Below are 66,041 nucleotides of genomic sequence, written 5' to 3'. Positions count from 1 at the left end.
GTGTGCTCTATGTGTGTGTTCTCCGTGTGTGTGCGTGTGTTCTCTCTCACTCTACGTGTTCTCTCTTTCTCTGTGTGATCTCTCTCTCTGTTCTCTCTCTCTCTCTGTGTTCTCTGTGTGTTTGTGTTCTGTGTGTGTGTTCTCTGTGTGTGTTCCCTCTGTGTGTGTGTGTTCTCTGTGTATGTTTGCTGTGTGTATGCGTGTGTTCTCTCTCCCTCTATGTGTTCTCTCTTTCTCTGTGTGATCACGCTCTGTTTTTTTTCTCTGTGTTCTCTATGTGTTTGTGTTCTGTGTGTGTGTGTGTTCTGTGTGCGTGTTTCTGTGTGTGTGTGTGCTCTGTGTGTGTGTTCTCTAATTATATGCGTGTGTTCTCTCTCCCTCTCTATGTGTTCTCTCTTTCTCTGTGTGATCTCTCTCTGTGTGTTGTCTGTGTGTTTGTATTCTGTGTGTGTGTTCTCTCTGTGTATTCTGTGTGTGTGTTCTCTCTCTCTCTGCGTTCTCTCTCTGTGTATTCTCTCTCTCTCTCTGTGTTCTCTGTGTGTTTGTGTTCTGTGTGTGTGTTCTCTGTCTGTGTTTTTGTTGTCTGTGTGTTTGTGTGCGTTCTGTGGATGTGTGTCCTCTGTGTGTGTGTATGTTCTCTCTCTGTGTGAGTGATCTCTCTCTGTTCTCTCTCTCTCTCTCTGTTCTCTCTCTCTGTGTGTTCTCTCTCTGTGATTGTCTGTTCGCTCTCACTCTATGTTCTATCTCTATCTCTGTATTCTGTGTGTGTGTGTGTGTTCTCTGTGTGTGTTCTCTGTGTGTGTTTGGGTTATCTGTGTGTGTGTGCGTTCTGTGTATGTGTGTTCTCTGTGTGTGTGTGTGTGTATATGTTCTCTCTTTCTGTGCGTGATCTCTCTCTCTGTTCTCTCTCTCTCTGTGTTCTCTCTCTCTCTGTGTTCTCACTATGTGTGTCTGTTCTCTCTCACTCTGTGTTCTCTCTCTATCTCTGTATTCTGTGTGTGTGTTCTCTGTGTGTGTTCTCTTTTGTGTGTGTTGTGTGTGTTCTCTGTTGGTGTGTTCTGTGTGTGAGTGTTTTCTGTGTGTGTGCTCTATGTGTGTGTTCTCCGTGTGTGTGCGTGTGTTCTCTCTCACTCTACGTGTTCTCTCTTTCTCTGTGTGATCTCTCTCTCTGTTCTCTCTCTCTCTGTGTTCTCTGTGTGTTTGTGTTCTGTGTGTGTGTTCTCTGTGTGTGTTCCCTCTGTGTGTGTGTGTTCTCTCTTTCTGTGTGTGATCTCTCTCTCTGTGTTCTCTCTCTCTCTGTGTTCTCTCTCCCTCTCTGTGTCTGTTTTCTCTCACTCTGTGTTCTCCCTCTATATCTGCATTCTGTGTTTTTGTGTTTTTTTCTGTGTGTTCTCTTGTGTGTGTGTTCTGTGCGTGTTCTCTGTTTGTGTATATGTTCTCTCTTTCTGTGTTTGATCTCTTTCTCTGTGTGATCTCTCTCTGTGTTCTCTCTCTCTCTGTGTTCTCTGTGTGTTTGTGTTCTGTGTGTGTGTTCTCTGTCTGTGTTTTTGTTGTCTGTGTGTTTGTGTGCGTTCTGTGGATGTGTGTCCTCTGTGTGTGTGTATGTTCTCTCTCTCTGTGAGTGATCTCTCTCTGTTCTCTCTCTCTCTCTCTGTTCTCTCTCTCTGTGTGTTCTCTCTCTGTGATTGTCTGTTCTCTCTCACTCTATGTTCTATCTCTATCTCTGTATTCTGTGTGTGTGTGTGTGTTCTCTGTGTGTGTTCTCTGTGTGTGTTTGGGTTATCTGTGTGTGTGTGCGTTCTGTGTATGTGTGTTCTCTGTGTGTGTGTGTGTATGTTCTCTCTTTCTGTGCGTGATCTCTCTCTCTGTTCTCTCTCTCTCTGTGTTCTCTCTCTCTCTGTGTTCTCACTATGTGTGTCTGTTCTCTCTCACTGTGTTCTCTCTCTATCTCTGTATTCTGTGTGTGTGTTCTCTGTGTGTGTTCTCTTTTGTGTGTGTTGTGTGTGTTCTCTGTTTGTGTGTTCTGTGTGTGAGTGTTTTCTGTGTGTGTGCTCTATGTGTGTGTTCTCCGTGTGTGTGCGTGTGTTCTCTCTCACTCTACGTGTTCTCTCTTTCTCTGTGTGATCTCTCTCTCTGTTCTCTCTCTCTCTCTGTGTTCTCTGTGTGTTTGTGTTCTGTGTGTGTGTTCTCTGTGTGTGTTCCCTCTGTGTGTGTGTGTTCTCTGTGTATGTTTGCTGTGTGTATGCGTGTGTTCTCTCTCCCTCTATGTGTTCTCTCTTTCTCTGTGTGATCACGCTCTGTTTTTTTTCTCTGTGTTCTCTATGTGTTTGTGTTCTGTGTGTGTGTGTGTGTTCTGTGTGCGTGTTTCTGTGTGTGTGTGTGCTCTGTGTGTGTGTTCTCTAATTATATGCGTGTGTTCTCTCTCCCTCTCTATGTGTTCTCTCTTTCTCTGTGTGATCTCTCTCTGTGTGTTGTCTGTGTGTTTGTATTCTGTGTGTGTGTTCTCTCTGTGTATTCTGTGTGTGTGTTCTCTCTCTCTCTGCGTTCTCTCTCTGTGTATTCTCTCTCCCTCTATGTGTTCTCTCTTTCTCTGTGTGATCTCTCTCTGTGTTCTCTCTCTCTCTGTGTTCTCTGTGTGTTTGTGTTCTGTGTGTGTGTTCTCTGTCTGTGTTTTTGTTGTCTGTGTGTTTGTGTGCGTTCTGTGGATGTGTGTCCTCTGTGTGTGTGTATGTTCTCTCTCTCTGTGAGTGATCTCTCTCTGTTCTCTCTCTCTCTCTCTGTTCTCTCTCTCTGTGTGTTCTCTCTCTGTGATTGTCTGTTCGCTCTCACTCTATGTTCTATCTCTATCTCTGTATTCTGTGTGTGTGTGTGTGTGTTCTCTGTGTGTGTTCTCTGTGTGTGTTTGGGTTATCTGTGTGTGTGTGCGTTCTGTGTATGTGTGTTCTCTCTGTGTGTGTGTGTGTGTGTATGTTCTCTCTTTCTGTGCGTGATCTCTCTCTCTGTTCTCTCTCTCTCTGTGTTCTCTCTCTCTCTGTGTTCTCACTATGTGTGTCTGTTCTCTCTCACTCTGTGTTCTCTCTCTATCTCTGTATTCTGTGTGTGTGTTCTCTGTGTGTGTTCTCTTTTGTGTGTGTTGTGTGTGTTCTCTGTTTGTGTGTTCTGTGTGTGAGTGTTTTCTGTGTGTGTGCTCTATGTGTGTGTTCTCCGTGTGTGTGCGTGTGTTCTCTCTCACTCTACGTGTTCTCTCTTTCTCTGTGTGATCTCTCTCTCTGTTCTCTCTCTCTCTCTGTGTTCTCTGTGTGTTTGTGTTCTGTGTGTGTGTTCTCTGTGTGTGTTCCCTCTGTGTGTGTGTGTTCTCTCTTTCTGTGTGTGATCTCTCTCTCTGTGTTCTCTCTCTCTCTGTGTTCTCTCTCCCTCTCTGTGTCTGTTCTCTCTCACTCTGTGTTCTCCCTCTATATCTGCATTCTGTGTTTTTGTGTTTTTTTCTGTGTGTTCTCTTGTGTGTGTGTTCTGTGCGTGTTCTCTGTTTGTGTATATGTTCTCTCTTTCTGTGTTTGATCTCTCTCTCTGTGTGATCTCTCTCTATGTTTTCTTCTCACTCTGTGTGTTCTCTGTGTGTGCGCGCGTGTGTTTTCGCTCTCTCTCTGTGTTCTGTGTTTGTGTGTGTGTACTCTCTCTCTGTTCTCTCTCTCTGTGTTCTCTCTCTCTCTGTGTTCTGTCTCTCTATGTTCTCTGTCTGTGTTCTCTGTATGTGTTCTCTCTATCTGTGTGTTCTCTCTCTGTGTTCTCTCTCTCTGTTTGTTCTCACTCTCTCGGTGTGTTCTCGCTCTCTCTGCGATCTCTCGCTCTCTGTGTTCTCTGTCTCTCTGTATTCTCTCTCTGTGTTCTCTCTCTGTTAGTGTTCTCTCTGTGTTGTCTCTCCCTCTCTCTGCGTTCCCTGTGTGTGTGTTCTGTGTGTGTGTGTTCTCTGTTTGTGTGTTCTGTGTGTGCGTGTTCTCTGTGTCTGTTCGCTGTGTGTGTGCGTGTGTTCTCTCTCACTCTGTGTGATATCTCTCTGTGTTCTCTCTCTCTCTGTGTTCTCTCTATGTGTGTCTGTTCTCTCTCTCTGTGTGTTCTCTCTGTGTGTGTTCTCTCTCTGTGTTCTCTCTCTCACTCTGTGTTCTCTCTCTATCTCTGTATTCTTTGTGTTCCCTGTGCTTGTGTTCTCTTGTGTGTGTGTTCTGTGTGTGTGTGTTTTCTGATTGTGTGTTCTGTGTGTGCGTGTTCTCTGTGTTTGTTCTCTGTGTGTGTTCTCTCTGTGTGTGCTCTGTGTGTTTGTTGTCTCTCTCTGTGTGTTCTCTCTCTGTGTGTTCTCTCTCCCTCTCTGTTCTCTCTCTGTGTGTGTCTGTTCTCTCTCACTCTGTGTTCTCTCTCTATCTCTGTATTCTGTGTGTGTTCCCTGTGTATGTGTTCTCTTGTGTGTGTGTTCTGTGTGTGCGTGTTTTCTGTGTGTGTGTTATGTGTGTCTGTGTTCTGTGTGTGTGTTTCTCTGTGTGTGTGCTCTGTGTGTGTGTTCTCTGTGTTTGTGCATGTGTTCACTCTCCCTCTATGTGTTCTCTCTTTCTCTTGTGATCTCTCTCTGTGTGTTCTCTGTGTGTTTGTGTTCTGTGTGTGTGTTCTCTGTGTGTGTTCTCTGTGTGTGTGACCCCTGTGTGTGTGTGGGTGTGTGTTCTCTATTATTGTGTGCTCTGTCTCTCTCTGTGTTCTCGCTCTCTGTGTTCTCTGTCTGTGTTCTCTCTGTGTGTTCTCTCTCTCTGTGTTCCCTCTGTCTCTGTGTTCTCATTGTGTTTGTCTTCTGTGTGTGTGTTCTTTCTGTGTGTGCGTTCTCTGTGTGTGTGTGCATGTGTTCACTCTCCCTCTATGTGTTCTCTCTTTCTCTGTGTGATCTCTCTCTGTGTGTTCTCTGTGTGTTTGTGTTCTGTGTGTGTGTTCTCTGTGTGTGTTCTCTGTGTGTGTGACCCCTGTGTGTGTGTGTGTGTGTGTTCTCTATTATTGTGTGCTCTGTCTCTCTCTGTGTTCTCGCTCTCTGTGTTCTCTGTCTGTGTTCTCTCTGTGTGTTCTCTCTCTCTGTGTTCCCTCTGTCTCTGTGTTCTCATTGTGTTTGTGTTCTGTGTGTGTGTTCTTTCTGTGTGTGCGTTCTCTCTGTGTGTGTGTGTTCTGTGTATGTGTGTGTTCTCTCTCTGTGTGTCCTCTGTGTGTGTGTTCTCCCTCTGTGTTCTCTCTCTCACTCTGTGTTCTCTCTCTCACTCTGTGTTCTCTCTCTATCTCTGTATTCTGTGTGTGTTCCCTGTGTGTGTGTTCTCTTGTGTGTGTGTTCTGTATGTGTGTGTTCTCTGTTTGTGTGTTCTGTGTGTGTGTGTTCTCTGTGTATGTTCGCTGTGTGTATGCTTGTGTTCTCTCTCCCTCTATGTGTTCTCTCTTTCTCTGTGTGATCTCTCTCTGTGTGTTTGTGTTCTGTGTGTGTGTTCTCTCTGTGTGTTCTTGCGTGTCTGTTCTCTCCCTCTCTCTGCGTTCCCTGTGTGTGTGTTCTGTGTGTGTGTGTTCTCTGTTTGTGTGTTCTGTGTGTGCGTGTTCTCTGTGTCTGTTCGCTGTGTGTGTGCGTGTGTTCTCTCTCACTCTGTGTGATATCTCTCTGTGTTCTCTCTCTCTCTGTGTTCTCTCTATGTGTGTCTGTTCTCTCTCTCTGTGTGTTCTCTCTGTGTGTGTTCTCTCTCTGTGTTCTCTCTCTCACTCTGTGTTCTCTCTCTATCTCTGTATTCTTTGTGTTCCCTGTGCTTGTGTTCTCTTGTGTGTGTGTTCTGTGTGTGTGTGTTTTCTGATTGTGTGTTCTGTGTGTGCGTGTTCTCTGTGTTTGTTCTCTGTGTGTGTTCTCTCTGTGTGTGCTCTGTGTGTTTGTTGTCTCTCTCTGTGTGTTCTCTCTCTGTGTGTTCTCTCTCCCTCTCTGTTCTCTCTCTGTGTGTGTCTGTTCTCTCTCACTCTGTGTTCTCTCTCTATCTCTGTATTCTGTGTGTGTTCCCTGTGTATGTGTTCTCTTGTGTGTGTGTTCTGTGTGTGCGTGTTTTCTGTGTGTGTGTTATGTGTGTCTGTGTTCTGTGTGTGTGTTTCTCTGTGTGTGTGCTCTGTGTGTGTGTTCTCTGTGTTTGTGCATGTGTTCACTCTCCCTCTATGTGTTCTCTCTTTCTCTTGTGATCTCTCTCTGTGTGTTCTCTGTGTGTTTGTGTTCTGTGTGTGTGTTCTCTGTGTGTGTTCTCTGTGTGTGTGACCCCTGTGTGTGTGTGGGTGTGTGTTCTCTATTATTGTGTGCTCTGTCTCTCTCTGTGTTCTCGCTCTCTGTGTTCTCTGTCTGTGTTCTCTCTGTGTGTTCTCTCTCTCTGTGTTCCCTCTGTCTCTGTGTTCTCATTGTGTTTGTCTTCTGTGTGTGTGTTCTTTCTGTGTGTGCGTTCTCTGTGTGTGTGTGCATGTGTTCACTCTCCCTCTATGTGTTCTCTCTTTCTCTGTGTGATCTCTCTCTGTGTGTTCTCTGTGTGTTTGTGTTCTGTGTGTGTGTTCTCTGTGTGTGTTCTCTGTGTGTGTGACCCCTGTGTGTGTGTGTGTGTGTGTTCTCTATTATTGTGTGCTCTGTCTCTCTCTGTGTTCTCGCTCTCTGTGTTCTCTGTCTGTGTTCTCTCTGTGTGTTCTCTCTCTCTGTGTTCCCTCTGTCTCTGTGTTCTCATTGTGTTTGTGTTCTGTGTGTGTGTTCTTTCTGTGTGTGCGTTCTCTCTGTGTGTGTGTGTTCTGTGTATGTGTGTGTTCTCTCTCTGTGTGTCCTCTGTGTGTGTGTTCTCCCTCTGTGTTCTCTCTCTCACTCTGTGTTCTCTCTCTCACTCTGTGTTCTCTCTCTATCTCTGTATTCTGTGTGTGTTCCCTGTGTGTGTGTTCTCTTGTGTGTGTGTTCTGTATGTGTGTGTTCTCTGTTTGTGTGTTCTGTGTGTGTGTGTTCTCTGTGTATGTTCGCTGTGTGTATGCTTGTGTTCTCTCTCCCTCTATGTGTTCTCTCTTTCTCTGTGTGATCTCTCTCTGTGTGTTTGTGTTCTGTGTGTGTGTTCTCTCTGTGTGTTCTTGCGTGTCTGTTCTCTCTCTCTCTCTGTGTTCTCTCTCTGTGTGTTCTCTCTCCCTCTATGTGTTCTCTCTTTCTCTGTGTTCTCTGTGTGTTTGTGTTCTGTGTGTGTTCTGTGTGTTTGTGATCTGTGTGTGTTTCTCTCTGTGTGTGTGCTCTGTGTGTGTGTTCTCTTTGTGTGTGCGTGTGTTCTCTCACCCTCTATGTGTTCTCTCTTTCTCTGTGTGATCTCTCTCTGTGTGTTCTCTGTGTGTTTGTATTCTGTGTGTGTATTTTCTCTGTGTATTCTGTGTGTGTGTTCTCTCTCTCTCTGTGTTCTCTCTCTGTATGGTCTCTCTCCCTCTGTGTTCTCTCTCTGTGTGTGTCTGTTCTCTCTCACTCTATGTTCTCTCTCTATCTCTGTATTCTCTGTGTGTTCTCTGTGTGTGTATCCTCTTGTGTGTGTGTCCTGTGTGTGTGTTGTCTGTTTGTGTGTTCTGTGTGTGCGTGTTCTGTGTGTGTGTTTCTCTGTGTGAGTGCTCTGTGTGTGCGTGTTCTGTGTTTGTGTTTCTCTGTGTGTGTGCTCTGTATGTGTTCTCTGTGTGTGTGCGTGTGTTCTCTCACCCTCTATGTGTTCTCTCTTTGTCTGTGTGATCTCTCTCTGTGGGTGTTCTCTTGTGTGTGTGTTCTGTGTCTGTGTTCTCTGTTTGTGTGTTCTGTGTGTGCGTGTTCTGTGCGTGTGTTTCTCTGTGTATGCGCTCTGTGTGTGTTCTCTGTGTGTGTGCGTGTGTTCTCTCTCCCTCTATGTGTTCTCTCTTTCCCTGTGTGATCACGCTCTGTGTTCTCTCTCTCTCTGTGTTCTCTGTGTGTTTGTGTTCTGTGTGTGTGTTCTCTCTGTGTATTCTGTGTGTGTGTTCTCTCTCTCTCTGCGTTCTCTCTCTGTGTATTCTCTCTCCCTCTATGTGTTCTCTCTTTCTCTGTGTGATCTCTCTCTGTGTTCTCTCTCTCTCTGTGTTCTCTGTGTGTTTGTGTTCTGTGTGTGTGTTCTCTGTCTGTGTTTTTGTTGTCTGTGTGTTTGTGTGCGTTCTGTGGATGTGTGTCCTCTGTGTGTGTGTATGTTCTCTCTCTCTGTGAGTGATCTCTCTCTGTTCTCTCTCTCTCTCTCTGTTCTCTCTCTCTCTGTGTTCTCTCTCTGTGATTGTCTGTTCTCTCTCACTCTATGTTCTATCTCTATCTCTGTATTCTGTGTGTGTGTGTGTGTTCTCTGTGTGTGTTCTCTGTGTGTGTTTGGGTTATCTGTGTGTGTGTGCGTTCTGTGTATGTGTGTTCTCTGTGTGTGTGTGTGTATGTTCTCTCTTTCTGTGCGTGATCTCTCTCTCTGTTCTCTCTCTCTCTGTGTTCTCTCTCTCTCTGTGTTCTCACTATGTGTGTCTGTTCTCTCTCACTGTGTTCTCTCTCTATCTCTGTATTCTGTGTGTGTGTTCTCTGTGTGTGTTCTCTTTTGTGTGTGTTGTGTGTGTTCTCTGTTTGTGTGTTCTGTGTGTGAGTGTTTTCTGTGTGTGTGCTCTATGTGTGTGTTCTCCGTGTGTGTGCGTGTGTTCTCTCTCACTCTACGTGTTCTCTCTTTCTCTGTGTGATCTCTCTCTCTGTTCTCTCTCTCTCTCTGTGTTCTCTGTGTGTTTGTGTTCTGTGTGTGTGTTCTCTGTGTGTGTTCCCTCTGTGTGTGTGTGTTCTCTGTGTATGTTTGCTGTGTGTATGCGTGTGTTCTCTCTCCCTCTATGTGTTCTCTCTTTCTCTGTGTGATCACGCTCTGTTTTTTTTCTCTGTGTTCTCTATGTGTTTGTGTTCTGTGTGTGTGTGTGTGTTCTGTGTGCGTGTTTCTGTGTGTGTGTGTGCTCTGTGTGTGTGTTCTCTAATTATATGCGTGTGTTCTCTCTCCCTCTCTATGTGTTCTCTCTTTCTCTGTGTGATCTCTCTCTGTGTGTTGTCTGTGTGTTTGTATTCTGTGTGTGTGTTCTCTCTGTGTATTCTGTGTGTGTGTTCTCTCTCTCTCTGCGTTCTCTCTCTGTGTATTCTCTCTCCCTCTATGTGTTCTCTCTTTCTCTGTGTGATCTCTCTCTGTGTTCTCTCTCTCTCTGTGTTCTCTGTGTGTTTGTGTTCTGTGTGTGTGTTCTCTGTCTGTGTTTTTGTTGTCTGTGTGTTTGTGTGCGTTCTGTGGATGTGTGTCCTCTGTGTGTGTGTATGTTCTCTCTCTCTGTGAGTGATCTCTCTCTGTTCTCTCTCTCTCTCTCTGTTCTCTCTCTCTGTGTGTTCTCTCTCTGTGATTGTCTGTTCGCTCTCACTCTATGTTCTATCTCTATCTCTGTATTCTGTGTGTGTGTGTGTGTTCTCTGTGTGTGTTCTCTGTGTGTGTTTGGGTTATCTGTGTGTGTGTGCGTTCTGTGTATGTGTGTTCTCTCTGTGTGTGTGTGTGTGTGTATGTTCTCTCTTTCTGTGCGTGATCTCTCTCTCTGTTCTCTCTCTCTCTGTGTTCTCTCTCTCTCTGTGTTCTCACTATGTGTGTCTGTTCTCTCTCACTCTGTGTTCTCTCTCTATCTCTGTATTCTGTGTGTGTGTTCTCTGTGTGTGTTCTCTTTTGTGTGTGTTGTGTGTGTTCTCTGTTTGTGTGTTCTGTGTGTGAGTGTTTTCTGTGTGTGTGCTCTATGTGTGTGTTCTCCGTGTGTGTGCGTGTGTTCTCTCTCACTCTACGTGTTCTCTCTTTCTCTGTGTGATCTCTCTCTCTGTTCTCTCTCTCTCTCTGTGTTCTCTGTGTGTTTGTGTTCTGTGTGTGTGTTCTCTGTGTGTGTTCCCTCTGTGTGTGTGTGTTCTCTCTTTCTGTGTGTGATCTCTCTCTCTGTGTTCTCTCTCTCTCTGTGTTCTCTCTCCCTCTCTGTGTCTGTTCTCTCTCACTCTGTGTTCTCCCTCTATATCTGCATTCTGTGTTTTTGTGTTTTTTTCTGTGTGTTCTCTTGTGTGTGTGTTCTGTGCGTGTTCTCTGTTTGTGTATATGTTCTCTCTTTCTGTGTTTGATCTCTCTCTCTGTGTGATCTCTCTCTATGTTTTCTTCTCACTCTGTGTGTTCTCTGTGTGTGCGCGCGTGTTTTTTCGCTCTCTCTCTGTGTTCTGTGTTTGTGTGTGTGTACTCTCTCTCTGTTCTCTCTCTCTGTGTTCTCTCTCTCTCTGTGTTCTTCTCTCTATGTTCTCTGTCTGTGTTCTCTGTATGTGTTCTCTCTATCTGTGTGTTCTCTCTCTGTGTTCTCTCTCTCTGTTTGTTCTCACTCTCTCGGTGTGTTCTCGCTCTCTCTGCGATCTCTCGCTCTCTGTGTTCTCTGTCTCTCTGTATTCTCTCTCTGTGTTCTCTCTCTGTTAGTGTTCTCTCTGTGTTGTCTCTCCCTCTCTCTGCGTTCCCTGTGTGTGTGTTCTGTGTGTGTGTGTTCTCTGTTTGTGTGTTCTGTGTGTGCGTGTTCTCTGTGTCTGTTCGCTGTGTGTGTGCGTGTGTTCTCTCTCACTCTGTGTGATATCTCTCTGTGTTCTCTCTCTCTCTGTGTTCTCTCTATGTGTGTCTGTTCTCTCTCTCTGTGTGTTCTCTCTGTGTGTGTTCTCTCTCTGTGTTCTCTCTCTCACTCTGTGTTCTCTCTCTATCTCTGTATTCTTTGTGTTCCCTGTGCTTGTGTTCTCTTGTGTGTGTGTTCTGTGTGTGTGTGTTTTCTGATTGTGTGTTCTGTGTGTGCGTGTTCTCTGTGTTTGTTCTCTGTGTGTGTTCTCTCTGTGTGTGCTCTGTGTGTTTGTTGTCTCTCTCTGTGTGTTCTCTCTCTGTGTGTTCTCTCTCCCTCTCTGTTCTCTCTCTGTGTGTGTCTGTTCTCTCTCACTCTGTGTTCTCTCTCTATCTCTGTATTCTGTGTGTGTTCCCTGTGTATGTGTTCTCTTGTGTGTGTGTTCTGTGTGTGCGTGTTTTCTGTGTGTGTGTTATGTGTGTCTGTGTTCTGTGTGTGTGTTTCTCTGTGTGTGTGCTCTGTGTGTGTGTTCTCTGTGTTTGTGCATGTGTTCACTCTCCCTCTATGTGTTCTCTCTTTCTCTGTGTGATCTCTCTCTGTGTGTTCTCTGTGTGTTTGTGTTCTGTGTGTGTATTTTTTGTGTGTGTTCTCTGTGTGTGTGACCCCTGTGTGTGTGTGGGTGTGTGTTCTCTATTATTGTGTGCTCTGTCTCTCTCTGTGTTCTCGCTCTCTGTGTTCTCTGTCTGTGTTCTCTCTGTGTGTTCTCTCTCTCTGTGTTCCCTCTGTCTCTGTGTTCTCATTGTGTTTGTCTTCTGTGTGTGTGTTCTTTCTGTGTGTGCGTTCTCTGTGTGTGTGTGCATGTGTTCACTCTCCCTCTATGTGTTCTCTCTTTCTCTGTGTGATCTCTCTCTGTGTGTTCTCTGTGTGTTTGTGTTCTGTGTGTGTGTTCTCTGTGTGTGTTCTCTGTGTGTGTGACCCCTGTGTGTGTGTGTGTGTGTGTTCTCTATTATTGTGTGCTCTGTCTCTCTCTGTGTTCTCGCTCTCTGTGTTCTCTGTCTGTGTTCTCTCTGTGTGTTCTCTCTCTCTGTGTTCCCTCTGTCTCTGTGTTCTCATTGTGTTTGTGTTCTGTGTGTGTGTTCTTTCTGTGTGTGCGTTCTCTCTGTGTGTGTGTGTTCTGTGTATGTGTGTGTTCTCTCTCTGTGTGTTCTCTGTGTGTGTGTTCTCCCTCTGTGTTCTCTCTCTCACTCTGTGTTCTCTCTCTCACTCTGTGTTCTCTCTCTATCTCTGTATTCTGTGTGTGTTCCCTGTGTGTGTGTTCTCTTGTGTGTGTGTTCTGTATGTGTGTGTTCTCTGTTTGTGTGTTCTGTGTGTGTGTGTTCTCTGTGTATGTTCGCTGTGTGTATGCTTGTGTTCTCTCTCCCTCTATGTGTTCTCTCTTTCTCTGTGTGATCTCTCTCTGTGTGTTTGTGTTCTGTGTGTGTGTTCTCTCTGTGTGTTCTTGCGTGTCTGTTCTCTCTCTCTCTCTGTGTTCTCTCTCTGTGTGTTCTCTCTCCCTCTATGTGTTCTCTCTTTCTCTGTGTTCTCTGTGTGTTTGTGTTCTGTGTGTGTTCTGTGTGTTTGTGATCTGTGTGTGTTTCTCTCTGTGTGTGTGCTCTGTGTGTGTGTTCTCTTTGTGTGTGCGTGTGTTCTCTCACCCTCTATGTGTTCTCTCTTTCTCTGTGTGATCTCTCTCTGTGTGTTCTCTGTGTGTTTGTATTCTGTGTGTGTATTCTCTCTGTGTATTCTGTGTGTGTGTTCTCTCTCTCTCTGTGTTCTCTCTCTGTATGGTCTCTCTCCCTCTGTGTTCTCTCTCTGTGTGTGTCTGTTCTCTCTCACTCTATGTTCTCTCTCTATCTCTGTATTCTCTGTGTGTTCTCTGTGTGTGTATCCTCTTGTGTGTGTGTCCTGTGTGTGTGTTGTCTGTTTGTGTGTTCTGTGTGTGCGTGTTCTGTGTGTGTTTTTCTCTGTGTGAGTGCTCTGTGTGTGCGTGTTCTGTGTTTGTGTTTCTCTGTGTGTGTGCTCTGTATGTGTTCTCTGTGTGTGTGCGTGTGTTCTCTCACCCTCTATGTGTTCTCTCTTTGTCTGTGTGATCTCTCTCTGTGGGTGTTCTCTTGTGTGTGTGTTCTGTGTCTGTGTTCTCTGTTTGTGTGTTCTGTGTGTGCGTGTTCTGTGCGTGTGTTTCTCTGTGTATGCGCTCTGTGTGTGTTCTCTGTGTGTGTGCGTGTGTTCTCTCTCCCTCTATGTGTTCTCTCTTTCCCTGTGTGATCACGCTCTGTGTTCTCTCTCTCTCTGTGTTCTCTGTGTGTTTGTGTTCTGTGTGTGTGTTCTCTCTGTGTATTCTGTGTGTGTGTTCTCTCTCTCTCTGCGTTCTCTCTCTGTGTATTCTCTCTCCCTCTATGTGTTCTCTCTTTCTCTGTGTGATCTCTCTCTGTGTTCTCTCTCTCTCTGTGTTCTCTGTGTGTTTGTGTTCTGTGTGTGTGTTCTCTGTCTGTGTTTTTGTTGTCTGTGTGTTTGTGTGCGTTCTGTGGATGTGTGTCCTCTGTGTGTGTGTATGTTCTCTCTCTCTGTGAGTGATCTCTCTCTGTTCTCTCTCTCTCTCTCTGTTCTCTCTCTCTCTGTGTTCTCTCTCTGTGATTGTCTGTTCTCTCTCACTCTATGTTCTATCTCTATCTCTGTATTCTGTGTGTGTGTGTGTGTTCTCTGTGTGTGTTCTCTGTGTGTGTTTGGGTTATCTGTGTGTGTGTGCGTTCTGTGTATGTGTGTTCTCTGTGTGTGTGTGTGTATGTTCTCTCTTTCTGTGCGTGATCTCTCTCTCTGTTCTCTCTCTCTCTGTGTTCTCTCTCTCTCTGTGTTCTCACTATGTGTGTCTGTTCTCTCTCACTGTGTTCTCTCTCTATCTCTGTATTCTGTGTGTGTGTTCTCTGTGTGTGTTCTCTTTTGTGTGTGTTGTGTGTGTTGTCTGTTTGTGTGTTCTGTGTGTGAGTGTTTTCTGTGTGTGTGCTCTATGTGTGTGTTCTCCGTGTGTGTGCGTGTGTTCTCTCTCACTCTACGTGTTCTCTCTTTCTCTGTGTGATCTCTCTCTCTGTTCTCTCTCTCTCTCTGTGTTCTCTGTGTGTTTGTGTTCTGTGTGTGTGTTCTCTGTGTGTGTTCCCTCTGTGTGTGTGTGTTCTCTGTGTATGTTTGCTGTGTGTATGCGTGTGTTCTCTCTCCCTCTATGTGTTCTCTCTTTCTCTGTGTGATCACGCTCTGTTTTTTTTCTCTGTGTTCTCTATGTGTTTGTGTTCTGTGTGTGTGTGTGTGTTCTGTGTGCGTGTTTCTGTGTGTGTGTGTGCTCTGTGTGTGTGTTCTCTAATTATATGCGTGTGTTCTCTCTCCCTCTCTATGTGTTCTCTCTTTCTCTGTGTGATCTCTCTCTGTGTGTTGTCTGTGTGTTTGTATTCTGTGTGTGTGTTCTCTCTGTGTATTCTGTGTGTGTGTTCTCTCTCTCTCTGCGTTCTCTCTCTGTGTATTCTCTCTCCCTCTATGTGTTCTCTCTTTCTCTGTGTGATCTCTCTCTGTGTTCTCTCTCTCTCTGTGTTCTCTGTGTGTTTGTGTTCTGTGTGTGTGTTCTCTGTCTGTGTTTTTGTTGTCTGTGTGTTTGTGTGCGTTCTGTGGATGTGTGTCCTCTGTGTGTGTGTATGTTCTCTCTCTCTGTGAGTGATCTCTCTCTGTTCTCTCTCTCTCTCTCTGTTCTCTCTCTCTGTGTGTTCTCTCTCTGTGATTGTCTGTTCGCTCTCACTCTATGTTCTATCTCTATCTCTGTATTCTGTGTGTGTGTGTGTGTGTTCTCTGGGTGTGTTCTCTGTGTGTGTTTGGGTTATCTGTGTGTGTGTGCGTTCTGTGTATGTGTGTTCTCTCTGTGTGTGTGTGTGTGTGTATGTTCTCTCTTTCTGTGCGTGATCTCTCTCTCTGTTCTCTCTCTCTCTGTGTTCTCTCTCTCTCTGTGTTCTCACTATGTGTGTCTGTTCTCTCTCACTCTGTGTTCTCTCTCTATCTCTGTATTCTGTGTGTGTGTTCTCTGTGTGTGTTCTCTTTTGTGTGTGTTGTGTGTGTTCTCTGTTTGTGTGTTCTGTGTGTGAGTGTTTTCTGTGTGTGTGCTCTATGTGTGTGTTCTCCGTGTGTGTGCGTGTGTTCTCTCTCACTCTACGTGTTCTCTCTTTCTCTGTGTGATCTCTCTCTCTGTTCTCTCTCTCTCTCTGTGTTCTCTGTGTGTTTGTGTTCTGTGTGTGTGTTCTCTGTGTGTGTTCCCTCTGTGTGTGTGTGTTCTCTCTTTCTGTGTGTGATCTCTCTCTCTGTGTTCTCTCTCTCTCTGTGTTCTCTCTCCCTCTCTGTGTCTGTTCTCTCTCACTCTGTGTTCTCCCTCTATATCTGCATTCTGTGTTTTTGTGTTTTTTTCTGTGTGTTCTCTTGTGTGTGTGTTCTGTGCGTGTTCTCTGTTTGTGTATATGTTCTCTCTTTCTGTGTTTGATCTCTCTCTCTGTGTGATCTCTCTCTATGTTTTCTTCTCACTCTGTGTGTTCTCTGTGTGTGCGCGCGTGTGTTTTCGCTCTCTCTCTGTGTTCTGTGTTTGTGTGTGTGTACTCTCTCTCTGTTCTCTCTCTCTGTGTTCTCTCTCTCTCTGTGTTCTGTCTCTCTATGTTCTCTGTCTGTGTTCTCTGTATGTGTTCTCTCTATCTGTGTGTTCTCTCTCTGTGTTCTCTCTCTCTGTTTGTTCTCACTCTCTCGGTGTGTTCTCGCTCTCTCTGCGATCTCTCGCTCTCTGTGTTCTCTGTCTCTCTGTATTCTCTCTCTGTGTTCTCTCTCTGTTAGTGTTCTCTCTGTGTTGTCTCTCCCTCTCTCTGCGTTCCCTGTGTGTGTGTTCTGTGTGTGTGCGTTCTCTGTTTGTGTGTTCTGTGTGTGCGTGTTCTCTGTGTCTGTTCGCTGTGTGTGTGCGTGTGTTCTCTCTCACTCTGTGTGATATCTCTCTGTGTTCTCTCTCTCTCTGTGTTCTCTCTATGTGTGTCTGTTCTCTCTCTCTGTGTGTTCTCTCTGTGTGTGTTCTCTCTCTGTGTTCTCTCTCTCACTCTGTGTTCTCTCTCTATCTCTGTATTCTTTGTGTTCCCTGTGCTTGTGTTCTCTTGTGTGTGTGTTCTGTGTGTGTGTGTTTTCTGATTGTGTGTTCTGTGTGTGCGTGTTCTCTGTGTTTGTTCTCTGTGTGTGTTCTCTCTGTGTGTGCTCTGTGTGTTTGTTGTCTCTCTCTGTGTGTTCTCTCTCTGTGTGTTCTCTCTCCCTCTCTGTTCTCTCTCTGTGTGTGTCTGTTCTCTCTCACTCTGTGTTCTCTCTCTATCTCTGTATTCTGTGTGTGTTCCCTGTGTATGTGTTCTCTTGTGTGTGTGTTCTGTGTGTGCGTGTTTTCTGTGTGTGTGTTATGTGTGTCTGTGTTCTGTGTGTGTGTTTCTCTGTGTGTGTGCTCTGTGTGTGTGTTCTCTGTGTTTGTGCATGTGTTCACTCTCCCTCTATGTGTTCTCTCTTTCTCTGTGTGATCTCTCTCTGTGTGTTCTCTGTGTGTTTGTGTTCTGTGTGTGTGTTCTCTGTGTGTGTTCTCTGTGTGTGTGACCCCTGTGTGTGTGTGGGTGTGTGTTCTCTATTATTGTGTGCTCTGTCTCTCTCTGTGTTCTCGCTCTCTGTGTTCTCTGTCTGTGTTCTCTCTGTGTGTTCTCTCTCTCTGTGTTCCCTCTGTCTCTGTGTTCTCATTGTGTTTGTCTTCTGTGTGTGTGTTCTTTCTGTGTGTGCGTTCTCTGTGTGTGTGTGCATGTGTTCACTCTCCCTCTATGTGTTCTCTCTTTCTCTGTGTGATCTCTCTCTGTGTGTTCTCTGTGTGTTTGTGTTCTGTGTGTGTGTTCTCTGTGTGTGTTCTCTGTGTGTGTGACCCCTGTGTGTGTGTGTGTGTGTGTTCTCTATTATTGTGTGCTCTGTCTCTCTCTGTGTTCTCGCTCTCTGTTCTCTGTCTGTGTTCTCTCTGTGTGTTCTCTCTCTCTGTGTTCCCTCTGTCTCTGTGTTCTCATTGTGTTTGTGTTCTGTGTGTGTGTTCTTTCTGTGTGTGCGTTCTCTCTGTGTGTGTGTGTTCTGTGTATGTGTGTGTTCTCTCTCTGTGTGTTCTCTGTGTGTGTGTTCTCCCTCTGTGTTCTCTCTCTCACTCTGTGTTCTCTCTCTCACTCTGTGTTCTCTCTCTATCTCTGTATTCTGTGTGTGTTCCCTGTGTGTGTGTTCTCTTGTGTGTGTGTTCTGTATGTGTGTGTTCTCTGTTTGTGTGTTCTGTGTGTGTGTGTTCTCTGTGTATGTTCGCTGTGTGTATGCTTGTGTTCTCTCTCCCTCTATGTGTTCTCTCTTTCTCTGTGTGATCTCTCTCTGTGTGTTTGTGTTCTGTGTGTGTGTTCTCTCTGTGTGTTCTTGCGTGTCTGTTCTCTCTCTCTCTCTGTGTTCTCTCTCTGTGTGTTCTCTCTCCCTCTATGTGTTCTCTCTTTCTCTGTGTGATCACGCTCTGTTTTTTTTCTCTGTGTTCTTTGTGTGTTTGTGTTCTGTGTGTATGTTTGTGTTCTGTGTGCGTGTTTCTGTGTGTGTGTGCTCTGTGTGTGTGTTCTCTAATTATATGCGTGTGTTCTCTCTCCCTCTCTATGTGTTCTCTCTTTCTCTGTGTGATCTCTCTCTGTGTGTTGTCTGTGTGTTTGTGTTCTGTCTGTGTTTTCTCTGTGTGTGTTCTCTGTATGTGTGTTCTCTCTCTGTGTTCTCTCTCTCACTCTGTGTTCTCTCTCTATCTCTGTATTCTGTGTGTGTTCCCTGTGCTTGTGTTCTCTTGTGTGTGTGTTCTGTGTGTGTGTGTTCTCTGTTTGTGTGTTCTGTGTGTGCGTGTTCTCTGTGTTTGTTCTCTGTGTGTTTTCTATCTGTGTGTGCTCTGTGTGTTTGTTCTCTCTCTCTCTGTGTTCGCTCCCTGTGTGTTCTCACTCCCTCTCTGTTCTCTCTCTCTGTGTGTCTGTTCTCTCTCACTCTGTGTTCGCTCTCTATCTCTGTATTCTGTGTGTTTTCCCTGTATGTGTGTTCTCTTGTGTGTGTGTTCTGTGTGTGTGTGTTCTCTGTTTGTGTGTTCTGTGTGTGCGTGTTCTCTGTGTCTGTTCGCTGTGTGTGTGCGTGTGTTCTCTCTCACTCTATGTGTTCTCTCTTTCTCTGTGTGATCTCTCTCTGTGTGTTTGTGTTCTGTGTGAGTGTTCTCTCTGTGTGTTCTTGCGTGTCTGTTCTCTCTCTCTCTCTGTGTTCTCTCTCTGTGTGTTCTCTCTCCCTCTATGTGTTCTCTCTTTCTCTGTGTGATCTCTCTCTGTGTTCTCTCTCTCTCTGTGTTCTCTGTGTGTTTGTGTTCTGTGTGTGTGTTCTCTGTCTGTGTTTTTGTTGTCTGTGTGTTTGTGTGCGTTCTGTGGATGTGTGTCCTCTGTGTGTGTGTATGTTCTCTCTCTCTGTGAGTGATCTCTCTCTGTTCTCTCTCTCTCTCTCTGTTCTCTCTCTCTGTGTGTTCTCTCTCTGTGATTGTCTGTTCTCTCTCACTCTATGTTCTATCTCTATCTCTGTATTCTGTGTGTGTGTGTGTGTTCTCTGTGTGTGTTCTCTGTGTGTGTTTGGGTTATCTGTGTGTGTGTGCGTTCTGTGTATGTGTGTTCTCTGTGTGTGTGTGTGTGTGTATGTTCTTTCTTTCTGTGCGTGATCTCTCTCTCTGTTCTCTCTCTCTCTGTGTTCTCTCTCTCTCTGTGTTCTCACTATGTGTGTCTGTTCTCTCTCACTGTGTTCTCTCTCTATCTCTGTATTCTGTGTGTGTGTTCTCTGTGTGTGTTCTCTTTTGTGTGTGTTGTGTGTGTTCTCTGTTTGTGTGTTCTGTGTGTGAGTGTTTTCTGTGTGTGTGCTCTATGTGTGTGTTCTCCGTGTGTGTGCGTGTGTTCTCTCTCACTCTACGTGTTCTCTCTTTCTCTGTGTGATCTCTCTCTCTGTTCTCTCTCTCTCTCTGTGTTCTCTGTGTGTTTGTGTTCTGTGTGTGTGTTCTCTGTGTGTGTTCCCTCTGTGTGTGTGTGTTCTCTGTGTATGTTTGCTGTGTGTATGCGTGTGTTCTCTCTCCCTCTATGTGTTCTCTCTTTCTCTGTGTGATCACGCTCTGTTTTTTTTCTCTGTGTTCTCTATGTGTTTGTGTTCTGTGTGTGTGTGTGTTCTGTGTGCGTGTTTCTGTGTGTGTGTGTGCTCTGTGTGTGTGTTCTCTAATTATATGCGTGTGTTCTCTCTCCCTCTCTATGTGTTCTCTCTTTCTCTGTGTGATCTCTCTCTGTGTGTTGTCTGTGTGTTTGTATTCTGTGTGTGTGTTCTCTCTGTGTATTCTGTGTGTGTGTTCTCTCTCTCTCTGCGTTCTCTCTCTGTGTATTCTCTCTCTCTCTCTGTGTTCTCTGTGTGTTTGTGTTCTGTGTGTGTGTTCTCTGTCTGTGTTTTTGTTGTCTGTGTGTTTGTGTGCGTTCTGTGGATGTGTGTCCTCTGTGTGTGTGTATGTTCTCTCTCTGTGTGAGTGATCTCTCTCTGTTCTCTCTCTCTCTCTCTGTTCTCTCTCTCTGTGTGTTCTCTCTCTGTGATTGTCTGTTCGCTCTCACTCTATGTTCTATCTCTATCTCTGTATTCTGTGTGTGTGTGTGTGTTCTCTGTGTGTGTTCTCTGTGTGTGTTTGGGTTATCTGTGTGTGTGTGCGTTCTGTGTATGTGTGTTCTCTGTGTGTGTGTGTGTGTGTATGTTCTCTCTTTCTGTGCGTGATCTCTCTCTCTGTTCTCTCTCTCTCTGTGTTCTCTCTCTCTCTGTGTTCTCACTATGTGTGTCTGTTCTCTCTCACTCTGTGTTCTCTCTCTATCTCTGTATTCTGTGTGTGTGTTCTCTGTGTGTGTTCTCTTTTGTGTGTGTTGTGTGTGTTCTCTGTTGGTGTGTTCTGTGTGTGAGTGTTTTCTGTGTGTGTGCTCTATGTGTGTGTTCTCCGTGTGTGTGCGTGTGTTCTCTCTCACTCTACGTGTTCTCTCTTTCTCTGTGTGATCTCTCTCTCTGTTCTCTCTCTCTCTGTGTTCTCTGTGTGTTTGTGTTCTGTGTGTGTGTTCTCTGTGTGTGTTCCCTCTGTGTGTGTGTGTTCTCTCTTTCTGTGTGTGATCTCTCTCTCTGTGTTCTCTCTCTCTCTGTGTTCTCTCTCCCTCTCTGTGTCTGTTTTCTCTCACTCTGTGTTCTCCCTCTATATCTGCATTCTGTGTTTTTGTGTTTTTTTCTGTGTGTTCTCTTGTGTGTGTGTTCTGTGCGTGTTCTCTGTTTGTGTATATGTTCTCTCTTTCTGTGTTTGATCTCTCTCTCTGTGTGATCTCTCTCTATGTTTTCTTCTCACTCTGTGTGTTCTCTGTGTGTGCGCGCTTGTGTTTTCGCTCTCTCTCTGTGTTCTGTGTTTGTGTGTGTGTACTCTCTCTCTGTTCTCTCTCTCTGTGTTCTCTCTCTCTCTGTGTTCTGTCTCTCTATGTTCTCTGTCTGTGTTCTCTGTATGTGTTCTCTCTATCTGTGTGTTCTCTCTCTGTGTTCTCTCTCTCTGTTTGTTCTCACTCTCTCGGTGTGTTCTCGCTCTCTCTGCGATCTCTCGCTCTCTGTGTTCTCTGTCTCTCTGTATTCTCTCTCTGTGTTCTCTCTCTGTTAGTGTTCTCTCTGTGTTGTCTCTCCCTCTCTCTGCGTTCCCTGTGTGTGTGTTCTGTGTGTGTGTGTTCTCTGTTTGTGTGTTCTGTGTGTGCGTGTTCTCTGTGTCTGTTCGCTGTGTGTGTGCGTGAGTTCTCTCTCACTCTGTGTGATATCTCTCTGTGTTCTCTCTCTCTCTCTCTGTTCTCTCTATGTGTGTCTGTTCTCTCTCTCTGTGTGTTCTCTCTGTGTGTGTTCTCTCTCTGTGTTCTCTCTCTCACTCTGTGTTCTCTCTCTATCTCTGTATTCTTTGTGTTCCCTGTGCTTGTGTTCTCTTGTGTGTGTGTTCTGTGTGTGTGTGTTTTCTGATTGTGTGTTCTGTGTGTGCGTGTTCTCTGTGTTTGTTCTCTGTGTGTGTTCTCTCTGTGTGTGCTCTGTGGTTTTGTTGTCTCTCTCTGTGTGTTCTCTCTCTGTGTGTTCTCTCTCCCTCTCTGTTCTCTCTCTGTGTGTGTCTGTTCTCTCTCACTCTGTGTTCTCTCTCTATCTCTGTATTCTGTGTGTGTTCCCTGTGTATGTGTTCTCTTGTGTGTGTGTTCTGTGTGTGCGTGTTTTCTGTGTGTGTGTTCTGTGTGTCTGTGTTCTGTGTGTGTGTTTCTCTGTGTGTGTGCTCTGTGTGTGTGTTCTCTGTGTTTGTGCATGTGTTCACTCTCCCTCTATGTGTTCTCTCTTTCTCTGTGTGATCTCTCTCTGTGTGTTCTCTGTGTGTTTGTGTTCTGTGTGTGTGTTCTCTGTGTGTGTTCTCTGTGTGTGTGACCCCTGTGTGTGTGTGTGGGTGTGTGTTCTCTATTATTGTGTGCTCTGTCTCTCTCTGTGTTCTCGCTCTCTGTGTTCTCTGTCTGTGTTCTCTCTGTGTGTTCTCTCTCTCTGTGTTCCCTCTGTCTCTGTGTTCTCATTGTGTTTGTCTTCTGTGTGTGTGTTCTTTCTGTGTGTGCGTTCTCTGTGTGTGTGTGCATGTGTTCACTCTCCCTCTATGTGTTCTCTCTTTCTCTGTGTGATCTCTCTCTGTGTGTTCTCTGTGTGTTTGTGTTCTGTGTGTGTGTTCTCTGTGTGTGTTCTCTGTGTGTGTGACCCCTGTGTGTGTGTGTGTGTGTGTTCTCTATTATTGTGTGCTCTGTCTCTCTCTGTGTTCTCGCTCTCTGTGTTCTCTGTCTGTGTTCTCTCTGTGTGTTCTCTCTCTCTGTGTTCCCTCTGTCTCTGTGTTCTCATTGTGTTTGTGTTCTGTGTGTGTGTTCTTTCTGTGTGTGCGTTCTCTCTGTGTGTGTGTGTTCTGTGTATGTGTGTGTTCTCTCTCTGTGTGTTCTCTGTGTGTGTGTTCTCCCTCTGTGTTCTCTCTCTCACTCTGTGTTCTCTCTCTCACTCTGTGTTCTCTCTCTATCTCTGTATTCTGTGTGTGTTCCCTGTGTGTGTGTTCTCTTGTGTGTGTGTTCTGTATGTGTGTGTTCTCTGTTTGTGTGTTCTGTGTGTGTGTGTTCTCTGTGTATGTTCGCTGTGTGTATGCTTGTGTTCTCTCTCCCTCTATGTGTTCTCTCTTTCTCTGTGTGATCTCTCTCTGTGTGTTTGTGTTCTGTGTGTGTGTTCTCTCTGTGTGTTCTTGCGTGTCTGTTCTCTCTCTCTCTCTGTGTTCTCTCTCTGTGTGTTCTCTCTCCCTCTATGTGTTCTCTCTTTCTCTGTGTGATCACGCTCTGTTTTTTTTCTCTGTGTTCTTTGTGTGTTTGTGTTCTGTGTGTATGTTTGTGTTCTGTGTGCGTGTTTCTGTGTGTGTGTGTGCTCTGTGTGTGTGTTCTCTAATTATATGCGTGTGTTCTCTCTCCCTCTCTATGTGTTCTCTCTTTCTCTGTGTGATCTCTCTCTGTGTGTTGTCTGTGTGTTTGTGTTCTGTCTGTGTTTTCTCTGTGTGTGTTCTCTGTATGTGTGTTCTCTCTCTGTGTTCTCTCTCTCACTCTGTGTTCTCTCTCTATCTCTGTATTCTGTGTGTGTTCCCTGTGCTTGTGTTCTCTTGTGTGTGTGTTCTGTGTGTGTGTGTTCTCTGTTTGTGTGTTCTGTGTGTGCGTGTTCTCTGTGTTTGTTCTCTGTGTGTTTTCTATCTGTGTGTGCTCTGTGTGTTTGTTCTCTCTCTCTCTGTGTTCGCTCCCTGTGTGTTCTCACTCCCTCTCTGTTCTCTCTCTGTGTGTGTCTGTTCTCTCTCACTCTGTGTTCGCTCTCTATCTCTGTATTCTGTGTGTTTTCCCTGTATGTGTGTTCTCTTGTGTGTGTGTTCTGTGTGTGTGTGTTCTCTGTTTGTGTGTTCTGTGTGTGCGTGTTCTCTGTGTCTGTTCGCTGTGTGTGTGCGTGTGTTCTCTCTCACTCTATGTGTTCTCTCTTTCTCTGTGTGATCTCTCTCTGTGTGTTTGTGTTCTGTGTGAGTGTTCTCTCTGTGTGTTCTTGCGTGTCTGTTCTCTCTCTCTCTCTGTGTTCTCTCTCTGTGTGTTCTCTCTCCCTCTATGTGTTCTCTCTTTCTCTGTGTGATCTCTCTCTGTGTTCTCTCTCTCTCTGTGTTCTCTGTGTGTTTGTGTTCTGTGTGTGTGTTCTCTGTCTGTGTTTTTGTTGTCTGTGTGTTTGTGTGCGTTCTGTGGATGTGTGTCCTCTGTGTGTGTGTATGTTCTCTCTCTCTGTGAGTGATCTCTCTCTGTTCTCTCTCTCTCTCTCTGTTCTCTCTCTCTGTGTGTTCTCTCTCTGTGATTGTCTGTTCTCTCTCACTCTATGTTCTATCTCTATCTCTGTATTCTGTGTGTGTGTGTGTGTTCTCTGTGTGTGTTCTCTGTGTGTGTTTGGGTTATCTGTGTGTGTGTGCGTTCTGTGTATGTGTGTTCTCTGTGTGTGTGTGTGTGTGTATGTTCTCTCTTTCTGTGCGTGATCTCTCTCTCTGTTCTCTCTCTCTCTGTGTTCTCTCTCTCTCTGTGTTCTCACTATGTGTGTCTGTTCTCTCTCACTGTGTTCTCTCTCTATCTCTGTATTCTGTGTGTGTGTTCTCTGTGTGTGTTCTCTTTTGTGTGTGTTGTGTGTGTTCTCTGTTTGTGTGTTCTGTGTGTGAGTGTTTTCTGTGTGTGTGCTCTATGTGTGTGTTCTCCGTGTGTGTGCGTGTGTTCTCTCTCACTCTACGTGTTCTCTCTTTCTCTGTGTGATCTCTCTCTCTGTTCTCTCTCTCTCTCTGTGTTCTCTGTGTGTTTGTGTTCTGTGTGTGTGTTCTCTGTGTGTGTTCCCTCTGTGTGTGTGTGTTCTCTGTGTATGTTTGCTGTGTGTATGCGTGTGTTCTCTCTCCCTCTATGTGTTCTCTCTTTCTCTGTGTGATCACGCTCTGTTTTTTTTCTCTGTGTTCTCTATGTGTTTGTGTTCTGTGTGTGTGTGTGTTCTGTGTGCGTGTTTCTGTGTGTGTGTGTGCTCTGTGTGTGTGTTCTCTAATTATATGCGTGTGTTCTCTCTCCCTCTCTATGTGTTCTCTCTTTCTCTGTGTGATCTCTCTCTGTGTGTTGTCTGTGTGTTTGTATTCTGTGTGTGTGTTCTCTCTGTGTATTCTGTGTGTGTGTTCTCTCTCTCTCTGCGTTCTCTCTCTGTGTATTCTCTCTCTCTCTCTGTGTTCTCTGTGTGTTTGTGTTCTGTGTGTGTGTTCTCTGTCTGTGTTTTTGTTGTCTGTGTGTTTGTGTGCGTTCTGTGGATGTGTGTCCTCTGTGTGTGTGTATGTTCTCTCTCTGTGTGAGTGATCTCTCTCTGTTCTCTCTCTCTCTCTCTGTTCTCTCTCTCTGTGTGTTCTCTCTCTGTGATTGTCTGTTCGCTCTCACTCTATGTTCTATCTCTATCTCTGTATTCTGTGTGTGTGTGTGTGTTCTCTGTGTGTGTTCTCTGTGTGTGTTTGGGTTATCTGTGTGTGTGTGCGTTCTGTGTATGTGTGTTCTCTGTGTGTGTGTGTGTGTGTATGTTCTCTCTTTCTGTGCGTGATCTCTCTCTCTGTTCTCTCTCTCTCTGTGTTCTCTCTCTCTCTGTGTTCTCACTATGTGTGTCTGTTCTCTCTCACTCTGTGTTCTCTCTCTATCTCTGTATTCTGTGTGTGTGTTCTCTGTGTGTGTTCTCTTTTGTGTGTGTTGTGTGTGTTCTCTGTTGGTGTGTTCTGTGTGTGAGTGTTTTCTGTGTGTGTGCTCTATGTGTGTGTTCTCCGTGTGTGTGCGTGTGTTCTCTCTCACTCTACGTGTTCTCTCTTTCTCTGTGTGATCTCTCTCTCTGTTCTCTCTCTCTCTGTGTTCTCTGTGTGTTTGTGTTCTGTGTGTGTGTTCTCTGTGTGTGTTCCCTCTGTGTGTGTGTGTTCTCTCTTTCTGTGTGTGATCTCTCTCTCTGTGTTCTCTCTCTCTCTGTGTTCTCTCTCCCTCTCTGTGTCTGTTTTCTCTCACTCTGTGTTCTCCCTCTATATCTGCATTCTGTGTTTTTGTGTTTTTTTCTGTGTGTTCTCTTGTGTGTGTGTTCTGTGCGTGTTCTCTGTTTGTGTATATGTTCTCTCTTTCTGTGTTTGATCTCTCTCTCTGTGTGATCTCTCTCTATGTTTTCTTCTCACTCTGTGTGTTCTCTGTGTGTGCGCGCGTGTGTTTTCGCTCTCTCTCTGTGTTCTGTGTTTGTGTGTGTGTACTCTCTCTCTGTTCTCTCTCTCTGTGTTCTCTCTCTCTCTGTGTTCTGTCTCTCTATGTTCTCTGTCTGTGTTCTCTGTATGTGTTCTCTCTATCTGTGTGTTCTCTCTCTGTGTTCTCTCTCTCTGTTTGTTCTCACTCTCTCGGTGTGTTCTCGCTCTCTCTGCGATCTCTCGCTCTCTGTGTTCTCTGTCTCTCTGTATTCTCTCTCTGTGTTCTCTCTCTGTTAGTGTTCTCTCTGTGTTGTCTCTCCCTCTCTCTGCGTTCCCTGTGTGTGTGTTCTGTGTGTGTGTGTTCTCTGTTTGTGTGTTCTGTGTGTGCGTGTTCTCTGTGTCTGTTCGCTGTGTGTGCGTGAGTTCTCTCTCACTCTGTGTGATATCTCTCTGTGTTCTCTCTCTCTCTGTGTTCTCTCTATGTGTGTCTGTTCTCTCTCTCTGTGTGTTCTCTCTGTGTGTGTTCTCTCTCTGTGTTCTCTCTCTCACTCTGTGTTCTCTCTCTATCTCTGTATTCTTTGTGTTCCCTGTGCTTGTGTTCTCTTGTGTGTGTGTTCTGTGTGTGTGTGTTTTCTGATTGTGTGTTCTGTGTGTGCGTGTTCTCTGTGTTTGTTCTCTGTGTGTGTTCTCTCTGTGTGTGCTCTGTGTGTGCTCTGTGTGTTTGTTGTCTCTCTCTGTGTGTTCTCTCTCTGTGTGTTCTCTCTCCCTCTCTGTTCTCTCTCTGTGTGTGTCTGTTCTCTCTCACTCTGTGTTCTCTCTCTATCTCTGTATTCTGTGTGTGTTCCCTGTGTATGTGTTCTCTTGTGTGTGTGTTCTGTGTGTGCGTGTTTTCTGTGTGTGTGTTCTGTGTGTCTGTGTTCTGTGTGTGTGTTTCTCTGTGTGTGTGCTCTGTGTGTGTGTTCTCTGTGTTTGTGCATGTGTTCACTCTCCCTCTATGTGTTCTCTCTTTCTCTGTGTGATCTCTCTCTGTGTGTTCTCTGTGTGTTTGTGTTCTGTGTGTGTGTTCTCTGTGTGTGTTCTCTGTGTGTGTGACCCCTGTGTGTGTGTGTGGGTGTGTGTTCTCTATTATTGTGTGCTCTGTCTCTCTCTGTGTTCTCGCTCTCTGTGTTCTCTGTCTGTGTTCTCTCTGTGTGTTCTCTCTCTCTGTGTTCCCTCTGTCTCTGTGTTCTCATTGTGTTTGTGTTCTGTGTGTGTGTTCTTTCTGTGTGTGCGTTCTCTCTGTGTGTGTGCATGTGTTCACTCTCCCTCTATGTGTTCTCATGTCTCTGTGTGATCTCTCGCTGTTCTCTCTCTCTCTCTCTGAGTTCTCTCTCTCTGTTCTCAGTGTGTGTGTGTGTTCTCTCTCTCCCTGTGTTCTGTGTGTGTGTGTGCTCTCTCTCTCACTGTGTTCTGTCTCTCTCTGTGTTCTCTCGCTCTGTGTTCTCTCTCTGTGTTGTCACTCTCACTATGTGTTCTCTGTGTGTGTGTGTGTTGTCTCTCAGTGTGTGATCTCTTTCTCTGTTCTCTCTCTCTCTCTCTCTCTGTTCTCTCTCTCTCTGTGTTCTCTCTCTGTGTGTGTCTGTTCTCTCTCACTCTGTGTTCCCTCTCTATATCTGTATTCTGTGTGTGTGTGTGTTCTCTGTGTGTGTGTTCTCTTGTGTGTGTGTTCTGTGTGTGTGTTCTCTGTGTGTTCTGTGTGTGCGTGTTCTCTGTGTGTGTGTGCTCTGTGTGTGTGTTCCCTCTGTGTGTGCGTGTGTTCTCTCTCCCTCTACGTGTTCTCTCTTTCGCTGTGTGATCTCTCTCTGTTCTCTCTCTCTCTGTGTGTTCTCTGTCTGTTTGTGTCCTGTGTGTGTTCTCTCTGTATGTATTCTCTTTGTGTGTGTTCCCTCTGTGTGTGTGTGTTCTCTATTAGTGTGTTCTCTCTCTCTCTGTTCTCTCTTTGTCCTCTCTCTCTGTGTTCTCTCTCTCTGTGCGTTCTCTCTCTCTCTGTGTTCTCACTCTCTCTGTTGTCACTCTCACTATGTGTTCTCTCTCTGTGTGTATGTTCTCTCTTTCTGTGTTCTCTCTCTCTGTTGTCACTCTCACTATGTGTTCTCTCTCTCTGTGCGATCTCTCTCTCAGCGTTCTCTCTCTCTCTGTTCCCTCTCTCTCTGTGTTCTGTGTGTGTGTGTTCTCTCTGTGTGTATGTGTGTGTTCTCTCTCTCTGTGTGTTCTCTCTCTCTCCATTCTCGTTCTCTCTCTGTGTGTTCTCTCTCTCTGTGTTCTCTCTCAATCTCTGTGTACTCTGTGTGTGTGTCTGTGTGTGTGTTTGTGTTCTACCTCTCTGTGTGTGTTCTCTCTGTGTGTTCTCGCTCTCTCTGCGATCTCTCGCTCTCTGTGTTCTCTCTCTCTGTATTCTCTCTCTGTGATCTCTGTGTGAGTGTTCTCTTGTGTGTGTGTTCTGTGTTTGTTCTCTGTGTGTTCTGTGTGTGCGTGTTCTGTGTGTGTGTGTGCTCTGTGTGTGTGTTCCCTCTGTGTGTGCGTGTGTTCTCTCTCCCTCTACGTGTTCTCTCTTTCGCTGTGTGATCTCTCTCTGTTCTCTCTCTCTCTGTGTGTTCTCTGTCTGTTTGTGTCCTGTGTGTGTTCTCTCTGTATGTGTTCTCTTTGTGTGTGTTCCCTCTGTGTGTGTACTCTATTAGTGTGTTCTCTCTCTCTCTGTTCTCTCTTTGTCCTCTCTCTCTGTGTTCTCTCTCTCTGTGCGTTCTCTCTCTCTCTGTGTTCCCTCTCTCTCTGTGTTCTGTGTGTGTGTGTTCTCTCTGTGTGTATGTGTGTGTTCTCTCTCTCTGTGTGTTCTCTCTCTCTCCATTCTCGTTCTCTCTCTGTGTGTTCTCTCTCTCTGTGTTCTCTCTCAATCTCTGTGTACTCTGTGTGTGTGTGTCTGTGTGTGTGTTTGTGTTCTACCTCTCTGTGTGTGTTCTCTCTGTGTGTTCTCGCTCTCTCTGCGATCTCTCGCTCTCTGTGTTCTCTCTCTCTGTATTCTCTCTCTGTGATCTCTGTGTGTGTGTGTTCTCTCTGTGTGTTCTGTGTGTGTGTTCTCCCTCTCTGTGTTCTCTCTCAATCTCTGTGTACTCTGTGTGTGTGTGTCTGTGTGTGTGTTTGTGTTCTACCTCTCTGTGTGTGTTCTCTCTGTGTGTTCTCGCTCTCTCTGCGATCTCTCGCTCTCTGTGTTCTCTCTCTCTGTATTCTCTCTCTGTGATCTCTGTGTGAGTGTTCTCTTGTGTGTGTGTTCTGTGTGTGTGTTCTCTGTGTGTTCTGTGTGTGCGTGTTCTGTGTGTGTGTGTGCTCTGTGTGTGTGTTCCCTCTGTGTGTGCGTGTGTTCTCTCTCCCTCTACGTGTTCTCTCTTTCGCTGTGTGATCTCTCTCTGTTCTCTCTCTCTCTGTGTGTTCTCTGTCTGTTTGTGTCCTGTGTGTGTTCTCTCTGTATGTGTTCTCTTTGTGTGTGTTCCCTCTGTGTGTGTACTCTATTAGTGTGTTCTCTCTCTCTCTGTTCTCTCTTTGTCCTCTCTCTCTGTGTTCTCTCTCTCTGTGCGTTCTCTCTCTCTCTGTGTTCTCTTTCTCTGTTGTCACTCTCACTATGTGTTCTCTCTCTGTGTGTATGTTCTCTCTTTCTGTGTTCTCTCTCTCTGTTGTCACTCTCACTATGTGTTCTCTCTCTCTGTGCGATCTCTCTCTCAGCGTTCTCTCTCTCTGTGTTCCCTCTCTCTCTGTGTTCTGTTTGTGTGTTCTCTCTCTCTGTGTGTTCTCTCTCTCTCCATTCTCGTTCTCTCTCTGTGTGTTCTCTCTCTCTGTGTTCTCTCTCAATCTCTGTGTACTCTGTGTGTGTGTGTCTGTGTGTGTGTTTGTGTTCTACCTCTCTGTGTGTGTTCTCTCTGTGTGTTCTCGCTCTCTCTGCGATCTCTCGCTCTCTGTGTTCTCTCTCTCTGTATTCTCTCTCTGTGATCTCTGTGTGTGTGTGTTCTCTCTGTGTGTTCTGTGTGTGTTCTCTCTCTCTGTGTTCTCTCTCAATCTCTGTGTACTCTGTGTGTGTGTGTCTGTGTGTGTGTTTGTGTTCTACCTCTCTGTGTGTGTTCTCTCTGTGTGTTCTCGCTCTCTCTGCGATCTCTCGCTCTCTGTGTTCTCTCTCTCTGTATTCTCTCTCTGTGATCTCTGTGTGTGTGTGTTCTCTCTGTGTGTTCTGTGTGTGTGTTCTCTCTCTCTGTGTTCTCTCTCTGTGTGTTCTCTCTCCCTCTATGTGTTCTCTCTTTCTCTGTGTGATCTTTCTCTGTATTCTCTCTCTCTCTGTGTTCTGTGTGTGTGTTCTCTGAGTGTTTGTGTGTTCTCTATGTGTGTGTATGTTCTCTCTTTCTGTGTGTGATCTCTCTCTCTGTTCTCTCTCTCTCTGTTCTCTCTCTCTCTCTCTGTGTCTGTTCTCTCTCACTATGTGTTCTCTCTCTATCTCTGTATTCTGTGTGTTTGTATTTTCTGTCTGTGTGTTCTCTTGTGTGTGTGTTCTGTGTGTGTGTTCTCTGTTTGTGTGTATGTTCTCTCTTTCTGTGTATGATCTGTCTCTCCGTGTTCTCTCTCTCTCTGTGTTCTGTATCTCTATGTTCTCTGTCTGCGTTCTCTGTCTGTGTTCTCTCTATCTGTGTGTTCTCTCTCTGTGTGTTCTCTCTCTCTCTGTTCTCTTTCTCTCTCTATCTCTGTTCTCTCTGTGTGTGTGGTCTTTCTCTCTCTGTGTTCTCTCTCTCTGTTTGTTCTCACTCTCTCTGTGTGTTCTCGCTCTCTCTGCGATCTCTCGCTCTCTGTGTTCTCTCTCTCTCTGTATTCTCTCTCTGTGTTCTCTCTCTCTGTGTATTCTCTCTGTGTGTTCTGTGTGTGTGTGTTCTCTCTCTCTCTGTGTTCTCTCTCTGTATGTTCTCTCTCCCTCTGTGTTCTCTCTCTGTGTGTGTCTGTTCTCTCTCACTCTATGTTCTCTCTCTATCTCTGTATTCTGTGTGTGTTCTCTGAGTGTTTGTGTGTTCTCTATGTGTGTGTATGTTCTCTCTTTCTGTGTGTGATCTCTCTCTCTGTTCTCTCTCTCTCTGTTCTCTCTCTCTCTCTCTGTGTCTGTTCTCTCTCTCTCTCTCTGTGTCTGTTCTCTCTCACTATGTGTTCTCTCTCTATCTCTGTATTCTGTGTGTTTGTATTTTCTGTCTGTGTGTTCTCTTGTGTGTGTGTTCTGTGTGTGTGTTCTCTGTTTGTGTGTATGTTCTCTCTTTCTGTGTATGATCTGTCTCTCCGTGTTCTCTCTCTCTCTGTGTTCTGTATCTCTATGTTCTCTGTCTGCGTTCTCTGTCTGTGTTCTCTCTATCTGTGTGTTCTCTCTCTGTGTGTTCTCTCTCTCTCTGTTCTCTTTCTCTCTCTATCTCTGTTCTCTCTGTGTGTGTGGTCTTTCTCTCTCTGTGTTCTCTCTCTCTGTTTGTTCTCACTCTCTCTGTGTGTTCTCGCTCTCTCTGCGATCTCTCGCTCTCTGTGTTCTCTCTCTCTCTGTATTCTCTCTCTGTGTTCTCTCTCTCTGTGTATTCTCTCTGTGTGTTCTGTGTGTGTGTGTTCTCTCTCTCTCTGTGTTCTCTCTCTGTATGTTCTCTCTCCCTCTGTGTTCTCTCTCTGTGTGTGTCTGTTCTCTCTCACTCTATGTTCTCTCTCTATCTCTGTATTCTGTGTGTGTTCTCTGAGTGTTTGTGTGTTCTCTATGTGTGTGTATGTTCTCTCTTTCTGTGTGTGATCTCTCTCTCTGTTCTCTCTCTCTCTGTTCTCTCTCTCTCTCTCTCTGTGTCTGTTCTCTCTCTCTCTCTGTGTGTCTGTTCTCTCTCACTATGTGTTCTCTCTCTATCTCTGTATTCTGTGTGTTTGTATTTTCTGTCTGTGTGTTCTCTTGTGTGTGTGTTCTGTGTGTGTGTTCTCTGTTTGTGTGTATGTTCTCTCTTTCTGTGTATGATCTGTCTCTCCGTGTTCTCTCTCTCTCTGTGTTCTGTATCTCTATGTTCTCTGTCTGCGTTCTCTGTCTGTGTTCTCTCTATCTGTGTGTTCTCTCTCTCTGTTCTCTTTCTCTCTCTATCTCTGTTCTCTCTCTGTGTGTGGTCTTTCTCTCTCTGTGTTCTCTCTCTCTGTTCGTTCTCACTCTCTCTGTGTGTTCTCGTTCTCTCTGCGATCTCTCGCTCTCTGTGTTCTCTCTCTCTCTGTATTCTCTCTCTGTGTTCTCTCTCTGTGTGTATTCTCTGTGTGTTCTGTGTGTGTGTGTTCTCTCTCTCTCTGTGTTCTCTCTCTGTATGTTCTCTCTCCCTCTGTGTTCTCTCTCTGTGTGTGTCTGTTCTCTCTCACTCTATGTTCTCTCTCTATCTCTGTATTCTCTGTGTGTTCTCTGTGTGTGTATCCTCTTGTGTGTGTGTCCTGTGTGTGTGTTGTCTGTTTGTGTGTTCTGTGTGTGCGTTTCTCTGTGTGAGTGCTCTGTTTGTGCGTGTTCTGTGTGTGTGTTTCTCTGTGTGTGTGCTCTGTATGTGTTCTCTGTGTGTGTGCGTGTGTTCTCTCACCCTCTATGTGTTCTCTCTTTGTCTGTGTGATCTCTCTCTGTGGGTGTTCTCTTGTGTGTGTGTTCTGTGTCTGTGTTCTCTGTTTGTGTGTTCTGTGTGTGCGTGTTCTGTGTGTGTGTTTCTCTGTGTGTGCGCTCTGTGTGTGTTCTCTGTGTGTGTGCGTGTGTTCTCTCTCCCTCTATGTGTTCTCTCTTTCCCTGTGTGATCACGCTCTGTGTTCCCTCTCTCTCTGTGTTCTCTGTGTGTTTGTGTTCTGTGTGTGTTCTGTGTGTTTGTGATCTGCGTGTGTTTCTCTGTGTGTGTGTGCTCTGTGTGTGTGTTCTCTTTGTGTGTGCGTGTGTTCTCTCACCCACTATGTGTTCTCTCTTTCTCTGTGTGATCTCTCTCTGTGTGTTCTCTGTGTGTTTGTATTCTGTGTGTGTGTTCTCTCTGTGTATTCTGTGTGTGTGTTCTCTCTCTCTCTGTGTTCTCTCTCTGTATGTTCTCTCTCCCTCTGTGTTCTCTCACTGTGTGTGTCTGTTCTCTCTCACTCTATGTTCTCTCTCTATCTCTGTATTCTCTGTGTGTTCTCTGTGTGTGTATCCTCTTGTGTGTGTGTCCTGTGTGTGTGTTGTCTGTTTGTGTGTTCTGTGTGTGCGTGTTCTGTGTGTGTGTTTCTCTGTGTGAGTGCTCTGTGTGTGCGTGTTCTGTGTGTGTGTTTCTCTGTGTGTGTGCTCTGTATGTGTTCTCTGTGTGTGTGCGTGTGTTCTCTCACCCTCTATGTGTTCTCTCTTTGTCTGTGTGATCTCTCTCTGTGGGTGTTCTCTTGTGTGTGTGTTCTGTGTCTGTGTTCTCTGTTTGTGTGTTCTGTGTGTGCGTGTTCTGTGTGTGTGTTTCTCTGTGTGTGCGCTCTGTGTGTGTTCTCTGTGTGTGTGCGTGTGTTCTCTCTCCCTCTATGTGTTCTCTCTTTCCCTGTGTGATCACGCTCTGTGTTCTCTCTCTCTCTGTGTTCTCTGTGTGTTTGTGTTCTGTGTGTGTTCTGTGTGTTTGTGATCTGCGTGTGTTTCTCTGTGTGTGTGTGCTCTGTGTGTGTGTTCTCTTTGTGTGTGCGTGTGTTCTCTCACCCTCTATGTGTTCTCTCTTTCTCTGTGTGATCTCTCTCTGTGTGTTCTCTGTGTGTTTGTATTCTGTGTGTGTGTTCTCTCTGTGTATTCTGTGTGTGTGTTCTCTCTCTCTCTGCGTTCTCTCTCTGTGTATTCTCTCTCCCTCTATGTGTTCTCTCTTTCTCTGTGTGATCTCTCTCTGTGTTCTCTCTCTCTCTGTGTTCTCTGTGTGTTTGTGTTCTGTGTGTGTGTTCTCTGTCTGTGTTTTTGTTGTCTGTGTGTTTGTGTGCGTTCTGTGGATGTGTGTCCTCTGTGTGTGTGTATGTTCTCTCTCTCTGTGAGTGATCTCTCTCTGTTCTCTCTCTCTCTCTCTGTTCTCTCTCTCTGTGTGTTCTCTCTCTGTGATTGTCTGTTCGCTCTCACTCTATGTTCTATCTCTATCTCTGTATTCTGTGTGTGTGTGTGTGTTCTCTGTGTGTGTTTGGGTTATCTGTGTGTGTGTGCGTTCTGTGTATGTGTGTTCTCTGTGTGTGTGTGTGTGTGTATGTTCTCTCTTTCTGTGCGTGATCTCTCTCTCTGTTCTCTCTCTCTCTGTGTTCTCTCTCTCTCTGTGTTCTCACTATGTGTGTCTGTTCTCTCTCACTGTGTTCTCTCTCTATCTCTGTATTCTGTGTGTGTGTTCTCTGTGTGTGTTCTCTTTTGTGTGTGTTGTGTGTGTTCTCTGTTGGTGTGTTCTGTGTGTGAGTGTTTTCTGTGTGTGTGCTCTATGTGTGTGTTCTCCGTGTGTGTGCGTGTGTTCTCTCTCACTCTACGTGTTCTGTCTTTCTCTGTGTGATCTCTCTCTCTGTTCTCTCTCCCTCTATGTGTTCTCTCTTTCCCTGTGTGATCACGCTCTGTGTTCTCTCTCTCTCTGTGTTCTCTGTGTGTTTGTGTTCTGTGTGTGTTCTGTGTGTTTGTGATCTGCGTGTATTTCTCTGTGTGTGTGTGCTCTGTGTGTGTGTTCTCTTTGTGTGTGCGTGTGTTCTCTCACCCTCTATGTGTTCTCTCTTTCTCTGTGTGATCTCTCTCTGTGTGTTCTCTGTGTGTTTGTATTCTGTGTGTGTGTTCTCTCTGTGTATTCTGTGTGTGTGTTCTCTCTCTCTCTGCGTTCTCTCTCTGTGTATTCTCTCTCCCTCTATGTGTTCTCTCTTTCTCTGTGTGATCTCTCTCTGTGTTCTCTCTCTCTCTGTGTTCTCTGTGTGTTTGTGTTCTGTGTGTGTGTTCTCTGTCTGTGTTTTTGTTGTCTGTGTGTTTGTGTGCGTTCTGTGGATGTGTGTCCTCTGTGTGTGTGTATGTTCTCTCTCTCTGTGAGTGATCTCCCTCTGTTCTCTCTCTCTCTCTCTGTTCTCTCTCTCTGTGTGTTCTCTCTCTGTGATTGTCTGTTCGCTCTCACTCTATGTTCTATCTCTATCTCTGTATTCTGTGTGTGTGTGTGTTCTCTGTGTGTGTTCTCTGTGTGTGTTTGGGTTATCTGTGTGTGTGTGCGTTCTGTGTATGTGTGTTCTCTGTGTGTGTGTGTGTGTATGTTCTCTCTTTCTGTGCGTGATCTCTCTCTCTGTTCTCTCTCTCTCTGTGTTCTCTCTCTCTCTGTGTTCTCACTATGTGTGTCTGTTCTCTCTCACTGTGTTCTCTCTCTATCTCTGTATTCTGTGTGTGTTCTCTGTGTGTGTTCTCTTTTGTGTGTGTTGTGTGTGTTCTCTGTTTGTGTGTTCTGTGTGTGAGTGTTTTCTGTGTGTGTGCTCTATGTGTGTGTTCTCCGTGTGTGTGCGTGTGTTCTCTCTCACTCTACGTGTTCTGTCTTTCTCTGTGTGATCTCTCTCTCTGTTCTCTCTCTCTCTCTGTGTTCTCTGTGTGTTTGTGTTCTGTGTGTGTGTTCTCTGTGTGTGTACCCTCTGTGTGTGTGTGTTCTCTCTTTCTGTGTGTGATCTCTCTCTCGGTGTTCTCTCTCTCTCTGTGTTCTCTCTCCCTCTCTGTGTCTGTTCTCTCTCACTCTGTGTTCTCCCTCTATATCTGCATTCTGTGTTTTTGTGTTTTTTTCTGTGTGTTCTCTTGTGTGTGTGTTCTGTGTGTGTGTTCTCTGTGTGTTCTGTGTGTGCGTGTTCTCTGTGTGTGTGTGCTCTGTGTGTGTGTTCCCTCTGTGTGTGCGTGTGTTCTCTCTCCCTCTACGTGTTCTCTCTTTCGCTGTGTGATCTCTCTCTGTTCTCTCTCTCTCTGTGTGTTCTCTGTCTGTTTGTGTCCTGTGTGTGTTCTCTCTGTATGTGTTCTCTTTGTGTGTGTTCCCTCTGTGTGTGTACTCTATTAGTGTGTTCTCTCTCTCTCTGTTCTCTCTTTGTCCTCTCTCTCTGTGTTCTCTCTCTCTGTGCGTTCTCTCTCTCTCTGTGTTCTCACTCTCTCTGTTGTCACTCTCACTATGTGTTCTCTCTCTGTGTGTATGTTCTCTCTTTCTGTGTTCTCTCTCTCTGTTGTCACTCTCACTATGTGTTCTCTCTCTCTGTGCGATCTCTCTCTCAGCGTTCTCTCTCTCTCTGTTCCCTCTCTCTCTGTGTTCTGTGTGTGTGTGTTCTCTCTGTGTGTATGTGTGTGTTCTCTCTCTCTGTGTGTTCTCTCTCTCTCCATTCTCGTTCTCTCTCTGTGTGTTCTCTCTCTCTGTGTTCTCTCTCAATCTCTGTGTACTCTGTGTGTGTGTGTCTGTGTGTGTGTTTGTGTTCTACCTCTCTGTGTGTGTTCTCTCTGTGTGTTCTCGCTCTCTCTGCGATCTCTCGCTCTCTGTGTTCTCTCTCTCTGTATTCTCTCTCTGTGATCTCTGTGTGTGTGTGTTCTCTCTGTGTGTTCTGTGTGTGTGTTCTCTCTCTCTGTGTTCTCTCTCTGTGTGTTCTCTCTCCCTCTATGTGTTCTCTCTTTCTCTGTGTGATCTTTCTCTGTATTCTCTCTCTCTCTGTGTTCTGTGTGTGTGTTCTCTGAGTGTTTGTGTGTTCTGTATGTGTGTGTATGTTCTCTCTTTCTGTGTGTGATCTCTCTCTCTGTTCTCTCTCTCTCTGTTCTCTCTCTCTCTCTGTGTCTGTTCTCTCTCACTATGTGTTCTCTCTCTATCTCTGTATTCTGTGTGTTTGTATTTTCTGTCTGTGTGTTCTCTTGTGTGTGTGTTCTGTGTGTGTGTTCTCTGTTTGTGTGTATGTTCTCTCTTTCTGTGTATGATCTGTCTCTCCGTGTTCTCTCTCTCTCTGTGTTCTGTATCTCTATGTTCTCTGTCTGCGTTCTCTGTCTGTGTTCTCTCTATCTGTGTGTTCTCTCTCTCTGTTCTCTTTCTCTCTCTATCTCTGTTCTCTCTCTGTGTGTGGTCTTTCTCTCTCTGTGTTCTCTCTCTCTGTTTGTTCTCACTCTCTCTGTGTGTTCTCGTTGTCTCTGCGATCTCTCGCTCTCTGTGTTCTCTCTCTCTCTGTATTCTCTCTCTGTGTTCTCTCTCTCTGTGTATTCTCTCTGTGTGTTCTGTGTGTGTGTGTTCTCTCTCTCTCTGTGTTCTCTCTCTGTATGTTCTCTCTCCCTCTGTGTTCTCTCTCTGTGTGTGTCTGTTCTCTCTCACTCTATGTTCTCTCTCTATCTCTGTATTCTCTGTGTGTGTATCCTCTTGTGTGTGTGTCCTGTGTGTGTGTTGTCTGTTTGTGTGTTCTGTGTGTGCGTGTTCTGTGTGTGTGTTTCTCTGTGTGAGTGCTCTGTGTGTGCGTGTTCTGTGTGTGTGTTTCTCTGTGTGTGTGCTCTGTATGTGTTCTCTGTGTGTGTGCGTGTGTTCTCTCACCCTCTATGTGTTCTCTCTTTGTCTGTGTGATCTCTCTCTGTGGGTGTTCTCTTGTGTGTGTGTTCTGTGTCTGTGTTCTCTGTTTGTGTGTTCTGTGTGTGCGTGTTCCGTGTGTGTGTTTCTCTGTGTGTGCGCTCTGTGTGTGTTCTCTGTGTGTGTGCGTGTGTTCTCTCTCCCTCTATGTGTTCTCTCTTTCCCTGTGTGATCACGCTCTGTGTTCTCTCTCTCTCTGTGTTCTCTGTGTGTTTGTGTTCTGTGTGTGTTCTGTGTGTTTGTGATCTGCGTGTGTTTCTCTGTGTGTGTGTGCTCTGTGTGTGTGTTCTCTTTGTGTGTGCGTGTGTTCTCTCACCCTCTATGTGTTCTCTCTTTCTCTGTGTGATCTCTCTCTGTGTGTTCTCTGTGTGTTTGTATTCTGTGTGTGTGTTCTCTCTGTGTATTCTGTGTGTGTGTTCTCTCTCTCTCTGCGTTCTCTCTCTGTGTATTCTCTCTCCCTCTATGTGTTCTCTCTTTCTCTGTGTGATCTCTCTCTGTGTTCTCTCTCTCTCTGTGTTCTCTGTGTGTTTGTGTTCTGTGTGTGTGTTCTCTGTCTGTGTTTTTGTTGTCTGTGTGTTTGTGTGCGTTCTGTGGATGTGTGTCCTCTGTGTGTGTGTATGTTCTCTCTCTCTGTGAGTGATCTCTCTCTGTTCTCTCTCTCTCTCTCTGTTCTCTCTCTCTGTGTGTTCTCTCTCTGTGATTGTCTGTTCGCTCTCACTCTATGTTCTATCTCTATCTCTGTATTCTGTGTGTGTGTGTGTGTTCTCTGTGTGTGTTTGGGTTATCTGTGTGTGTGTGCGTTCTGTGTATGTGTGTTCTCTGTGTGTGTGTGTGTGTATGTTCTCTCTTTCTGTGCGTGATCTCTCTCTCTGTTCTCTCTCTCTCTGTGTTCTCTCTCTCTCTGTGTTCTCACTATGTGTGTCTGTTCTCTCTCACTGTGTTCTCTCTCTATCTCTGTATTCTGTGTGTGTGTTCTCTGTGTGTGTTCTCTTTTGTGTGTGTTGTGTGTGTTCTCTGTTTGTGTGTTCTGTGTGTGAGTGTTTTCTGTGTGTGTGCTCTATGTGTGTGTTCTCCGTGTGTGTGCGTGTGTTCTCTCTCACTCTACGTGTTCTGTCTTTCTCTGTGTGATCTCTCTCTCTGTTCTCTCTCTCTCTCTGTGTTCTCTGTGTGTTTGTGTTCTGTGTGTGTGTTCTCTGTGTGTGTTCCCTCTGTGTGTGTGTGTTCTCTCTTTCTGTGTGTGATCTCTCTCTCGGTGTTCTCTCTCTCTCTGTGTTCTCTCTCCCTCTCTGTGTCTGTTCTCTCTCACTCTGTGTTCTCCCTCTATATCTGCATTCTGTGTTTTTGTGTTTTTTTCTGTGTGTTCTCTTGTGTGTGTGTTCTGTGTGTGTGTTCTCTGTGTGTTCTGTGTGTGCGTGTTCTCTGTGTGTGTGTGCTCTGTGTGTGTGTTCCCTCTGTGTGTGCGAGTGTTCTCTCTCCCTCTACGTGTTCTCTCTTTCGCTGTGTGATCTCTCTCTGTTCTCTCTCTCTCTGTGTGTTCTCTGTCTGTTTGTGTCCTGTGTGTGTTCTCTCTGTATGTGTTCTCTTTGTGTGTGTTCCCTCTGTGTGTGTACTCTATTAGTGTGTTCTCTCTCTCTCTGTTCTCTCTTTGTCCTCTCTCTCTGTGTTCTCTCTCTCTGTGCGTTCTCTCTCTCTCTGTGTTCTCACTCTCTCTGTTGTCACTCTCACTATGTGTTCTCTCTCTGTGTGTATGTTCTCTCTTTCTGTGTTCTCTCTCTCTGTTGTCACTCTCACTATGTGTTCTCTCTCTCTGTGCGATCTCTCTCTCAGCGTTCTCTCTCTCTGTGTTCCCTCTCTCTCTGTGTTCTGTGTGTGTGTGTTCTCTCTGTGTGTATGTGTGTGTTCTCTCTCTCTGTGTGTTCTCTCTCTCTCCATTCTCGTTCTCTCTCTGTGTGTTCTCTCTCTCTGTGTTCTCTCTCAATCTCTGTGTACTCTGTGTGTGTGTGTCTGTGTGTGTGTTTGTGTTCTACCTCTCTGTGTGTGTTCTCTCTGTGTGTTCTCGCTCTCTCTGCGATCTCTCGCTCTCTGTGTTCTCTCTCTCTGTATTCTCTCTCTGTGATCTCTGTGTGTGTGTGTTCTCTCTGTGTGTTCTGTGTGTGTGTTCTCTCTCTCTGTGTTCTCTCTCAATCTCTGTGTACTCTGTGTGTGTGTGTCTGTGTGTGTGTTTGTGTTCTACCTCTCTGTGTGTGTTCTCTCTGTGTGTTCTCGCTCTCTCTGCGATCTCTCGCTCTCTGTGTTCTCTCTCTCTGTATTCTCTCTCTGTGATCTCTGTGTGTGTGTGTTCTCTCTGTGTGTTCTGTGTGTGTGTTCTCTCTCTCTGTGTTCTCTCTCTGTGTGTTCTCTCTCCCTCTATGTGTTCTCTCTTTCTCTGTGTGATCTTTCTCTGTATTCTCTCTCTCTCTGTGTTCTGTGTGTGTGTTCTCTGAGTGTTTGTGTGTTCTCTATGTGTGTGTATGTTCTCTCTTTCTGTGTGTGATCTCTCTCTCTGTTCTCTCTCTCTCTGTTCTCTCTCTCTCTCTCTGTGTCTGTTCTCTCTCACTATGTGTTCTCTCTCTATCTCTGTATTCTGTGTGTTTGTATTTTCTGTCTGTGTGTTCTCTTGTGTGTGTGTTCTGTGTGTGTGTTCTCTGTTTGTGTGTATGTTCTCTCTTTCTGTGTATGATCTGTCTCTCCGTGTTCTCTCTCTCTCTGTGTTCTGTATCTCTATGTTCTCTGTCTGCGTTCTCTGTCTGTGTTCTCTCTATCTGTGTGTTCTCTCTCTCTGTTCTCTTTCTCTCTCTATCTCTGTTCTCTCTCTGCGTGTGGTCTTTCTCTCTCTGTGTTCTCTCTCTCTGTTTGTTCTCACTCTCTCTGTGTGTTCTCGTTGTCTCTGCGATCTCTCGCTCTCTGTGTTCTCTCTCTCTCTGTATTCTCTCTCTGTGTTCTCTTTCACTGTGTATTCTCTCTGTGTGTTCTGTGTGTGTGTGTTCTCTCTCTCTCTGTGTTCTCTCTCTGTATGTTCTCTCTCCCTCTGTGTTCTCTCTCTGTGTGTGTCTGTTCTCTCTCACTCTATGTTCTCTCTCTATCTCTGTATTCTCTGTGTGTTCTCTGTGTGTGTATCCTCTTGTGTGTGTGTCCTGTGTGTGTGTTGTCTGTTTGTGTGTTCTGTGTGTGCGTGTTCTGTGTGTGTGTTTCTCTGTGTGAGTGCTCTGTGTGTGCGTGTTCTGTGTGTGTGTTTCTCTGTGTGTGTGCTCTGTATGTGTTCTCTGTGTGTGTGCGTGTGTTCTCTCACCCTCTATGTGTTCTCTCTTTGTCTGTGTGATCTCTCTCTGTGGGTGTTCTCTTGTGTGTGTGTTCTGTGTCTGTGTTCTCTGTTTGTGTGTTCTGTGTGTGCGTGTTCTGTGTGTGTGTTTCTCTGTGTGTGCGCTCTGTGTGTGTTCTCTGTGTGTGTGCGTGTGTTCTCTCTCCCTCTATGTGTTCTCTCTTTCCCTGTGTGATCACGCTCTGTGTTCTCTCTCTCTCTGTGTTCTCTGTGTGTTTGTGTTCTGTGTGTGTTCTGTGTGTTTGTGATCTGCGTGTGTTTCTCTGTGTGTGTGTGCTCTGTGTGTGTGTTCTCTTTGTGTGTGCGTGTGTTCTCTCACCCTCTATGTGTTCTCTCTTTCTCTGTGTGATCTCTATCTGTGTGTTCTCTGTGTGTTTGTATTCTGTGTGTGTGTTCTCTCTGTGTATTCTGTGTGTGTGTTCTCTCTCTCTCTGTGTTCTCTCTCTGTATGTTCTCTCTCCCTCTGTGTTCTCTCTCTGTGTGTGTCTGTTCTCTCTCACTCTATGTTCTCTCTCTAGCTCTGTATTCTCTGTGTGTTCTCTGTGTGTGTATCCTCTTGTGTGTGTGTCCTGTGTGTGTGTTGTCTGTTTGTGTGTTCTGTGTGTGCGTGTTCTGTGTGTGTGTTTCTCTGTGTGAGTGCTCTGTGTGTGCGTGTTCTGTGTGTGTGTTTCTCTGTGTGTGTGCTCTGTATGTGTTCTCTGTGTGTGTGCGTGTGTTCTCTCACCCTCTATGTGTTCTCTCTTTGTCTGTGTGATCTCTCTCTGTGGGTGTTCTCTTGTGTGTGTGTTCTGTGTCTGTGTTCTCTGTTTGTGTGTTCTGTGTGTGCGTGTTCTGTGTGTGTGTTTCTCTGTGTGTGCGCTCTGTGTGTGTTCTCTGTGTGTGTGCGTGTGTTCTCTCTCCCTCTATGTGTTCTCTCTTTCCCTGTGTGATCACGCTCTGTGTTCTCTCTCTCTCTGTGTTCTCTGTGTGTTTGTGTTCTGTGTGTGTTCTGTGTGTTTGTGATCTGCGTGTGTTTCTCTGTGTGTGTGTGCTCTGTGTGTGTGTTTTCTTTGTGTGTGCGTGTGTTCTCTCACCCTCTATGTGTTCTCTCTTTCTTTGTGTGATCTCTCTCTGTGTGTTCTCTGTGTGTTTGTATTCTGTGTGTGTGTTCTCTCTGTGTATTCTGTGTGTGTGTTCTCTCTCTCTCTGCGTTCTCTCTCTGTGTATTCTCTCTCCCTCTATGTGTTCTCTCTTTCTCTGTGTGATCTCTCTCTGTGTTCTCTCTCTCTCTGTGTTCTCTGTGTGTTTGTGTTCTGTGTGTGTGTTCTCTGTCTGTGTTTTTGTTGTCTGTGTGTTTGTGTGCGTTCTGTGGATGTGTGTCCTCTGTGTGTGTGTATGTTCTCTCTCTCTGTGAGTGATCTCTCTCTGTTCTCTCTCTCTCTCTCTGTGAGTGATCTCTCTCTGTTCTCTCTCTCTCTCTCTGTTCTCTCTCTCTGTGTGTTCTCTCACTGTGATTGTCTGTTCGCTCTCACTCTATGTTCTATCTCTATCTCTGTATTCTGTGTGTGTGTGTGTGTTCTCTGTGTGTGTTCTCTGTGTGTGTTTGGGTTATCTGTGTGTGTGTGCGTTCTGTGTATGTGTGTTCTCTGTGTGTGTGTGTGTGTATGTTCTCTCTTTCTGTGCGTGATCTCTCTCTGTGTTCTCTCTCTCTCTGTGTTCTCACTATGTGTGTCTGTTCTCTCTCACTGTGTTCTCTCTCTATCTCTGTATTCTGTGTGTGTGTTCTCTGTGTGTGTTCTCTTTTGTGTGTGTTGTGTGTGTTGTCTGTTTGTGTGTTCTGTGTGTGAGTGTTTTCTGTGTGTGTGCTCTATGTGTGTGTTCTCCGTGTGTGTGCGTGTGTTCTCTCTCACTCTACGTGTTCTGTCTTTCTCTGTGTGATCTCTCTCTCTGTTCTCTCTCTCTCTCTGTGTTCTCTGTGTGTTTGTGTTCTGTGTGTGTGTTCTCTGTGTGTGTTCCCTCTGTGTGTGTGTGTTCTCTCTTTCTAAGTGTGATCTCTCTCTCGGTGTTCTCTCTCTCTCTGTGTTCTCCCTCTATATCTGCATTCTGTGTTTTTGTGTTTTTTTCTGTGTGTTCTCTTGTGTGTGTCTTCTGTGCGTGTTCTCTCTTTCTGTGTTTGATCTCTCTCTCTGTGTGATCTCTCTCTATGTTTTCTTCTCACTCTGTGTTTTCTCTGTGTGTGCGCGCGTGTGTTTTCGCTCTCTCTCTGTGTTCTGTGTTTGTGTGTGTGTACTCTCTCTCTGTTCTCTCTCTCTGTGTTCTCTCTCTCTCTGTGTCCTGTCTCTCTATGTTCTCTGTCTGTGTTCTCTGTATGTGTTCTCTCTATCTGTGTGTTCTCTCTCTGTGTTCTCTCTCTCTGTTTGTTCTCACTCTCTCGGTGTGTTCTCGCTCTCTCTGCGATCTCTCGGTCTCTGTGTTCTCTGTCTCTCTGTATTCTCTCTCTGTGTTCTCTCTCTGTTAGTGTTCTCTCTGTGTTGTCTCTCCCTCTCTCTGCGTTCCCTGTGTGTGTGTGTTCTCTGTTTGTGTGTTCTGTGTGTGCGTGTTCTCTGTGTCTGTTCGCTGTGTGTGTGCGTGTGTTCTCTCTCACTCTATGTGTTCTCTCTTTCTCTGTGTGATATCTCTCTGTGTTCTCTCTCTCTCTGTGTTCTCTTTATGTGTGTCTGTTCTCTCTCTCTGTGTGTTCTCTCTGTGTGTGTTCTCTCTCTGTGTTCTCTCTCTCACTCTGTGTTCTCTCTCTATCTCTGTATTCTTTGTGTTCCCTGTGCTTGTGTTCTCTTGTGTGTGTGTTCTGTGTGTGTGTGTTTTCTGATTGTGTGTGCTGTGTGTGCGTGTTCTCTGTGTTTGTTCTCTGTGTGTGTTCTCTCTGTGTGTGCTCTGTGTGTTTGTTGTCTCTCTCTGTGTGTTCTCTCTCTGTGTGTTCTCTCTCCCTCTCTGTTCTCTCTCTGTGTGTGTCTGTTCTCTCTCACTCTGTGTTCTCTCTCTATCTCTGTATTCTGTGTGTGTTCCCTGTGTATGTGTTCTCTCGTGTGTGTGTTCTGTGTGTGCGTGTTTTCTGTGTGTGTGTTCTGTGTGTCTGTGTTCTGTGTGTGTGTTTCTCTGTGTGTGTGCTCTGTGTGTGTGTTCTCTGTGTTTGTGCATGTGTTCACTCTCCCTCTATGTGTTCTCTCTTTCTCTGTGTGATCTCTCTCTGTGTGTTCTCTGTGTGTTTGTGTTCTGTGTGTGTGTTCTCTGTGTGTGTTCTCTGTGTGTGTGACCCCTGTGTGTGTGTGTGGGTGTGTGTTCTCTATTATTGTGTGCTCTGTCTCTCTCTGTGTTCTCGCTCTCTGTGTTCTCTGTCTGTGTTCTCTCTGTGTGTTCTCTCTCTCTGTGTTCCCTCTGTCTCTGTGTTCTCATTGTGTTTGTGTTCTGTGTGTGTGTTCTTTCTGTGTGTGCGTTCTCTCTGTGTGTGTGCATGTGTTCCCTCTCCCTCTATGTGTTCTCTCTTTCTCTGTGTGATCTCTCTCTGTGTGTTCTCTGTGTGTTTGTGTTCTGTGTGTGTGTTCTCTGTGTGTGTTCTCTGTGTGTGTGACCCCTGTGTGCGTGTGTGTGTGTGTGTGTGTTCTCTATTATTGTGTGCTCTGTCTCTCTCTGTGTTCTCGCTCTCTGTGTTCTCTGTCTGTGTTCTCTCTGTGTGTTCTCTCTCTGTGTGTTCCCTCTGTCTCTGTGTTCTCATTGTGGTTGTGTTCTGTGTGTGTGTTCTTTCTGTGTGTGCGTTCTCTCTGTGTGTGTGTGTTCTGTGTATGTGTGTGTTCTCTCTCTGTGTGTTCTCTGTGTGTGTGTTCTCCCTCTGTGTTCTCTCTCTCACTCTGTGTTCTCTCTCTCACTCTGTGTTCTCTCTCTATCTCTGTATTCTGTGTGTGTTCCCTGTGTGTGGGTTCTCTTGTGTGTGTGTTCTGTATGTGTGTGTTCTCTGTTTGTGTGTTCTGTGTGTGTGTGTTCTCTGTGTATGTTCGCTGTGTGTATGCTTGTGTTCTCTCTCCCTCTATGTGTTCTCTCTTTCTCTGTGTGATCTCTCTCTGTGTGTTTGTGTTCTGTGTGTGTGTTCTCTCTGTGTGTCCTTGCGTGTCTGTTCTCTCTCTCTCTCTGTGTTCTCTCTCTGTGTGTTCTCTCTCCCTCTATGTGTTCTCTCTTTCTCTGTGTGATCACGCTCTGTTTTTTTTCTCTGTGTTCTTTGTGTGTTTGTGTTCTGTGTGTATGTTTGTGTTCTGTGTGCGTGTTTCTGTGTGTGTGTGTGCTCTGTGTGTGTGTTCTCTAATTATATGCGTGTGTTCTCTCTCCCTCTCTATGTGTTCTCTCTTTCTCTGTGTGATCTCTCTCTGTGTGTTGTCTGTGTGTTTGTGTTCTGTCTGTGTTTTCTCTGTGTGTGTTCTCTGTATGTGTGTTCTCTCTCTGTGTTCTCTCTCTCACTCTGTGTTCTCTCTCTATCTCTGTATTCTGTGTGTGTTCCCTGTGCTTGTGTTCTCTTGTGTGTGTGTTCTGTGTGTGTGTGTTCTCTGTTTGTGTGTTCTGTGTGTGCGTGTTCTCTGTGTTTGTTCTCTGTGTGTGTTCTATCTGTGTGTGCTCTGTGTGTTTGTTCTCTCTCTCTCTGTATTCGCTCTCTGTGTGTTCTCACTCCCTCTCTGTTCTCTCTCTGTGTGTGTCTGTTCTCTCTCACTCTGTGTTCGCTCTCTATCTCTGTATTCTGTGTGTTTTCCCTGTATGTGTGTTCTCTTGCGTGTGTGTTCTGTGTGTGTGTGTTCTCTGTTTGTGTGTTCTGTGTGTGCGTGTTCTCTGTGTCTGTTCGCGGTGTGTGTGCGTGTGTTCTTTCTCACTCTATGTGTTCTCTCTTTCTCTGTGTGATATCTCTCTGTGTTCTCTCTCTCTCTGTGTTCTCTCTATGTGTGTCTGTTCTCTCTCACTCTGCGTTCTCTCTCTATCTCTGTATTCTGTGTGTGTTCCCTGTGTGTGTTTCTCTTGTGTGTGTGTTCTGTGTGTGTGTGTTCTCTGTGTATGTTTGCTGTGTGTATGCGTGTGTTCTCTCTCCCTCTATGTGTTCTCTCTTTCTCTGTGTGATCACGCTCTGTTTTTTTTCTCTGTGTTCTCTATGTGTTTGTGTTCTGTGTGTATGTTTGTGTTCTGTGTGCGTGTTTCTGTGTGTGTGTGTGCTCTGTGTGTGTGTTCTCTAATTATATGCGTGTGTTCTCTCTCCCTCTCTATGTGTTCTCTCTTTCTCTGTGTGATCTCTCTCTGTGTGTTGTCTGTGTTTTTGTGTTCTGTGTGTGTTTTCTCTGTGTGTGTTCTCTGTATGTGTGTTCTCTCTCTGTGTTCTCTCTCTCACTCTGTGTTCTCTCTCTATCTCTGTATTCTGTGTGTGTTCCCTGTGCTTGTGTTCTCTTGTGTGTGTGTTCTGTGTGTGTGTGTTCTCTGTTTGTGTGTTCTGTGTGTGCGTGTTCTCTGTGTTTGTTCTCTGTGTGTTTTCTATCTGTGTGTGCTCTGTGTGTTTGTTCTCTCTCTCTCTGTGTTCGCTCCCTGTGTGTTCTCACTCCCTCTCTGTTCTCTCTCTGTGTGTGTCTGTTCTCTCTCACTCTGTGTTCGCTCTCTATCTCTGTATTCTGTGTGTTTTCCCTGTATGTGTGTTCTCTTGTGTGTGTGTTCTGTGTGTGTGTGTTCTCTGTTTGTGTGTTCAGTGTGTGCGTGTTCTCTGTGTCTGTTCGCTGTGTGTGTGCGTGTGTTCTCTCTCACTCTATGTGTTCTCTCTTTCTCTGTGTGATATCTCTCTGTGTTCTCTCTCTCTCTGTGTTCTCTCTATGTGTGTCTGTTCTCTCTCACTCTGCGTTCTCTCTCTATCTCTGTATTCTGTGTGTGTTCCCTGTGTGTGTGTTCTCTTGTGTGTGTGTTCTGTGTGTGTGTGTTCTCTGTTTGTGTGTTCTGTGTGTGCGTGTTCTCTGTGTTTGTTCTCTGTGTGTTTTCTATCTGTGTGTGCTCTGTGTGTGTGTTCTCTCTCACTCTGTGTTCGCTCTCTATCTCTGTATTCTGTGTGTTTTCCCTGTATGTGTGTTCTCTTGTGTGTGTGTTCTGTGTGTGTGTGTTCTCTGTTTGTGTGTTCTGTGTGTGCGTGTTCTCTGTGTTTGTTCTCTGTGTGTGTTCTCTCTGTGTGTGCTCTGTGTGTTTGTTGTCTCTCTCTGTGTGTTCTCTCTCTGTGTGTTCTCTCTCCCTCTCTGTTCTCTCTCTGTGTGTGTCTGTTCTCTCTCACTCTGTGTTCTCTCTCTATCTCTGTATTCTGTGTGTGTTCCCTGTGTATGTGTTCTCTTGTGTGTGTGTTCTGTGTGTGCGTGTTTTCTGTGTGTGTGTTCTGTGTGTCTGTGTTCTGTGTGTGTGTTTCTCTGTGTGTGTGCTCTGTGTGTGTGTTCTCTGTGTTTGTGCATGTGTTCACTCTCCCTCTATGTGTTCTCTCTTTCTCTGTGTGATCTCTCTCTGTGTGTTCTCTGTGTGTTTGTGTTCTGTGTGTGTGTTATCTGTGTGTGTTCTCTGTGTGTGTGACCCCTGTGTGTGTGTGTGGGTGTGTGTTCTCTATTATTGTGTGCTCTGTCTCTCTCTGTGTTCTCGCTCTCTGTGTTCTCTGTCTGTGTTCTCTCTGTGTGTTCTCTCTCTCTGTGTTCCCTCTGTCTCTGTGTTCTCATTGTGTTTGTGTTCTGTGTGTGTGTTCTTTCTGTGTGTGCGTTCTCTGTGTGTGTGTGCATGTGTTCCCTCTCCCTCTATGTGTTCTCTCTTTCTCTGTGTGATCTCTCTCTGTGTGTTCTCTGTGTGTTTGTGTTCTGTGTGTGTGTTCTCTGTGTGTGTTCTCTGTGTGTGTGACCCCTGTGTGTGTGTGTGTGTGTGTGTGTGTTCTCTATTATTGTGTGCTCTGTCTCTCTCTGTGTTCTCGCTCTCTGTGTTCTCTGTCTGTGTTCTCTCTGTGTGTTCTCTCTCTCTGTGTTCCCTCTGTCTCTGTGTTCTCATTGTGTTTGTGTTCTGTGTGTGTGTTCTTTCTGTGTGTGCGTTCTCTCTGTGTGTGTGTGTTCTGTGTATGTGTGTGTTCTCTCTCTGTGTGTTCTCTGTGTGTGTGTTCTCCCTCTGTGTTCTCTCTCTCACTCTGTGTTCTCTCTCTCACTCTGTGTTCTCTCTCTATCTCTGTATTCTGTGTGTGTTCCCTGTGTGTGTGTTCTCTTGTGTGTGTGTTCTGTATGTGTGTGTTCTCTGTTTGTGTGTTCTGTGTGTGTGTGTTCTCTGTGTATGTTCGCTGTGTGTATGCTTGTGTTCTCTCTCCCTCTATGTGTTCTCTCTTTCTCTGTGTGATCTCTCTCTGTGTGTTTGTGTTCTGTGTGTGTGTTCTCTCTGTGTGTTCTTGCGTGTCTGTTCTCTCTCTCTCTCTGTGTTCTCTCTCTGTGTGTTCTCTCTCCCTCTATGTGTTCTCTCTTTCTCTGTGTGATCACGCTCTGTTTTTTTTCTCTGTGTTCTTTGTGTGTTTGTGTTCTGTGTGTATGTTTGTGTTCTGTGTGCGTGTTTCTGTGTGTGTGTGTGCTCTGTGTGTGTGTTCTCTAATTATATGCGTGTGTTCTCTCTCCCTCTCTATGTGTTCTCTCTTTCTCTGTGTGATCTCTCTCTGTGTGTTGTCTGTGTGTTTGTGTTCTGTCTGTGTTTTCTCTGTGTGTGTTCTCTGTATGTGTGTTCTCTCTCTGTGTTCTCTCTCTCACTCTGTGTTCTCTCTCTATCTCTGTATTCTGTGTGTGTTCCCTGTGCTTGTGTTCTCTTGTGTGTGTGTTCTGTGTGTGTGTGTTCTCTGTTTGTGTGTTCTGTGTGTGCGTGTTCTCTGTGTTTGTTCTCTGTGTGTTTTCTATCTGTGTGTGCTCTGTGTGTTTGTTCTCTCTCTCTCTGTGTTCGCTCCCTGTGTGTTCTCACTCCCTCTCTGTTCTCTCTCTGTGTGTGTCTGTTCTCTCTCACTCTGTGTTCGCTCTCTATCTCTGTATTCTGTGTGTTTTCCCTGTATGTGTGTTCTCTTGTGTGTGTGTTCTGTGTGTGTGTGTTCTCTGTTTGTGTGTTCTGTGTGTGCGTGTTCTCTGTGTCTGTTCGCTGTGTGTGTGCGTGTGTTCTCTCTCACTCTATGTGTTCTCTCTTTCTCTGTGTGATCTCTCTCTGTGTGTTTGTGTTCTGTGTGTGTTCTCTCTGTGTGTTCTTGCGTGTCTGTTCTCTCTCTCTCTCTGTGTTCTCTCTCTGTGTGTTCTCTCTCCCTCTATGTGTTCTCTCTTTCTCTGTGTGATCTCTCTCTGTGTTCTCTCTCTCTCTGTGTTCTCTGTGTGTTTGTGTTCTGTGTGTGTGTTCTCTGTCTGTGTTTTTGTTGTCTGTGTGTTTGTGTGCGTTCTGTGGATGTGTGTCCTCTGTGTGTGTGTATGTTCTCTCTCTCTGTGAGTGATCTCTCTCTGTTCTCTCTCTCTCTCTCTGTTCTCTCTCTCTGTGTGTTCTCTCTCTGTGATTGTCTGTTCGCTCTCACTCTATGTTCTATCTCTATCTCTGTATTCTGTGTGTGTGTGTGTGTTCTCTGTGTGTGTTCTCTGTGTGTGTTTGGGTTATCTGTGTGTGTGTGCGTTCTGTGTATGTGTGTTCTCTGTGTGTGTGTGTGTGTATGTTCTCTCTTTCTGTGCGTGATCTCTCTCTCTGTTCTCTCTCTCTCTGTGTTCTCTCTCTCTCTGTGTTCTCACTATGTGTGTCTGTTCTCTCTCACTGTGTTCTCTCTCTATCTCTGTATTCTGTGTGTGTGTTCTCTGTGTGTGTTCTCTTTTGTGTGTGTTGTGTGTGTTCTCTGTTTGTGTGTTCTGTGTGTGAGTGTTTTCTGTGTGTGTGCTCTATGTGTGTGTTCTCCGTGTGTGTGCGTGTGTTCTCTCTCACTCTACGTGTTCTCTCTTTCTCTGTGTGATCTCTCTCTCTGTTCTCTCTCTCTCTCTGTGTTCTCTGTGTGTTTGTGTTCTGTGTGTGTGTTCTCTGTGTGTGTTCCCTCTGTGTGTGTGTGTTCTCTGTGTATGTTTGCTGTGTGTATGCGTGTGTTCTCTCTCCCTCTATGTGTTCTCTCTTTCTCTGTGTGATCACGCTCTGTTTTTTTTCTCTGTGTTCTCTATGTGTTTGTGTTCTGTGTGTGTGTGTGTTCTGTGTGCGTGTTTCTGTGTGTGTGTGTGCTCTGTGTGTGTGTTCTCTAATTATATGCGTGTGTTCTCTCTCCCTCTCTATGTGTTCTCTCTTTCTCTGTGTGATCTCTCTCTGTGTGTTGTCTGTGTGTTTGTATTCTGTGTGTGTGTTCTCTCTGTGTATTCTGTGTGTGTGTTCTCTCTCTCTCTGCGTTCTCTCTCTGTGTATTCTCTCTCCCTCTATGTGTTCTCTCTTTCTCTGTGTGATCTCTCTCTGTGTTCTCTCTCTCTCTGTGTTCTCTGTGTGTTTGTGTTCTGTGTGTGTGTTCTCTGTCTGTGTTTTTGTTGTCTGTGTGTTTGTGTGCGTTCTGTGGATGTGTGTCCTCTGTGTGTGTGTATGTTCTCTCTCTCTGTGAGTGATCTCTCTCTGTTCTCTCTCTCTCTCTCTGTTCTCTCTCTCTGTGTGTTCTCTCTCTGTGATTGTCTGTTCGCTCTCACTCTATGTTCTATCTCTATCTCTGTATTCTGTGTGTGTGTGTGTGTTCTCTGTGTGTGTTCTCTGTGTGTGTTTGGGTTATCTGTGTGTGTGTGCGTTCTGTGTATGTGTGTTCTCTGTGTGTGTGTGTGTGTATGTTCTCTCTTTCTGTGCGTGATCTCTCTCTCTGTTCTATCTCTCTCTGTGTTCTCTCTCTCTCTGTGTTCTCACTATGTGTGTCTGTTCTCTCTCACTCTGTGTTCTCTCTCTATCTCTGTATTCTGTGTGTGTGTTCTCTGTGTGTGTTCTCTTTTGTGTGTGTTGTGTGTGTTGTCTGTTTGTGTGTTCTGTGTGTGAGTGTTTTCTGTGTGTGTGCTCTATGTGTGTGTTCTCCGTGTGTGTGCGTGTGTTCTCTCTCACTCTACGTGTTCTCTCTTTCTCTGTGTGATCTCTCTCTCTGTTCTCTCTCTCTCTCTGTGTTCTCTGTGTGTTTGTGTTCTGTGTGTGTGTTCTCTGTGTGTGTTCCCTCTGTGTGTGTGTGTTCTCTCTTTCTGTGTGTGATCTCTCTCTCTGTGTTCTCTCTCTCTCTGTGTTCTCTCTCCCTCTCTGTGTCTGTTCTCTCTCACTCTGTGTTCTCCCTCTATATCTGCATTCTGTGTTTTTTTGTTTTTTTCTGTGTGTTCTCTTGTGTGTGTGTTCTGTGCGTGTTCTCTGTTTGTGTATATGTTCTCTCTTTCTGTGTTTGATCTCTCTCTCTGTGTGATCTCTCTCTATGTTTTCTTCTCACTCTGTGTGTTCTCTGTGTGTGCGCGCGTGTGTTTTCGCTCTCTCTCTGTGTTCTGTGTTTGTGTGTGTGTACTCTCTCTCTGTTCTCTCTCTCTGTGTTCTGTGTTTCTGTGTGTGTACTCTCTCTCTGTTCTCTCTCTCTGTGTTCTCTCTCTCTCTCTGTGTTCTGTCTCTCTATGTTCTCTGTCTGTGTTCTCTGTATGTGTTCTCTCTATCTGTGTGTTCTCTCTCTGTGTTCTCTCTCTCTGTTTGTTCTCACTCTCTCGGTGTGTTCTCGCTCTCTCTGCGATCTCTCGCTCTCTGTGTTCTCTGTCTCTCTGTATTCTCTCTCTGTGTTCTCTCTCTGTTAGTGTTCTCTCTGTGTTGTCTCTCCCTCTCTCTGCGTTCCCTGTGTGTGTGTTCTGTGTGTGTGTGTTCTCTGTTTGTGTGTTCTGTGTGTGCGTGTTCTCTGTGTCTGTTCGCTGTGTGTGTGCGTGAGTTCTCTCTCACTCTGTGTGATATCTCTCTGTGTTCTCTCTCTCTCTGTGTTCTCTCTATGTGTGTCTGTTCTCTCTCTCTGTGTGTTCTCTATGTGTGTCTGTTCTCTCTCTCTGTGTGTTCTCTCTGTGTGTGTTCTCTCTCTGTGTTCTCTCTCTCACTCTGTGTTCTCTCTCTATCTCTGTATTCTTTGTGTTCCCTGTGCTTGTGTTCTCTTGTGTGTGTGTTCTGTGTGTGTGTGTTTTCTGATTGTGTGTTCTGTGTGTGCGTGTTCTCTGTGTTTGTTCTCTGTGTGTGTTCTCTCTGTGTGTGCTCTGTGTGTTTGTTGTCTCTCTCTGTGTGTTCTCTCTCTGTGTGTTCTCTCTCCCTCTCTGTTCTCTCTCTGTGTGTGTCTGTTCTCTCTCACTCTGTGTTCTCTCTCTATCTCTGTATTCTGTGTGTGTTCCCTGTGTATGTGTTCTCTTGTGTGTGTGTTCTGTGTGTGCGTGTTTTCTGTGTGTGTGTTCTGTGTGTCTGTGTTCTGTGTGTGTGTTTCTCTGTGTGTGTGCTCTGTGTGTGGGTTCTCTGTGTTTGTGCATGTGTTCACTCTCCCTCTATGTGTTCTCTCTTTCTCTGTGTGATCTCTCTCTGTGTGTTCTCTGTGTGTTTGTGTTCTGTGTGTGTGTTCTCTGTGTGTGTTCTCTGTGTGTGTGACCCCTGTGTGTGTGTGTGGGTGTGTGTTCTCTATTATTGTGTGCTCTGTCTCTCTCTGTGTTCTCGCTCTCTGTGTTCTCTGTCTGTGTTCTCTCTGTGTGTTCTCTCTCTCTGTGTTCCCTCTGTCTCTGTGTTCTCATTGTGTTTGTGTTCTGTGTGTGTGTTCTTTCTGTGTGTGCGTTCTCTCTGTGTGTGTGCATGTGTTCACTCTCCCTCTATGTGTTCTCATGTCTCTGTGTGATCTCTCGCTGTTCTCTCTCTCTCTCTCTGAGTTCTCTCTCTCTGTTCTCAGTGTGTGTGTGTGTTCTCTCTCTCCCTGTGTTCTGTGTGTGTGTGTGCTCTCTCTCTCACTGTGTTCTGTCTCTCTCTGTGTTCTCTCGCTCTGTGTTCTCTCTCTGTGTTGTCACTCTCACAATGTGTTCTCTGTGTGTGTGTGTTGTCTCTCAGTGTGTGATCTCTTTCTCTGTTCTCTCTCTCTCTCTCTCTCTCTGTTCTCTCTCTCTCTGTGTTCTCTCTCTGTGTGTGTCTGTTCTCTCTCACTCTGTGTTCCCTCTCTATATCTGTATTCTGTGTGTGTGTGTGTTCTCTGTGTGTGTGTTCTCTTGTGTGTGTGTTCTGTGTGTGTGTTCTCTGTGTGTTCTGTGTGTGCGTGTTCTCTGTGTGTGTGTGCTCTGTGTGTGTGTTCCCTCTGTGTGTGCGTGTGTTCTCTCTCCCTCTACGTGTTCTCTCTTTCGCTGTGTGATCTCTCTCTGTTCTCTCTCTCTCTGTGTGTTCTCTGTCTGTTTGTGTCCTGTGTGTGTTCTCTCTGTATGTATTCTCTTTGTGTGTGTTCCCTCTGTGTGTGTGTGTTCTCTATTAGTGTGTTCTCTCTCTCTCTGTTCTCTCTTTGTCCTCTCTCTCTGTGTTCTCTCTCTCTGTGCGTTCTCTCTCTCTCTGTGTTCTCACTCTCTCTGTTGTCACTCTCACTATGTGTTCTCTCTCTGTGTGTATGTTCTCTCTTTCTGTGTTCTCTCTCTCTGTTGTCACTCTCACTATGTGTTCTCTCTCTCTGTGCGATCTCTCTCTCAGCGTTCTCTCTCTCTGTGTTCCCTCTCTCTCTGTGTTCTGTGTGTGTGTGTTCTCTCTGTGTGTATGTGTGTGTTCTCTCTCTCTGTGTGTTCTCTCTCTCTGTGTTCTCTCTCAATCTCTGTGTACTCTGTGTGTGTGTCTGTGTGTGTGTTTGTGTTCTACCTCTCTGTGTGTGTTCTCTCTGTGTGTTCTCGCTCTCTCTGCGATCTCTCGCTCTCTGTGTTCTCTCTCTCTGTATTCTCTCTCTGTGATCTCTGTGTGAGTGTTCTCTTGTGTGTGTGTTCTGTGTGTGTGTTCTCTGTGTGTTCTGTGTGTGCGTGTTCTGTGTGTGTGAGTGCTCTGTGTGTGTGTTCCCTCTGTGTGTGCGTGTGTTCTCTCTCCCTCTACGTGTTCTCTCTTTCGCTGTGTGATCTCTCTCTGTTCTCTCTCTCTCTGTGTGTTCTCTGTCTGTTTGTGTCCTGTGTGTGTTCTCTCTGTATGTGTTCTCTTTGTGTGTGTTCCCTCTGTGTGTGTACTCTATTAGTGTGTTCTCTCTCTCTCTGTTCTCTCTTTGTCCTCTCTCTCTGTGTTCTCTCTCTCTGTGCGTTCTCTCTCTCTCTGTGTTCCCTCTCTCTCTGTGTTCTGTGTGTGTGTGTTCTCTCTGTGTGTATGTGTGTGTTCTCTCTCTCTGTGTGTTCTCTCTCTCTCCATTCTCGTTCTCTCTCTGTGTGTTCTCTCTCTCTGTGTTCTCTCTCAATCTCTGTGTACTCTGTGTGTGTGTGTCTGTGTGTGTGTTTGTGTTCTACCTCTCTGTGTGTGTTCTCTCTGTGTGTTCTCGCTCTCTCTGCGATCTCTCGCTCTCTGTGTTCTCTCTCTCTGTATTCTCTCTCTGTGATCTCTGTGTGTGTGTGTTCTCTCTGTGTGTTCTGTGTGTGTGTTCTCTCTCTCTGTGTTCTCTCTCAATCTCTGTGTACTCTGTGTGTGTGTGTCTGTGTGTGTGTTTGTGTTCTACCTCTCTGTGTGTGTTCTCTCTGTGTGTTCTCGCTCTCTCTGCGATCTCTCGCTCTCTGTGTTCTCTCTCTCTGTATTCTCTCTCTGTGATCTCTGTGTGAGTGTTCTCTTGTGTGTGTGTTCTGTGTGTGTGTTCTCTGTGTGTTCTGTGTGTGCGTGTTCTGTGTGTGTGTGTGCTCTGTGTGTGTGTTCCCTCTGTGTGTGCGTGTGTTCTCTCTCCCTCTACGTGTTCTCTCTTTCGCTGTGTGATCTCTCTCTGTTCTCTCTCTCTCTGTGTGTTCTCTGTCTGTTTGTGTCCTGTGTGTGTTCTCTCTGTATGTGTTCTCTTTGTGTGTGTTCCCTCTGTGTGTGTACTCTATTAGTGTGTTCTCTCTCTCTCTGTTCTCTCTTTGTCCTCTCTCTCTGTGTTCTCTCTCTCTGTGCGTTCTCTCTCTCTCTGTGTTCTCACTCTCTCTGTTGTCACTCTCACTATGTGTTCTCTCTCTGTGTGTATGTTCTCTCTTTCTGTGTTCTCTCTCTCTGTTGTCACTCTCACTATGTGTTCTCTCTCTCGGTGCGATCTCTCTCTCAGCGTTCTCTCTCTCTGTGTTCCCTCTCTCTCTGTGTTCTGTTTGTGTGTTCTCTCTCTCTGTGTGTTCTCTCTCTCTCCATTCTCGTTCTCTCTCTGTGTGTTCTCTCTCTCTGTGTTCTCTCTCAATCTCTGTGTACTCTGTGTGTGTGTGTCTGTGTGTGTGTTTGTGTTCTACCTCTCTGTGTGTGTTCTCTCTGTGTGTTCTCGCTCTCTCTGCGATCTCTCGCTCTCTGTGTTCTCTCTCTCTGTATTCTCTCTCTGTGATCTCTGTGTGTGTGTGTTCTCTCTGTGTGTTCTGTGTGTGTTCTCTCTCTCTGTGTTCTCTCTCAATCTCTGTGTACTCTGTGTGTGTGTGTCTGTGTGTGTGTTTGTGTTCTACCTCTCTGTGTGTGTTCTCTCTGTGTGTTCTCGCTCTCTCTGCGATCTCTCGCTCTCTGTGTTCTCTCTCTCTGTATTCTCTCTCTGTGATCTCTGTGTGTGTGTGTTCTCTCTGTGTGTTCTGTGTGTGTGTTCTCTCTCTCTGTGTTCTCTCTCTGTGTGTTCTCTCTCCCTCTATGTGTTCTCTCTTTCTCTGTGTGATCTTTCTCTGTATTCTCTCTCTCTCTGTGTTCTGTGTGTGTGTTCTCTGAGTGTTTGTGTGTTCTCTATGTGTGTGTATGTTCTCTCTTTCTGTGTGTGATCTCTCTCTCTGTTCTCTCTCTCTCTGTTCTCTCTCTCTCTCTCTGTGTCTGTTCTCTCTCACTATGTGTTCTCTCTCTATCTCTGTATTCTGTGTGTTTGTATTTTCTGTCTGTGTGTTCTCTTGTGTGTGTGTTCTGTGTGTGTGTTCTCTGTTTGTGTGTATGTTCTCTCTTTCTGTGTATGATCTGTCTCTCCGTGTTCTCTCTCTCTCTGTGTTCTGTATCTCTATGTTCTCTGTCTGCGTTCTCTGTCTGTGTTCTCTCTATCTGTGTGTTCTCTCTCTGTGTGTTCTCTCTCTCTCTGTTCTCTTTCTCTCTCTATCTCTGTTCTCTCTGTGTGTGTGGTCTTTCTCTCTCTGTGTTCTCTCTCTCTGTTTGTTCTCACTCTCTCTGTGTGTTCTCGCTCTCTCTGCGATCTCTCGCTCTCTGTGTTCTCTCTCTCTCTGTATTCTCTCTCTGTGTTCTCTCTCTCTGTGTATTCTCTCTGTGTGTTCTGTGTGTGTGTGTTCTCTCTCTCTCTGTGTTCTCTCTCTGTATGTTCTCTCTCCCTCTGTGTTCTCTCTCTGTGTGTGTCTGTTCTCTCTCACTCTATGTTCTCTCTCTATCTCTGTATTCTGTGTGTGTTCTCTGAGTGTTTGTGTGTTCTCTATGTGTGTGTGTGTTCTCTCTTTCTGTGTGTGATCTCTCTCTCTGTTCTCTCTCTCTCTGTTCTCTCTCTCTCTCTCTGTGTCTGTTCTCTCTCTCTCTCTGTGTGTCTGTTCTCTCTCACTATGTGTTCTCTCTCTATCTCTGTATTCTGTGTGTTTGTATTTTCTGTCTGTGTGTTCTCTTGTGTGTGTGTTCTGTGTGTGTGTTCTCTGTTTGTGTGTATGTTCTCTCTTTCTGTGTATGATCTGTCTCTCCGTGTTCTCTCTCTCTCTGTGTTCTGTATCTCTATGTTCTCTGTCTGCGTTCTCTGTCTGTGTTCTCTCTATCTGTGTGTTCTCTCTCTCTGTTCTCTTTCTCTCTCTATCTCTGTTCTCTCTCTGTGTGTGGTCTTTCTCTCTCTGTGTTCTCTATCTCTGTTCGTTCTCACTCTCTCTGTGTGTTCTCGTTCTCTCTGCGATCTCTCGCTCTCTGTGTTCTCTCTCTCTCTGTATTCTCTCTCTGTATGTTCTCTCTCCCTCTGTGTTCTCTCTCTGTGTGTGTCTGTTCTCTCTCACTCTATGTTCTCTCTCTATCTCTGTATTCTCTGTGTGTTCTCTGTGTGTGTATCCTCTTGTGTGTGTGTCCTGTGTGTGTGTTGTCTGTTTGTGTGTTCTGTGTGTGCGTGTTCTGTGTGTGTGTTTCTCTGTGTGAGTGCTCTGTGTGTGCGTGTTCTGTGTGTGTGTTTCTCTGTGTGTGTGCTCTGTATGTGTTCTCTGTGTGTGTGCGTGTGTTCTCTCACCCTCTATGTGTTCTCTCTTTGTCTGTGTGATCTCTCTCTGTGGGTGTTCTCTTGTGTGTGTGTTCTGTGTCTGTGTTCTCTGTTTGTGTGCTCTGTGTGTGCGTGTTCTGTGTGTGTGTTTCTCTGTGTGTGCGCTCTGTGTGTGTTCTCTGTGTGTGTGCGTGTGTTCTCTCTCCCTCTATGTGTTCTCTCTTTCCCTGTGTGATCACGCTCTGTGTTCTCTCTCTCTCTGTGTTCTCTGTGTGTTTGTGTTCTGTGTGTGTTCTGTGTGTTTGTGATCTGCGTGTGTTTCTCTGTGTGTGTGTGCTCTGTGTGTGTGTTCTCTTTGTGTGTGCGTGTGTTCTCTCACCCACTATGTGTTCTCTCTTTCTCTGTGTGATCTCTCTCTGTGTGTTCTCTGTGTGTTTGTATTCTGTGTGTGTGTTCTCTCTGTGTATTCTGTGTGTGTGTTCTCTCTCTCTCTGTGTTCTCTCTCTGTATGTTCTCTCTCCCTCTGTGTTCTCTCTCTGTGTGTGTCTGTTCTCTCTCACTCTATGTTCTCTCTCTATCTCTGTATTCTGTGTGTGTTCTCTGTGTGTGTATCCTCTTGTGTGTGTGTCCTGTGTGTGTGTTGTCTGTTTGTGTGTTCTGTGTGTGCGTGTTCTGAGTGTGTGTTTCTCTGTGTGAGTGCTCTGTGTGTGCGTGTTCTGTGTGTGTGTTTCTCTGTGTGTGTGCTCTGTATGTGTTCTCTGTGTGTGTGCGTGTGTTCTCTCACCCTCTATGTGTTCTCTCTTTGTCTGTGTGATCTCTCTCTGTGGGTGTTCTCTTGTGTGTGTGTTCTGTGTCTGTGTTCTCTGTTTGTGTGTTCTGTGTGTGCGTGTTCTGTGTGTGTATTTCTCTGTGTGTGCGCTCTGTGTGTGTTCTCTGTGTGTGTGCGTGTGTTCTCTCTCCCTCTATGTGTTCTCTCTTTCCCTGTGTGATCACGCTCTGTGTTCTCTCTCTCTCTGTGTTCTCTGTGTGTTTGTGTTCTGTGTGTGTTCTGTGTGTTTGTGATCTGCGTGTGTTTCTCTGTGTGTGTGTGCTCTGTGTGTGTGTTCTCTTTGTGTGTGCGTGTGTTCTCTCACCCTCTATGTGTTCTCTCTTTCTCTGTGTGATCTCTCTCTGTGTGTTCTCTGTGTGTTTGTATTCTGTGTGTGTGTTCTCTCTGTGTATTCTGTGTGTGTGTTCTCTCTCTCTCTGCGTTCTCTCTCTGTGTATTCTCTCTCCCTCTATGTGTTCTCTCTTTCTCTGTGTGATCTCTCTCTGTGTTCTCTCTCTCTCTGTGTTCTCTGTGTGTTTGTGTTCTGTGTGTGTGTTCTCTGTCTGTGTTTTTGTTGTCTGTGTGTTTGTGTGCGTTCTGTGGATGTGTGTCCTCTGTGTGTGTGTATGTTCTCTCTCTCTGTGAGTGATCTCTCTCTGTTCTCTCTCTCTCTCTCTGTTCTCTCTCTCTGTGTGTTCTCTCTCTGTGATTGTCTGTTCGCTCTCACTCTATGTTCTATCTCTATCTCTGTATTCTGTGTGTGTGTGTGTGTTCTCTGTGTGTGTTCTCTGTGTGTGTTTGGGTTATCTGTGTGTGTGTGCGTTCTGTGTATGTGTGTTCTCTGTGTGTGTGTGTGTGTATGTTCTCTCTTTCTGTGCGTGATCTCTCTCTCTGTTCTCTCTCTCTCTGTGTTCTCTCTCTCTCTGTGTTCTCACTATGTGTGTCTGTTCTCTCTCACTGTGTTCTCTCTCTATCTCTGTATTCTGTGTGTGTGTTCTCAGTGTGTGTTCTCTTTTGTGTGTGTTGTGTGTGTTCTCTGTTGGTGTGTTCTGTGTGTGAGTGTTTTCTGTGTGTGTGCTCTATGTGTGTGTTCTCCGTGTGTGTGCGTGTGTTCTCTCTCACTCTACGTGTTCTGTCTTTCTCTGTGTGATCTCTCTCTCTGTTCTCTCTCTCTCTCTGTGTTCTCTGTGTGTTTGTGTTCTGTGTGTGTGTTCTCTGTGTGTGTTCCCTCTGTGTGTGTGTGTTCTCTCTTTCTGTGTGTGATCTCTCTCTCGGTGTTCTCTCTCTCTCTGTGTTCTCTCTCCCTCTCTGTGTCTGTTCTCTCTCACTCTGTGTTCTCCCTCTATATCTGCATTCTGTGTTTTTGTGTTTTTTTCTGTGTGTTCTCTTGTGTGTGTGTTCTGTGTGTGTGTTCTCTGTGTGTTCTGTGTGTGCGTGTTCTCTGTGTGTGTGTGCTCTGTGTGTGTGTTCCCTCTGTGTGTGCGTGTGTTCTCTCTCCCTCTACGTGTTCTCTCTTTCGCTGTGTGATCTCTCTCTGTTCTCTCTCTCTCTGTGTGTTCTCTGTCTGTTTGTGTCCTGTGTGTGTTCTCTCTGTATGTGTTCTCTTTGTGTGTGTTCCCTCTGTGTGTGTACTCTATTAGTGTGTTCTCTCTCTCTCTGTTCTCTCTTTGTCCTCTCTCTCTGTGTTCTCTCTCTCTGTGCGTTCTCTCTCTCTCTGTGTTCTCACTCTCTCTGTTGTCACTCTCACTATGTGTTCTCTCTCTGTGTGTATGTTCTCTCTTTCTGTGTTCTCTCTCTCTGTTGTCACTCTCACTATGTGTTCTCTCTCTCTGTGCGATCTCTCTCTCAGCGTTCTCTCTCTCTGTGTTCCCTCTCTCTCTGTGTTCTGTGTGTGTGTGTTCTCTCTGTGTGTATGTGTGTGTTCTCTCTCTCTGTGTGTTCTCTCTCTCTCCATTCTCGTTCTCTCTCTGTGTGTTCTCTCTCTGTGTTCTCTCTCAATCTCTGTGTACTCTGTGTGTGTGTGTCTGTGTGTGTGTTTGTGTTCTACCTCTCTGTGTGTGTTCTCTCTGTGTGTTCTCGCTCTCTCTGCGATCTCTCGCTCTCTGTGTTCTCTCTCTCTGTATTCTCTCTCTGTGATCTCTGTGTGTGTGTGTTCTCTCTGTGTGTTCTGTGTGTGTGTTCTCTCTCTCTGTGTTCTCTCTCTGTGTGTTCTCTCTCCCTCTATGTGTTCTCTCTTTCTCTGTGTGATCTTTCTCTGTATTCTCTCTCTCTCTGTGTTCTGTGTGTGTGTTCTCTGAGTGTTTGTGTGTTCTCTATGTGTGTGTATGTTCTCTCTTTCTGTGTGTGATCTCTCTCTCTGTTCTCTCTCTCTCTGTTCTCTCTCTCTCTCTGTGTCTGTTCTCTCTCACTATGTGTTCTCTCTCTATCTCTGTATTCTGTGTGTTTGTATTTTCTGTCTGTGTGTTCTCTTGTGTGTGTGTTCTGTGTGTGTGTTCTCTGTTTGTGTGTATGTTCTCTCTTTCTGTGTATGATCTGTCTCTCCGTGTTCTCTCTCTCTCTGTGTTCTGTATCTCTATGTTCTCTGTCTGCGTTCTCTGTCTGTGTTCTCTCTATCTGTGTGTTCTCTCTCTCTGTTCTCTTTCTCTCTCTATCTCTGTTCTCTCTCTGTGTGTGGTCTTTCTCTCTCTGTGTTCTCTCTCTCTGTTTGTTCTCACTCTCTCTGTGTGTTCTCGTTGTCTCTGCGATCTCTCGCTCTCTGTGTTCTCTCTCTCTCTGTATTCTCTCTCTGTGTTCTCTCTCTCTGTGTATTCTCTCTGTGTGTTCTGTGTGTGTGTGTTCTCTCTCTCTCTGTGTTCTCTCTCTGTATGTTCTCTCTCCCTCTGTGTTCTCTCTCTGTGTGTGTCTGTTCTCTCTCACTCTATGTTCTCTCTCTATCTCTGTATTCTCTGTGTGTTCTCTGTGTGTGTATCCTCTTGTGTGTGTGTCCTGTGTGTGTGTTGTCTGTTTGTGTGTTCTGTGTGTGCGTGTTCTGTGTGTGTGTTTCTCTGTGTGAGTGCTCTGTGTGTGCGTGTTCTGTGTGTGTGTTTCTCTGTGTGTGTGCTCTGTATGTGTTCTCTGTGTGTGTGCGTGTGTTCTCTCACCCTCTATGTGTTCTCTCTTTGTCTGTGTGATCTCTCTCTGTGGGTGTTCTCTTGTGTGTGTGTTCTGTGTCGGTGTTCTCTGTTTGTGTGTTCTGTGTGTGCGTGTTCTGTGTGTGTGTTTCTCTGTGTGTGCGCTCTGTGTGTGTTCTCTGTGTGTGTGCGTGTGTTCTCTCTCCCTCTATGTGTTCTCTCTTTCCCTGTGTGATCACGCTCTGTGTTCTCTCTCTCTCTGTGTTCTCTGTGTGTTTGTGTTCTGTGTGTGTTCTGTGTGTTTGTGATCTGCGTGTGTTTCTCTGTGTGTGTGTGCTCTGTGTGTGTGTTCTCTTTGTGTGTGCGTGTGTTCTCTCACCCTCTATGTGTTCTCTCTTTCTCTGTGTGATCTCTCTCTGTGTGTTCTCTGTGTGTTTGTATTCTGTGTGTGTGTTCTCTCTGTGTATTCTGTGTGTGTGTTCTCTCTCTCTCTGCGTTCTCTCTCTGTGTATTCTCTCTCCCTCTATGTGTTCTCTCTTTCTCTGTGTGATCTCTCTCTGTGTTCTCTCTCTCTCTGTGTTCTCTGTGTGTTTGTGTTCTGTGTGTGTGTTCTCTGTCTGTGTTTTTGTTGTCTGTGTGTTTGTGTGCGTTCTGTGGATGTGTGTCCTCTGTGGATGTGTGTCCTCTGTGGATGTGTGTCCTATGTTCTCTCTCTCTGTGAGTGATCTCTCTCTGTTCTCTCTCTCTCTCTCTGTTCTCTCTCTCTGTGTGTTCTCTCTCTGTGATTGTCTGTTCGCTCTCACTCTATGTTCTATCCCTATCTCTGTATTCTGTGTGTGTGTGTGTGTTCTCTGTGTGTGTTCTCTGTGTGTGTTTGGGTTATCTGTGTGTGTGTGCGTTCTGTGTATGTGTGTTCTCTGTGTGTGTGTGTGTGTGTATGTTCTCTCTTTCTGTGCGTGATCTCTCTCTCTGTTCTCTCTCTCTCTGTGTTCTCTCTCTCTCTGTGTTCTCACTATGTGTGTCTGTTCTCTCTCACTGTGTTCTCTCTCTATCTCTGTATTCTGTGTGTGTGTTCTCTGTGTGTGTTCTCTTTTGTGTGTGTTGTGTGTGTTCTCTGTTTGTGTGTTCTGTGTGTGAGTGTTTTCTGTGTGTGTGCTCTATGTGTGTGTTCTCCGTGTGTGTGCGTGTGTTCTCTCTCACTCTACGTGTTCTGTCTTTCTCTGTGTGATCTCTCTCTCTGTTCTCTCTCCCTCTATGTGTTCTCTCTTTCCCTGTGTGATCACGCTCTGTGTTCTCTCTCTCTCTGTGTTCTCTGTGTGTTTGTGTTCTGTGTGTGTTCTGTGTGTTTGTGATCTGCGTGTGTTTCTCTGTGTGTGTGTGCTCTGTGTGTGTGTTCGCTTTGTGTGTGCGTGTGTTCTCTCACCCTCTATGTGTTCTCTCTTTCTCTGTGTGATCTCTCTCTGTGTGTTCTCTGTGTGTTTGTATTCTGTGTGTGTGTTCTCTCTGTGTATTCTGTGTGTGTGTTCTCTCTCTCTCTGCGTTCTCTCTCTGTGTATTCTCTCTCCCTCTATGTGTTCTCTCTTTCTCTGTGTGATCTCTCTCTGTGTTCTCTCTCTCTCTGTGTTCTCTGTGTGTTTGTGTTCTGTGTGTGTGTTCTCTGTCTGTGTTTTTGTTGTCTGTGTGTTTGTGTGCGTTCTGTGGATGTGTGTCCTCTGTGTGTGTGTATGTTCTCTCTCTCTGTGAGTGATCTCTCTCTGTTCTCTCTCTCTCTCTCTGTTCTCTCTCTCTGTGTGTTCTCTCTCTGTGATTGTCTGTTCGCTCTCACTCTATGTTCTATCTCTATCTCTGTATTCTGTGTGTGTGTGTGTGTTCTCTGTGTGTGTTCTCTGTGTGTGTTTGGGTTATCTGTGTGTGTGTGCGTTCTGTGTATGTGTGTTCTCTGTGTGTGTGTGTGTGTATGTTCTCTCTTTCTGTGCGTGATCTCTCTCTCTGTTCTCTCTCTCTCTGTGTTCTCTCTCTCTCTGTGTTCTCACTATGTGTGTCTGTTCTCTCTCACTGTGTTCTCTCTCTATCTCTGTATTCTGTGTGTGTGTTCTCTGTGTGTGTTCTCTTTTGTGTGTGTTGTGTGTGTTCTCTGTTTGTGTGTTTTGTGTGTGAGTGTTTTCTGTGTGTGTGCTCTATGTGTGTGTTCTCCGTGTGTGTGCGTGTGTTCTCTCTCACTCTACGTGTTCTGTCTTTCTCTGTGTGATCTCTCTCTCTGTTCTCTCTCTCTCTCTGTGTTCTCTGTGTGTTTGTGTTCTGTGTGTGTGTTCTCTGTGTGTGTTCCCTCTGTGTGTGCGTGTTCTCTCTTTCTGTGTGTGATCTCTCTCTCTGTGTTCTCTCTCTCTCTGTGTTCTCTCTCCCTCTCTGTGTCTGTTCTCTCTCACTCTGTGTTCTCCCTCTATATCTGCATTCTGTGTTTTTGTGTTTTTTTCTGTGTGTTCTCTTGTGTGTGTGTTCTGTGTGTGTGTTCTCTGTGTGTTCTGTGTGTGCGTGTTCTCTGTGTGTGTGTGCTCTGTGTGTGTGTTCCCTCTGTGTGTGCGTGTGTTCTCTCTCCCTCTACGTGTTCTCTCTTTCGCTGTGTGATCTCTCTCTGTTCTCTCTCTCTCTGTGTGTTCTCTGTCTGTTTGTGTCCTGTGTGTGTTCTCTCTGTATGTGTTCTCTTTGTGTGTGTTCCCTCTGTGTGTGTACTCTATTAGTGTGTTCTCTCTCTCTCTGTTCTCTCTTTGTCCTCTCTCTCTGTGTTCTCTCTCTCTGTGCGTTCTCTCTCTCTCTGTGTTCTCACTCTCTCTGTTGTCACTCTCACTATGTGTTCTCTCTCTGTGTGTATGTTCTCTCTTTCTGTGTTCTCTCTCTCTGTTGTCACTCTCACTATGTGTTCTCTCTCTGTGCGATCTCTCTCTCAGCGTTCTCTCTCTCTGTGTTCCCTCTCTCTCTGTGTTCTGTGTGTGTGTGTTCTCTCTGTGTGTATGTGTGTGTTCTCTCTCTCTGTGTGTTCTCTCTCTCTCCATTCTCGTTCTCTCTCTGTGTGTTCTCTCTCTCTGTGTTCTCTCTCAATCTCTGTGTACTCTGTGTGTGTGTGTCTGTGTGTGTGTTTGTGTTCTACCTCTCTGTGTGTGTTCTCTCTGTGTGTTCTCGCTCTCTCTGCGATCTCTCGCTCTCTGTGTTCTCTCTCTCTGTATTCTCTCTCTGTGATCTCTGTGTGTGTGTGTTCTCTCTGTGTGTTCTGTGTGTGTGTTCTCTCTCTCTGTGTTCTCTCTCAATCTCTGTGTACTCTGTGTGTGTGTGTCTGTGTGTGTGTTTGTGTTCTACCTCTCTGTGTGTGTTCTCTCTGTGTGTTCTCGCTCTCTCTTCGATCTCTCGCTCTCTGTGTTCTCTCTCTCTGTATTCTCTCTCTGTGATCTCTGTGTGTGTGTGTTCTCTCTGTGTGTTCTGTGTGTGTGTTCTCTCTCTCTGTGTTCTCTCTCTGTGTGTTCTCTCTCCCTCTATGTGTTCTCTCTTTCTCTGTGTGATCTTTCTCTGTATTCTCTCTCTCTCTGTGTTCTGTGTGTGTGTTCTCTGAGTGTTTGTGTGTTCTCTATGTGTGTGTATGTTCTCTCTTTCTGTGTGTGATCTCTCTCTCTGTTCTCTCTCTCTCTGTTCTCTCTCTCTCTCTCTCTCTCTGTGTCTGTTCTCTCTCACTATGTGTTCTCTCTCTATCTCTGTATTCTGTGTGTTTGTATTTTCTGTCTGTGTGTTCTCTTGTGTGTGTGTTCTGTGTGTGTGTTCTCTGTTTGTGTGTATGTTCTCTCTTTCTGTGTATGATCTGTCTCTCCGTGTTCTCTCTCTCTCTGTGTTCTGTATCTCTATGTTCTCTGTCTGCGTTCTCTGTCTGTGTTCTCTCTATCTGTGTGTTCTCTCTCTCTGTGTTCTCTCCCTCTGTTCTCTTTCTCTCTCTATCTCTGTTCTCTCTCTGTGTGTGGTCTTTCTCTCTCTGTGTTCTCTCTCTCTGTTTGTTCTCACTCTCTCTGTGTTCTCGCTCTCTCTGCGATCTCTCGCTCTCTGTGTTCTCTCTCTCTCTGTATTCTCTCTCTGTGTTCTCTCTCTCTGTGTATTCTCTCTGTGTGTTCTGTGTGTGTGTGTTCTCTCTCTCTCTGTGTTCTCTCTCTGTATGTTCTCTCTCCCTCTGTGTTCTCTCTCTGTGTGTGTCTGTTCTCTCTCACTCTATGTTCTCTCTCTATCTCTGTATTCTCTGTGTGTTCTCTGTGTGTGTATCCTCTTGTGTGTGTGTCCTGTGTGTGTGTTGTCTGTTTGTGTGTTCTGTGTGTGCGTGTTCTGTGTGTGTGTTTCTCTGTGTGAGTGCTCTGTGTGTGCGTGTTCTGTGTGTGTGTTTCTCTGTGTGTGTGCTCTGTATGTGTTCTCTGTGTGTGTGCGTGTGTTCTCTCACCCTCTATGTGTTCTCTCTTTGTCTGTGTGATCTCTCTCTGTGGGTGTTCTCTTGTGTGTGTGTTCTGTGTCTGTGTTCTCTGTTTGTGTGTTCTGTGTGTGCGTGTTCTGTGTGTGTGTTTCTCTGTGTGTGCGCTCTGTGTGTGTTCTCTGTGTGTGTGCGTGTGTTCTCTCTCCCTCTATGTGTTCTCTCTTTCCCTGTGTGATCACGCTCTGTGTTCTCTCTCTCTCTGTGTTCTCTGTGTGTTTGTGTTCTGTGTGTGTTCTGTGTGTTTGTGATCTGCGTGTGTTTCTCTGTGTGTGTGTGCTCTGTGTGTGTGTTCTCTTTGTGTGTGCGTGTGTTCTCTCACCCTCTATGTGTTCTCTCTTTCTCTGTGTGATCTCTCTCTGTGTGTTCTCTGTGTGTTTGTATTCTGTGTGTGTGTTCTCTCTGTGTATTCTGTGTGTGTGTTCTCTCTCTCTCTGCGTTCTCTCTCTGTGTATTCTCTCTCCCTCTATGTGTTCTCTCTTTCTCTGTGTGATCTCTCTCTGTGTTCTCTCTCTCTCTGTGTTCTCTGTGTGTTTGTGTTCTGTGTGTGTGTTCTCTGTCTGTGTTTTTGTTGTCTGTGTGTTTGTGTGCGTTCTGTGGATGTGTGTCCTCTGTGGATGTGTGTCCTCTGTGGATGTGTGTCCTATGTTCTCTCTCTCTGTGAGTGATCTCTCTCTGTTCTCTCTCTCTCTCTCTGTTCTCTCTCTCTGTGTGTTCTCTCTCTGTGATTGTCTGTTCGCTCTCACTCTATGTTCTATCTCTATCTCTGTATTCTGTGTGTGTGTGTGTGTTCTCTGTGTGTGTTCTCTGTGTGTGTTTGGGTTATCTGTGTGTGTGTGCGTTCTGTGTATGTGTGTTCTCTGTGTGTGTGTGTGTGTGTATGTTCTCTCTTTCTGTGCGTGATCTCTCTCTCTGTTCTCTCTCTCTCTGTGTTCTCTCTCTCTCTGTGTTCTCACTATGTGTGTCTGTTCTCTCTCACTGTGTTCTCTCTCTATCTCTGTATTCTGTGTGTGTGTTCTCTGTGTGTGTTCTCTTTTGTGTGTGTTGTGTGTGTTCTCTGTTTGTGTGTTCTGTGTGTGAGTGTTTTCTGTGTGTGTGCTCTATGTGTGTGTTCTCCGTGTGTGTGCGTGTGTTCTCTCTCACTCTACGTGTTCTGTCTTTCTCTGTGTGATCTCTCTCTCTGTTCTCTCTCCCTCTATGTGTTCTCTCTTTCCCTGTGTGATCACGCTCTGTGTTCTCTCTCTCTCTGTGTTCTCTGTGTGTTTGTGTTCTGTGTGTGTTCTGTGTGTTTGTGATCT

The sequence above is a fragment of the Chiloscyllium punctatum genome, chromosome 19 (genome assembly GCF_047496795.1).
Source record: "Chiloscyllium punctatum isolate Juve2018m chromosome 19, sChiPun1.3, whole genome shotgun sequence".
In the NCBI taxonomy this organism is placed as follows: domain Eukaryota; kingdom Metazoa; phylum Chordata; class Chondrichthyes; order Orectolobiformes; family Hemiscylliidae; genus Chiloscyllium; species Chiloscyllium punctatum.
The sequence above is the reverse complement of the archived record's forward strand: the minus strand, read 5'-3'. Positions refer to the sequence as shown.